This window comes from Maylandia zebra, linkage group LG7 (genome assembly GCF_041146795.1).
Source record: "Maylandia zebra isolate NMK-2024a linkage group LG7, Mzebra_GT3a, whole genome shotgun sequence".
Lineage (NCBI taxonomy): Eukaryota > Metazoa > Chordata > Actinopteri > Cichliformes > Cichlidae > Maylandia > Maylandia zebra.
Genome location: NC_135173.1, coordinates 15,649,588 through 15,719,477, shown reverse-complemented (window position 1 = coordinate 15,719,477; position 69,890 = coordinate 15,649,588). Strand labels below are relative to the sequence as shown.

The 69,890-nt window shown below is 40.7% G+C and overlaps 6 protein-coding genes across 15 annotated transcripts in view; 2 read left to right on the top strand and 4 right to left on the bottom strand.

The window, feature by feature from the left end:
* Window positions 1–885, top strand: part of sigirr (single immunoglobulin and toll-interleukin 1 receptor (TIR) domain) — a 10,842-nt gene extending 9,957 nt beyond the window's left edge. For all 3 annotated transcript variants that reach the window (XM_024802959.2, XM_076885840.1, XM_076885841.1), the window contains exons 9-10: window positions 1–8; window positions 440–885. The exon at window positions 1–8 is cut by the window's left edge and continues 170 nt beyond it. In XM_024802959.2, the coding sequence (XP_024658727.1) occupies window positions 1–8; window positions 440–609 (178 nt within the window). In that variant the 3' untranslated portion in view covers window positions 610–885. The remainder of the gene's footprint in view (window positions 9–439) is intronic.
* Window positions 886–1,392: 507 nt separating this feature from the next.
* pkp3a (plakophilin 3a) lies at window positions 1,393–19,106 on the bottom strand. 3 transcript variants are annotated; one of them, XM_024803205.2, is made up of 14 exons: window positions 18,970–19,076; window positions 14,469–14,646; window positions 9,673–9,764; window positions 8,511–9,256; window positions 7,481–7,595; window positions 6,837–7,041; window positions 5,867–6,068; window positions 5,474–5,591; window positions 4,893–5,054; window positions 4,619–4,798; window positions 3,805–3,961; window positions 3,433–3,628; window positions 3,234–3,321; window positions 1,393–2,419 (listed from the first exon to the last, which is right to left on the bottom strand). In XM_024803205.2, exons 1-14 carry the CDS (start codon window positions 18,970–18,972, stop codon window positions 2,378–2,380), a joined length of 2,484 nt encoding a protein of 827 aa, XP_024658973.1. In that variant the 5' UTR covers window positions 18,973–19,076; the 3' UTR covers window positions 1,393–2,377. The 3 variants fall into 3 exon arrangements, with proteins under 3 accessions (XP_024658973.1, XP_076741954.1, XP_024658972.1); XM_076885839.1 differs by lacking the exon at window positions 14,469–14,646 and having other exon boundaries at window positions 18,970–19,106; XM_024803204.2 differs by lacking the exon at window positions 18,970–19,076 and having other exon boundaries at window positions 14,469–15,064.
* Window positions 19,107–24,342: 5,236 nt separating this feature from the next.
* Window positions 24,343–34,738, bottom strand: LOC101487553 (CD81 antigen). The gene is made up of 8 exons (XM_024803216.2): window positions 34,558–34,738; window positions 32,802–32,916; window positions 27,814–27,911; window positions 27,638–27,712; window positions 27,384–27,497; window positions 27,156–27,257; window positions 25,143–25,226; window positions 24,343–25,026 (listed from the first exon to the last, which is right to left on the bottom strand). The coding sequence occupies exons 1-8, from the start codon at window positions 34,621–34,623 to the stop codon at window positions 24,961–24,963; spliced, it is 720 nt and encodes a 239-aa protein (XP_024658984.2). The 5' UTR covers window positions 34,624–34,738; the 3' UTR covers window positions 24,343–24,960.
* Window positions 34,739–35,250: 512 nt separating this feature from the next.
* kcnc1b (potassium voltage-gated channel, Shaw-related subfamily, member 1b) lies at window positions 35,251–47,562 on the top strand. Of its 4 annotated transcripts, none has more exons than XM_024803084.2 (5): window positions 35,251–35,678; window positions 35,775–37,084; window positions 40,259–41,174; window positions 41,818–41,994; window positions 43,113–45,395. In XM_024803084.2, the coding sequence occupies exons 2-5, from the start codon at window positions 36,521–36,523 to the stop codon at window positions 43,250–43,252; spliced, it is 1,797 nt and encodes a 598-aa protein (XP_024658852.1). In that variant the 5' UTR covers window positions 35,251–35,678; window positions 35,775–36,520; the 3' UTR covers window positions 43,253–45,395. The 4 variants fall into 4 exon arrangements, with proteins under 4 accessions (XP_024658852.1, XP_024658853.1, XP_024658854.1 ...); XM_024803085.2 differs by having other exon boundaries at window positions 35,772–37,084; XM_024803086.2 differs by lacking the exon at window positions 43,113–45,395 and adding an exon at window positions 45,912–47,562 and having other exon boundaries at window positions 35,251–37,084.
* Window positions 47,563–47,564: 2 nt separating this feature from the next.
* sergef (secretion regulating guanine nucleotide exchange factor) lies at window positions 47,565–58,242 on the bottom strand. Of its 2 annotated transcripts, XM_024803087.2 has the most exons (11): window positions 58,133–58,242; window positions 57,718–57,856; window positions 57,244–57,396; window positions 54,866–54,960; window positions 54,634–54,694; window positions 54,091–54,204; window positions 53,936–53,998; window positions 53,546–53,704; window positions 53,291–53,457; window positions 51,080–51,116; window positions 47,565–48,686 (listed from the first exon to the last, which is right to left on the bottom strand). In XM_024803087.2, the coding sequence occupies exons 1-11, from the start codon at window positions 58,172–58,174 to the stop codon at window positions 48,499–48,501; spliced, it is 1,218 nt and encodes a 405-aa protein (XP_024658855.1). In that variant the 5' UTR covers window positions 58,175–58,242; the 3' UTR covers window positions 47,565–48,498. The 2 variants fall into 2 exon arrangements, with proteins under 2 accessions (XP_024658855.1, XP_024658856.1); XM_024803088.2 differs by lacking the exons at window positions 47,565–48,686; window positions 51,080–51,116 and adding an exon at window positions 51,123–51,812.
* A 2,373-nt stretch (window positions 58,243–60,615) lies between these two features.
* On the bottom strand, window positions 60,616–65,943 carry tph1a (tryptophan hydroxylase 1 (tryptophan 5-monooxygenase) a). Of its 2 annotated transcripts, none has more exons than XM_004575090.6 (11): window positions 65,742–65,943; window positions 63,835–63,969; window positions 63,551–63,734; window positions 63,364–63,464; window positions 63,204–63,271; window positions 62,926–63,122; window positions 62,687–62,822; window positions 62,476–62,602; window positions 62,270–62,365; window positions 61,915–62,048; window positions 60,616–61,765 (listed from the first exon to the last, which is right to left on the bottom strand). In XM_004575090.6, exons 1-11 carry the CDS (start codon window positions 65,829–65,831, stop codon window positions 61,591–61,593), a joined length of 1,443 nt encoding a protein of 480 aa, XP_004575147.1. In that variant the 5' UTR covers window positions 65,832–65,943; the 3' UTR covers window positions 60,616–61,590. The 2 variants fall into 2 exon arrangements, with proteins under 2 accessions (XP_004575147.1, XP_012771461.1); XM_012916007.5 differs by lacking the exon at window positions 65,742–65,943 and adding an exon at window positions 64,712–64,832.
* Between the last annotated feature and the right edge of the window lie 3,947 nt (window positions 65,944–69,890).

Sequence of the window (69,890 nt, the reverse complement as noted above, 5' to 3'; positions counted from 1 at the left end):
TGATCTGGGTAAGAGGTGCAGTCTAGGTTTTGTGTGAGAAACACACACAAAAATGTTAAAATTTTAATATCTGGAAAAAATACTGAGGCAAGCATTCACATGTTTAACAAGCACCTGTTAATGACTTTGATCCAATAATGCAAATCATCAACTATTCAGCAGTTCTTGTACTTGTTGTCACAAGAGTGCAACATAAAATGTTCCAGCCTTCATACAAGTCTCAACCTGAAAGACTTAAAAAAAAAAAAAAAACACGTCAGAGTCGAAACTCTCTTCATTTCACTTAGTTAGTTCCCAATTTGAATAAACAAATACTGACTAAGCTATAGTTAATACTTAACTTCATAACTAAGGCATTATATCACAATGGTCTTTCACATATTTACTTTTCATTTCACTATTGACATTTTGCATCGCTCTCCTTCTCTCTGTGTCGCAGGTCTTCGCCTCCCTGTCTACAAAGCTTTGTCCTGCAAAGCTCCAGTTCTCCCCGCTGCAACCAGCTCAGCAGCTGAGCCAAAACCCTCTGACATCGACATCTCGGACCTGGGATCACGCAACTACGCAGCACGCTCAGACTTCTACTGCCTGGTCGCTGAGGACATCTGATTCACACTCCTTTCTAAAACTCGACGCTCTGTAGAGATCGCTGTCGGCACGTCTTTTCTTTGTTTTCTCCATCGTGTAGCCAACTGTTTCCATTCTGTACAATGTGTTATTAAAATCAGTGTGTTGCTTTCTGTTTCTACATGCCATAGATGATTTTTAGCATTTTTACATTTCATACTGATGTGTAACATACTTTGTGAGAAATTGTCTGAAGTATTTCAGGGAAGTAAGTGTAATTAAGAGTGTGTGTACAATAAATATTTTATTAATTGCCAATTTACCCTGTTGATCTTTATTTTAGTCTCCAACAAAAGACAGTGTAATGACGGTGTCTTAAGGATTTTCTTTTTTAATTTATAAGCACTCGATCTTCCTTTTATAGTTGGCAGTAAACAAATAGTTGGCAAAGACATAAAAACATACACATGACAGATCAGATATCAGTCCAGAGAATCCAGGGAATATGCTTTTTTTCCTAGTCAGGTGAAGGAACGGGACTCCCACACAATAGGATTGTTTAGCTGGAAGCTTTGCACGTACTGGAAATCAATCACAAGGTTTTCTTCCTTTGTAAACGTTGATGTTCTCTCTCCTCATGGAGGTCCTGCACTGAGGTAAGAGCCTAAATAAGGGTGCAGCAGGGAAGGTCTGGTATTGTTCCTGTCTGAGCAGGAACAAATATGCAAACAGGGTGTGGCTGGCATTTTACAGTGTTGGTGTGAGTCTGTTTCGGCAGCAAATGGTGCTGTGCGCACACGCTAAAGAAACGTAAACAAAATGTCATTTCATTTCCAAATGTTTCTCTTTATTAGATGTTAAATATGCAGATGACACCTCTGCAAAAAGAATCAAACAAAGTGTCTTCTACTGCACACACAGAAACACAAGGTTACCATTTATGCCACTGAGCAGCAACTGCTGCAGTTCAGGGATTTAATTTTTATACAATAGACTTTGCAAAATAGATTTACTGCACAATGGATCCAGGTTTGAAAGACGTTTACATCTACAATTTGCCACAGCTAATAGCTAAAATGACAAATACTTGGTTTCATCTGTCCTGCAACAAGTAATCAAGCCACCCCAGCATTAAGCACACACCATTAATTACAACAGAAAAACAGTGATTACAATAACAACATTGCATAAGAATAGAAATATGTATAAACAAAATTCCACATTGAATGACACCCCCCCCTTAAGCTAATTTATTTACATCCAAATTTCTATAAATCTATGGTTTACATTCAAATATAACAGACATCATCTATCTGAAAACTACGAGTACAAAGGACTGCTGTCTATAAAACACACACATGTCATTTCGATGCAAAAGAAAAAGCAATATTTACAAAAACAAGGCTATCTTGAATCTGAACCGTAAACGAGAGAGACAAAACAGGGAGTTTTGTTAAAACCTAAGGCACAAGTGTCCATCAGATTGTCCATCAACTGCTTTAAAACCTCTGTGACAGAAAATAAATCCCTGATTATACATAAAACGCATACAGTGATCTAACAAAGAGAGTAAATGCTTAAGGTGCAAATATGTGTATTAGAATCCATAAATTCTTGCACTGCATTGATGCCACTGACATTTCCTTTGGATGGATCCTCTGTTACTTGTGTATTGATATCCATAACATAAATGATTGCAGGTAAAGACAGAGCAGATGTTACTGTGGTATAGATTTCTGCCACTGAGTGCTGGTAGACTTCAGGATTGTTCGCTGTTGTAGAATTGAATTTGTCCCAAGTTACCTCAGCTTTAGATCAATAGCGTTGATTGATACTGTTTTGTGAATCCTTTCTGTAGCACAAAAGGTACAAACAAGATGTTATGATATTAAATATACTTCAAAACACAGAAAAACAACCTGCCGTGATCTTAAGATCATGTTTAATCTGTGCTCTTGTACTTACAATATTATGCAAAATGTAAAGTAACGCAATGGAGTGCGTATCTGATTAATAAAATGAAAACTCTAATCAAAGCCAACATTAAATCATGTTTCCTGTTGTGTGAACAAGTTCATGAAGAAACAAGCTGTACGCCACACCTATGGGTGGGACAAGCTGCGATCTGCAGAAGGCAGTAAAATTACCTTATCCTTCTCAAGCCCTGAACCTGCCTGACTGGATATGTTCGCGCGTGTGTGTGTGTGTGTGTGTGTGTGTGTGTGTGTGTGTGTGTGTGTGTGTGTGTGTGTGTGTTTAAAGAGTAGCAGTGTGAGGTGTTAAACGTGTCATCTAACAGAGAGTTTTGCAGAGAATGAACAGAGTTTGTCATAGAATTCCCGTCACTCTCACTCTTTCACACTCAGACATAATGTGCATGTACACACAAATGCACACAAGCTGATAAGAATGAGGGTGGGGCGGCGAGAAAAGAAACTGTTTTCAATGAATATTCACTTTTGTGTGGACAGGTCAGGAAACTCTTTAAAAGGATTTTTTTTAAGTGTCAAAAGCTTGGAAAAAAATAGTAAACTGAAAATGGAAAGATTGGTGTTTGTCTAAATATATGAGGAATAGAAGGAAATTAGATGCTCTATCTTTGATATATTATTGATTTTTTATTGCATGTCATGATTAGAAGTGCAGAGCTCAAAGCCATCTCTTACCGATTGGTACTGTCTGTGCAGCTTCTTGTAATGATACATGTTGGACAGAACTGTGGCTGCTGCTGTGGATGCCTTATTTTTTTCAAGGCTAGAAAAATATTTCATCCAAGGTTATTAAATGATACAAATGACTTCACACACAAAATTTTGGATAGCAACATTAAAATTGAACATCAGGAGTCTGGAAAAATGTTCCAACCTGCTGGTTCGTGTGTCGTGGATGCTTATCAGTTTTAGCAGGCCATCAAATTGGGCGATGTCTCTGGCTGCACTCATGCTGCCAGTCACCAGGTTATTGAAAACACCGCAGATGTTGACCACCGATTCGCTGGAGGGAAACTTCTGATTTCCATCCATAGGCAGTTTATCCACCAGTGTGTTCACAGTCTTTTTGGCTAAATAAACCGATACAAATTACACATCTTATAAAAAGAAATGTGAAAATCAATTTTGACAATCCACTAATTCTTAAAATTTTGCAAAGACAACAGTTTAGGGTTTTATATTCTGTGTCTTAGAGACATCAACATTTCTACAGAAGGGGAAGAGAAAAAAAAAGAAGAAGACTGACCCATGTCGTCTTTATCGTCGGTATGGCGGGAAAGGTTTCGTAGGAAACCTGTGAGCGAACGCAGCTCTGCATCTTTGGCAGAACGAGGTACCATGTCTATGATGGTTGGCAGCATGCGTTCTTTGTCCAAAGCCATATCGCTCAGCACCGCAGGCCACTACAAGTTAAAGAGACAGAGCAATTAATGTATGAGATGGACTAATTATAGCCAATTATCAAACAACCTTTGTAAACTTTGCATTGTTAGAGATCTTTTATACCGAGTCCTTCATCTCTGTGTTGCTTGTGCTTTGATTTGTGATGATGTTATCACTGTGTTACTCAGCACTTCCTTGTAATATGTGTAATGTCCGTAACTGTGATGTCTTTTTTTCCAGTTGTAGTTGTATTTCCCCGAGAGCGGGCACAAGACAAAAAATGTAACTACGGCTGACATTAGTCCCTTATCCGGACAGTTTGGCCTTGTATGTACCAGCGACTCCTTTGGAAACATTTTTAATGGAATTAGCGGAAAAAGCAGTTTTGGCTTTCTCTGTGTTACAGTGCATCCAAGAAAACTTTATTTCATTTTGGTGAGTGAAATTCGACTGTTTTACTTTTCTTTTAGGTAATTGGACCTTATTAAGATAAGATGTACTCCATTTGTCTTTGATCTCTGAACGTCTTTATTACATTAAACACAACAAACTCTTTATTAATGCAACTTGTATTCCCACCACTCTGGGATGCTGGGTGATGCCACTGTAGCTGTTTACATCTTTTATATACAGCGTATGGTTACTACATTTGAATCCCTGATGAATTTGCTGCTCACCCTTTTGTCTCCAGCTGTGATGTTCTGCAGTGCTCCAGCAGCTGCTTCGCGGGTGTTACTGTTGATTTCGCATTTTTTCAGCAATTCATGGTACACCTTCAAAATATCAGGATGCCAGAGCCACTCCATACCATTTGGCATTTTGGCAACTTGACTTAAAATTTGAAACTGCTTCTTTTTCTGTCAGTCAAAGAAATACAGGAGAAGGCAGAATTAAGATGTGCAGGATGGTCTATGTGCACTTGCTAATGGAGCGGTTCTCACACGTGCTTACAGTTTTGGTTTTTCGGCTCTGAGGTGTAAAGCAGCCGATGGATTCGCCCAGCCCATTGTCCTGATCTCTGTTTGGTTCAATGCGGGCTAAAACAGAAGATGGAAGTTCGCTGTAGAGCTGGTAGGAGAGGTTCCTCAAGATACACACTGAATTCTCCACCCCCTAGAACAGACATACACACATCCAGACAAATAAGTACACAAAGGAAATTAGGCCTGTGTATCATTTTGGACAAAAAAACAAAACAAAAAAAACAACATATATAATATACTGCAACTCAAGTTGTCTTAGGGGAAACTAGACTGTACAACAACAAAAACAAGCCTCTAAGAGGTCACTTATCAAACCAACTTGAGCACTATATATATAGTTTAAAAAAGAGATAAAAAGAAGGGTTTCACCTGGAGGACCAGGGTTTGAATCCCACATGAACGCCAACGTCAACACTGACTTACTTTTAGTGCTATTGAAGCATGTGACAGTGCCTCGCCTCCTCTGGTAGGAGGGGCTTATTAAAAAAAATGTGTATTTTATTTTTTGCCTTCTCTGGATTTCTCCTTATTTTTTAGCTATTCTCCCACCTTTTCATCGGCTCTGTTTGTTTTGAGGCAGGCCTTGATGTAGTTCACCAAAGACTCCACAATTCCAGTTGTTTCTCTCATCGACCGGCGGGTCTTTTCGTTCACGGAGCTCAAATTCCTAAGAACACAGAAAATAAGCAAGTGATTTCAGAGAACTTCTTCAGGTCAGATTGAGTGTTGTGCACATATAGATTACAGGACTCCTGGCACCAATGCATTAACAGAATAGAGTCAAAGGTAACTGGAGGCTGGAGTAATCAGCAAAAAAAGCGCTGGGTGTGAAAAAACAAGCTTGCCAAATGCAAATGCAGTCATGGGAAAGGAAAAGCATACGCATACATTTTAATCAATCATGTAGCAGCTGCAGACGCAAGACACATAAATGAGGTGCACCTGAGGCATCCTGTGGCGTTGCAGAAGATTTCTGTCTCGGAAGGGGACTCAGGAGGGATTTCTGTGTCTGAATCGGTATGCGCAGTCCGACCCATCTCGTTTTTCGAGAGGGGGACGAGGATCTTTTGAGCAAGTGTATGAAGTGTCGCTTTGGCTAGTTTCTCCTTAAGGTTTTCTTTGGATGAAAGGTTCCAAAAGATACCTGCACGAATACGGACAAATAAAAACTGGCATTTAGGCATACTATTGCTTCTTTTTTTTGTCATCAGCTTTTCTCAAATATGATTTCAGGATGTTTTTATTGATTGAGTTCAAGAAGTATGGCAACAGTTAACCAAAAAATTGGGGGAAACTATGTTTTTTCAGGCCAGCAGTGAGTTAAATGAACATTAACCAATTTAAAATGATTTCACAGTAATTATTTAACCTACCATAGCTTAGCAGAAATATCCCCCCCCAAAAAACACATGCCATTAAAATAAAATATCCATTTGAGGATTACATTGTGCTCCATGAATCAAAAACCTGTCATCTGCTGTCACATTTTGGAAGCCCACTGATGTTAATAAGTACAGGTAAAAGTTATTCCCTATGCCAAGGCGTTTTACTTAGCACTCTGTGTTGTGGCTTAAAGGACAAAAGTGACAAGGTCTTGTCTCATCAAAGGGGGCGGCTGACATACTGCTGCTTCACGGGCCCACACAGCTCCCATCCTCACCTACACAGTCTATAGACATGACAGCAGTTCCCCATCCAACTCTCTGTGTATTCAGACACGCCCCATGCCTTGCAAATCTCCACGGTGTGCTCTCGTTTGTTTGAACAATATCAATTTCAAAGACTGCTCTTTTTGACAATCTGATCACTTTAAATCCACACACTGACTTGAACCAATCTGTAGCCACTTCCTCTTGTGGGAAAGCTCCAAAACAATATTCTAGGTGCTTCTCTGGTGCATGCGTTGCAATACCTGTGATGTTTTTGCGGAGCTCGTCATCGTTCTCCTCAAGCGCCTTGACGAGCTCTTGGATGCCATCCTTATCGATCAGGGCCGACTTGTTTTCCTGGTTCTCGTAGATGATGTTGCGTGTGGCACCAGTGGCGTAGCGCCGTACTTCTGGGTCTTGGCTGTTGAACAGCTGCACCAAATCACCAATGCCACCCAGTTGACGCACCTAAAGAGGGAAGGAAAAAACAGTTGGGCATTTGGGTATTTATACAATCTCTAGGACTGTAGGACTGGGACAGGGACCTAAATGAAATTATAAAAACTGAGAGTTGCTTCAATGTGAAACAATGTGAAAGGGTCATTTAATTCTTGAAAAAGTCAGAAAATTCCCTTTAAAAATTATTTTTGGAGAAGTTAAATCTGCCGACAAGAGATTGCCGCACTATCTCAAGTTAAGAAATGGAGAAGAAGAAGAAAAAGTAGAAGAAGAACTAGGACACACCAGAACCGAAGCCCCAGCTTATATAAAGTCACCAGAAGAGGAGAAACATCTATCAGTGGATGCTGGCACTTGAAGGAAAACAACTTTCATGAATGAGTTTCTTAATAGCACAGAGGAAAGAACTGAAGGAATTGTAACCATGAGTTTAATCAGTGCAAAGTACCAGGTTTTTAGAGTCTTTGTCATTGTAACACTGATGCTGGATGTATGCGGCACCCAGGGCCTGCAGGCTGGGATCTTCCTCTGTCAGGTACTGCACTGCTGTTTGCATGTCCAACCTGACAAAGAAGCAAATAAACAAATTCAACACAGGAACTTAAAAAAACACTTTATTACATGACTTCCCTGCTGTTATGTTTGGTAGCACACAAAGAGACAGCTATTCGCAGGCGGTTTGTTACTTGTGTGCAAAATTGTGTTGTTGAACTTCTTCCAAATCGCACAGTGTGCTGCAAATCAGCTCGCCCTAACCACACGCTGTGGGATGTGTGAAATGTGAAGCTTGACACTGAGCTGCCACACCCGAAACCAGTCCTGCCACTATGGAGCCACCTCCCAATCCACAGCTCTTAGGAAACTCACTTTTCACATTGCACACTCCCCTTGTGAACTTAGTGACACATGAAATTTACGGTACATTGGTTCATCACCTTCACTAAGAACGTCAGTGACAAATACAACAAACTGAGTCATGAGGATGACTAGAGAGAGGAGTGGAGAACCACCTCTGTTAAAGGACTGCTTCCAAATTGATCAATACGCCTCTGAGCTCATCAATTCCTTTCATCAGCACTTAAATGTTTTTTTTTCTAAAAGGTTGTGTGACATCACACTCATGCCAGTTTTCTTCATGCTAGCGTTGCTTTCTTTGCTTTCCGTTTTCTCTTTGACAGAAAAAAATGATGGGCTGAAGCTGAAGACCTGTATACAGTACACACACTAAACTATACTGAATTCTTAGAAAGACCAATCACTGTTCTGTTTTTCTAGGATTCTAGAATTCCTCTTACCCAACATCATTGGTTGTTGAGGTTGATGACTGATAAAACCTGACCTATCAAATGTAAATATGGGCATTTTTCCAGACACTGACCTGCACCACATCATACAGTTATCACAAACTTCAGTACAGTACAGGAAAATCAGTGCTACCAATGAAAACACTGATCCTATGAATGTGAAAAGCTTCTCACCCGCTCAGGTTGCCCATGCTGGCTCCCAACTCCATCTGCCCGTCGTAGATGTCCATGCCCCTGCCCACACTCTGCATGCTCTTCACCGACATGGCACGGGACATGGTGCCTTGACGCTGCATCCTTAGGTTCCCCTGGGAGCCAGACATCGTGGACATCATGAACCCTCCGTCCACAGTGTCTCCACCTCCCCCGTAGACGCTCCCACCTGACGTCTGCTGCATGGTTCCAGACATGGAGCCCACGCTCATCCGGTTACGGTTTGTAATCCTGCTGATGGTGCGGTGGGCCGGGCCTTTGAAGGACTGCTGTTGGACAATCTCTGTCCCACCTGCTGGCACCCCTCCGCCACGGGAAAGAGTGCCGCTTAGAGATCGGCGCATGGTTGACTGAAAGCCCGAGCTGCCTCCTCCTTGCATCATCTGGCTGGTGTAGCCATTGACTGCGCTCTGAGCATACGAGCGACCATAGGTGGCGTCACGTTCGGAGACTAAACTGCCAGCATCGCTGTTGTCGACACCCCAGCTCCTCATTTGCATTGGCATTGGCTGCATTGAATGCGTAGAGATTTCTGGGTCCATTCGTTTCATGGTCCCCATGCGCATTTCTTCTTGATAAAAACCCCCACCACCCCCACCAACAGCATAACCTGGACCTCCACTCCTCATACTCATCCTCTGAAGGCCAGCCATGTCTGGGGCAGCAGAACGGCTGCTGAAGCCTGACCTTTGAGACAGTTGCGGACCCTGAGGGTGGAGAGAGGAGTTACTGTTACAAACAGATGTGTAAAGAGAGTTACTCAATATATTTCACTGAACTGTAAGTTTGGATGAATCAAAAATATTTCTAAATCTATTCAGGGGACTGTTACGGAAACAAAGGCGAGGACACTGACGTGCATTAATCAGCCAGCGTCTTTCGAATTTAATCACTAAGATTGAGGAATCTAGTGAGTGGACAAGAAAACTCAGAGCTGATCTAATCACAGCCTACTGTGAAATACCACACACGCTGTGTCCTACGTGACATGTCAGCAAAGCCATCAGCTTTTTTAAGATGGGAGCTTCCAGCTAATATAACGTCTGGTGTTAGATTAAAGACTCAGTTTAATCATTTGTGTGTGTGAATATTGGGCTGAAAAAGTGAGAAACACTCCACTCACGATTGTTCTGGAACCAGAGTACATGAAGGATGATTTAGAGCTGAAACTTGGGTTATGGGTGTTATATTTCACTGACGATGAACCACCGTAATCTGAAAAGAAGCAAAAAAAAAATTTAAAAAAAAATGTAATCCACCATTTGTCAGTGAATAACACATAATTACAACACATTAAAATATATTTATACACATTACAACTGCTGTATATAATTATGGTGTTTTGGAGCAGTCTTTATACAACACGTCTCATTCACACAACCACTTGTTTCTAAAAGCTTTTTCTATCCTCTACCTCCTGAGCTACAGTCACAAAAATGTTTTATAGAACCTTTATAATAATAAATAATAATCATTCTGTTTTATACAGAAACGTAAGCGATTTCTTGGTGACTAACGTCTCTGTTAAACCGCTGTTCCACCAAGTCAGGTAAGGAATCAGTAATTTGAGAGATTTATGACTTAACAGCTCGTCTTTAGCCTAACCCTACTGCTACTGGTGTCAAAGAAAATCCCTTCTAAACAGGTCTGGACAAAAATGGAACAATGACAGCAGGAAGTGATTGGACTACAAAAATAGTTGAAAAAAGTTCCCTTTTTTTCTTAAGAAACACTCTCCCATTTTTCAAAAAGGGAAGTTCATTTATACAGTACTTTCATTCTGAAAGTTGAATCAACTGCTGACTGTATTCTTGCAACTTCTAAGAGGCCAAGTGTGATTAAAAAAGAAGTTCAAAGAAGATATTGCATGTCATAAAAAAGGCACTTTTAGGGTGGGATCAATCGCAGACGAAAATCCCACAATAAGGTGTGCCTCTTTAATTTACAACAATGTTTTACATGAAAGACATTTCTGTCTAAATAGCCGGTGTCGTGTTGCGCCGAAGCCCAAAGGTTTGATTTCACACGGTGTGTTGCAGCAGGACCTGACCAGTCAGCAGGGCCGATGTCTCCGGTTACCTGTCCTACATACAAAGACATTTGCAGGTTTCTGTCAGCAAACACAGAGTATGCGAATGTTTTTTTGCTCTCCGTCCAGACTCAAATGGCAAGTGGTGACTCCACTAGCAGCCATGGAGCAAGCTATTTACAGTGTAAGCAGGCTTACAGTTTGTCGACCCACATATCTAAGCTGAGAGGGGAATATGTCAGTGACAAAACTATGTTAATTATAAAGTAGCATCTATGGGTGTAATTATGTTTATGTGATTTAGAATCCCTTCCCAAGAAATTAATTCTGCAGCCTGTAATTTACTGAAACACAAAATAGAGCCATGACTTATTGGAGAATCATTAGTTTTGCAAGGATTTGGTCATAAATGTTGACCTTCTGGTGGCTGTAGGGAAAATGTAATTTAAGGGATATTTATGTGTTTATTACACTTGATTGGGATCAAAATGGTGACCAGAATGTGTCATTTATAAAATAAAATTTCAAAACTGAGGTAGTGGCAGAGGGACATTTATTAATATTATGTAACAGTCTATGGACTTGTTTACAGGCTGGACTACTAACATGTCATAAAACAGTAACTAGCTGCCAGTTTTCAAACTGTGATGTCTTCAACTCACCTTTTGAATGATCTAAAATGAGGTTCAAGCTAATGATTTGTATTAAACCCGCTCATTCTGATTCAGAGTAGTTTTAACGCCTCTCCCATAACACTATTTATTTCCGCCTGGCTGCACTTCATACAATGAGGTGGTAAACTTGCAGAGATCGTTCATGTAAGCAGAAGTACATATACAAATAAAAGTACAGACAGAAATGTTGTGCTATAAAGGCAAAGGAGAGCTCTTTAGAAGGCATTTCTACCAACTCTTTTTGCCTGCTAAATGAATCTCATTTTAATGTTAATATCATAAGAAAATAATATTAACACACGGTACTACAAATTTTATTACAACTTAAATTCTAATGAAAGGACTCAGCTTGAACATCTGTTATGCAGAGAAAAAGAGAATTAAAAGAAAATTATCACAATACATAAGATATAAATTATAAGTTTGTTTTTTGCCTCTTTGATCTCTTTGAGTGTCAGAAGCACAGGTGATGGACACACCAATAGGACTGCCTTTTATGTGCTATTGTTAGCTCCATTTAGGTTCATTTTGGTTTGGTTTGATGTTTGAAGGCGTGTGGTGACATGAAACTATAACTCCCCTAAAACGTCTTAAACTGGGGGAAAAAAAACAATCTCATTTAGCAAAATGTTAGGAGTATAAGGTAGAGATGTTTGTGTTTAAATTAAGGCAGTAAAAGAAAAATGCTGTCAGAGAAACACAGACTCAAGTCATGTACCTGAAAAGTCTACTTAAGTACAGTAAAGATGTATTTTCATTACTTCCCACATCAAAGACAAATGATGTGAAATGCAGGTGGGTGCGGCTGCACTGCTCACAGTCAGAGATGTCTCATCAGAGATGTTTCAGTGTATCTGAAACATGTCTATATAAGGTATATCCGTTCTTTATGACATCATACTGATCCAAGAGCAAAAAAACTGTACAAAACCTGAGCTTCTGGCTTGTAGACATTATTTTTTCAAAAAAAATCAGGTTTGTGTGTTTTTGTTGCCATGCATTGTATCTTAGTGTACTTAACATGCATGTTTCTGCTGAACCTGAGCGGTTTTACACCTACCATATATGTAAAGAAAGGTGGGCTGGACCGCCCTTTATGCTACTTTATTGCATACCACAGGTATAAAAACCAGACTGACACATTCTCGGGCCTGACCCCTGTTCTACCTTGACTACGCCCAACACACCTGAGAGCAACAGCCGTTACAACACACCCCCTGAAAAGTCCTTCAGCGAGGAAACTTTTTTTCCCTTCCTCTGCTGCCACTCAAAAAAAATGTACTTTGATCACCAAGCGAGGACTCCTTGTAAATATTTCCTTTTTCACCCTCGCTTTCTGCTGAGACTTGTCCACATACAGCTTGAACACTGTTCACTCACTGTCATAAATGCATAGCTGCAGCAGTTTTTAGAATTGGGACGAAGTAGAAAAAACATTCCTTGCAGAATCCATGAACCAGAAACCATGTGCAAACACTTACGCATTCATAATGAACTTTTCTAAAACCGCAAACCACTGAAACAGCAGCATTCCCTGTTGTGTGGTAAGGAATGTGCCTCTTGTAGATGCTTTCAGAAGATGATTAATATGAAGTCACAGTTAATGACAATAAGTTTTCTTCCAAGCTAAACCCAGGGCAAAGAATGGCACACAGAAACGCAGGCAATGACATATTTATCCGACACGTATGTTTCTGCAGCTGAACACAGCATGAACGTCATGTTCTCTCCGCTGAAGCAGGCGAGTAAAGGCTCAGGTAAACAAAGACCCAAGCCGTCAAGCTCCTCTGCCGTCTCCTCGCAGTTTGGTCGCACACAGAAAATTATGGAGTGCAAAGGTATGCACGGGATGATATACTTTATGGTCACTTTGGGCGAGATATGCTTTGGCCTCAAATGCCACTGGCATGTAGCTTCATGCATCAGTCACGTGTGCGGTCATGAGGTTTAAGAGCAGACACAGGCCATGACAAGACTGTGAGCATGAGTAGCTCAGCTCTTTCACTGAAGTCTTATCATAAACTTTGATGTAACTACTGATCATACTAATTCCCAGCGCTTCAGTATTGCCTTTCATTCCCCTTGTGGGAGTGTTGTCACTGCTTACATAACAGTCCCACCTTGACTTTGACTGCGTGTCAACATGCCTCCGACGGACCAGTTATGATAATGTATCAACTGTGAACGAGCCCCTCTGGTATCTCTTGAACCCACCTACCTTTAAGCCAAGCACTACCTGAAACCTAATCCCACGGGTGGGGAGAGGGGGGAGAGGTTTTCACCTTAGTCTGCTATCAGTGAAGTTCATGAAAGGAGCACTTGTTCGGGCTTGTTACACATTAACCGTTTCTCCTCTGCAGAGACATGACATTGAGTAAAATGGCTGCTGCTGGAGCTCATCTCAGAACAAAACGCAAATTCCTCGAAGAGCTGACGAGAAAAATGAGTCCACAGGAATTCAGACAAGCATGCAGAACACCCCCCACCCCCCAGGCCATATCAGTTGAGTGTCACTCTTGCATTTGAAACTATTGGCTCGGAGTCAGACTTGGAGGTCTGAAAAGAGTTTAGGGAAAAAACGAATCGAAAGAAAAACAAATTAATTTTATCATTAGGTTTCTATTTATTAGACAAATAAACAAGTGGTGAAGCAACAGGGAAGTAGTTTCTCTTTCAAGCTGTATTGATGGGATTAATCATCTGGGTAATTTTCACAGTAAAAAGTGTAAAAGAAAATGAATGCAGCCTCTTAAATGTCAGCATTTTAAATTTCCTATGGGTGTTGGAGTCTGTAGATGAATCCTTTTATAGCTCAGCGTGAGCTCTATGAATATGTCTTGTTTCAAAACTCAAACCAAGCCTTTCTTGGCTGGAGTTTGATATGTCTGGACATAAAAAGATCATGCTTTTATTACCTGGCATGTTTACTACCTGAGTCAGTGTGACAGATCATAATGTCGTCAAATAAGACCAAAGGAAACATGGTCACAGGACTGAGTGGTCTGATTAACAACTCATCTGTATCACTCAGCACTGCTGAGCACCTGTGCCCGCAGCGCCAGGCTGGAAACTTGGATTGTCACACTTAATTCCGCCACTTGTCCGCACTGAACACAGACCACCTCACACAGCAGCTCTCAATTGGAAATGCAGAGCAGTGAGAGAGTGTAGGTGTAACTCCATGTGAAAGCGACTTAAAAACTCGTTGATGTTTACCTGACATGGCGTAGTGTGAGGTGGATCCATTCTGACGCGGAAGTGTGGACTTTTCCGCCAGTCTCATCTGGATCTGCTGCTGGACGCGTCGCGCTTTCGCAGAGTCGTCAGACACAGAGCCCCCATTCCCGACTTTGATCTCGGACGGGAGGGCGTAAGTTGAGACTGAAGTGTTGGGCTGTAAAGCAGTCAAAAACACGTGCTCTGAGCCGACTGTACTCATGGTGAAAAGTTAAAAGAGAGCAAAAATAGGTCACACACTGCCGCGGACAGGGTGCCTGCGCTCTGCGTCGTGGCAGCTCAAACTGTCTGTGGTCAGACGCACCGAAAGAGCCGAGCTCTGCAGCCGGAGGTGGAGCCTCAGAGACGAGTCACACTTACTACCAGATTCACAGGTGAGCTGCTCCCCCTTTAGATAAGAGTCCGATAAGATGGAGAAGAATCCAAATTCTCGCTGACTCAGTCAGTCATTTGAAGGTTTTTCAAAACAGTCATGCGAAGTTGATTGCATTTTTTCCCTACTTCACTGGAAAATACCAGAAACCGGGACAAATATGGAAACAACTCTTTAAAACGGTTGTGGGAACGTCAGCTTCCGTTTTTGTTTCGTTAAGTTGTTGATTTTCTTCTTGGTTTTGTTTTTAAATTGACTCATTTTTTTTGTAGTAACGATTTTTTAAATAGAATAAATAAATTAAGAAGATTTATTCAAATACTATAAAGCTGAATATTGTATTCGAGTATTTCTATTTTAAGTGGTGAGATGACTTTCAAATTGACACTTTTTAGCGTCAAGAGTTCACACACAAAATATAGCGAGCGATGCATGTAACAGTAATCGAGCAGAATTATTAAGCCAACTTTCATTTTTCAAATTTTGGTAGAAAAATGTGAAATAGCTGCAGTGATGTATTGAAATATGCAAATACAGTATATAAAGGCAAAAACAGTCTGTGGAGTTCTGGCGAGCTTGAAAGTCCAGATTTGGTGTGACCACCTTTATTCTTTTTAACACAGTCTGAACTCTGTTAGGCAAGCTTTCTTATAATTTCTAAAGTAGTCTTTAGAAATAGTTCTCAAGGCTTCTTGAAGGACATTTAAAGCTCTTCTTTGGATGTTTGCTGCCTTTTCATCTGCTCTCTGTGAAAATGATGCCACACAGCTTCAGTAGTGTTGAGGTCCAGGCTCTGGACTCCATGACTGACAGTGTTCTACTGTGTGTTTTTCTATCCAGGTTTATTTTTACTGTACTGGCAGTATGTTTGCAAATAAGACACTCAGCAGATGGTAAAGCATGGTGGATCCAAGTCTATCTGTGTTCATAATTCTATCAATTTTGACAAGACCACCCAAGACCTTTGGCTAAATTACAGCCCCAAACCATAACAGAGCCTCCACTGTTTACAGATGACCGTAGACACTCACTGCTGTGCCTGTCTCCTGACTGGTTTCATACAAATAGGTGATTATTTGACCCCCCCCCCCCCCCCCCCCCCAAAAAAAGCTCCCGTTACCACTTGTTTTCTGTCCAGTTCTTTTATACAATAATTTGACATACCTCTGACTTTTGTCCTCGTTTCCCTTCCTTTAAAATGACTTCTTTACAGCCATCCTTCCACTGACACCATTTTTGATGAGACTGGTGAACAGTAGATGGCTCAGCTGAGGGGTCAGTTCTCTTGCATCTCTACCTTTGTCAGATCTTTGCTGGATATTTTCCTGTTTCTTAAGAACATATTGTATCTGCATTATGTTTTAGGACTTCCATTTTTTCTTTTGTCCTCCACTGGTCAAGTTTCTTCCAAGCCATGAAGTTTTTGGCTAATGGGTCATCTTGCTAGTGTAAAAATAGAATTTTATGCCTGATAACTGTGTTATCTTTGGCATTTTCCTTCATCCAGCTAAAGAAACTGGGACAAATTAGGGGGTTTGTAAGGATGCTTGTAACAAAGTGTCTGACAATACAATTTAAATTAGGTTCTTTGCTAAGTTGTCTGTTATGTGCTCATCCCTTGAGTTAGGTGCATTTTTTAAAATGTTTCATAGGTCAGTGTTAAGCGGCTCAGCAAATTATAAATCATGGTCAGGTACTGGGACTGACTGAAAATTGTTGAAAATGTTAAAAAAAAAAAAGTAATCAAATCAAATTTAATCTAATAAAAAAATATTATGTGAAAGCTTTACATAGAGGGAGATGTGATATATTAAGAGCATTGTTTTATGTCAGTGAGGGCAAATAAATTGCAACAACCTAAATGTGGGACAAAAATTGTTTGTGTTGGAAATGTTACTAATAGCTTGAGGCATTTGGCATGTAGATCCACTGTTCTCAACACCTCACTAAATAAATACTGTGAGCATAAAAGTTCTTTTTTCCCCTGCCGTGATAGTCTCCTGTCATGTATTCTTTTTTTTATCCCAATAACTTTTAAAAAATTTGTTATTTCAACTACCTTATACCTATATTTTGTTTGGCTTTCAGTGTGAGGCATGCATCATTTTGCTACAGGTTTGTGAGGCTCACACTGTAGTTGTGATAACCATCCACAAAAATCCAATCTGTGACTTTGTGGTGACTCACAATGTTCCACCTTGAGCATATAGCAAAGGCAGAAAAACACGGTGATCTGTTAACGAGACTCGTGATGAGAGTCACTGGATTTTAGAAAAATATCTGCTGACTTTTGAAAACTAGTGCCAGTATAAATATAAGCCTCAGTGTAAGACTAGGTTTAGGTCAGGGGTACTTAACACACAATAAAATACATGGATCAGATAAATATGAATAAATAACAGTGACATTTTTCAACTTTTTTTTTTTAAACAAATTTTCCTTCAAAATGAATTATTTATAAATGAACTAACATGTTAGTTACATTAGCCGTATACAAGAACTGACACTCACTGATGTTCATTTGACAAACAAATAATTTATTATTTTGCATTTGAAAGCTGACACTTGTAATGACCCAGCTTTGTCCAGGCCTGTTGAGTGTGTGTGTGTGTTCCCTTTGTGTTCCTTTAGCTGCCTGGTAGGTGGAGCTAACCAGTGCAATCTGAATCCCGGCCAGCCCCTTCTGCCATATTTATGCACCAACTTTCTCAGTCTGTGCTCTCTCTACTGATTGGCTTGTAAGTTTAGATTTTTAAAACCATGCATCACTTTCCCGTCATCAGCTAAGCACACGAAACTGCAGACACGCTATAAACACCAACCGATTTTTTTGTTACATTTGAAAGCGTTCACACATTAAACCTCTTCAGTCAGTTCTATTTACTGAATTAGAAAATGATTGGTGGGTCAGCCAGCACCAGATGTCATGTGGGTTGTAAATTGAGTATTGCTGATCTGGAATGCTTCAGTATAATGACCCTTGAGGAATACTGCTATTTAACATTTAAACCATTAAAATAAAGTTATTCTTAAACATGATGTCAGAAGATAATGTGACAGTGTGTATGTCAGATGGTGGGACAGAAAAATGTCTGTGCAGCAAACACGTCTTTCACCTTTTTCTTTTTCTTGTGTTTTTGTCAATTATTATGCAGATTTGTCAACATATCCTTATATATTCTAAATAATCCTATTTGTATGCTTGTAATAATCATAGTATTACTTCGTTGTACTTTTTTAAATACACTGGGTAGATTTACGTAGAGCTTTGTTCTCTGTGATTTCACAAATTGGCACGATATTAAGTTGAGTCTCGCAAATGACGTCATGTATGAATGCAGGACTGTTATAAGGTGTGGCACAGTCACACTCTGTTATTAAGCTGAGCCACACCCCAGTTTTATCTAGTTTGCTTTATTCCAGCTCTTAGCAACTATGAGTCACTGTATCCAAAACAAAAGTGATATAGAGCGTGATAGTAAGACGCGTTATCTCCATGTTGGCACCATCTACCTACCTAAATGTGATAAGATTAGGGGAAAAGAAAAACACAGGATAAACACAGTAATGGTTTCTATCTGACTGTACAAAGACATTACAACTCTTATTGCTTTGTCTGCTTCCTCCTATTGTGTGAATGCATTTGGACATATAAGAAAAAGAGGAATATTACACTTCATCTATCTAAAGCTTATTTTTCACTGATTTTCCCGTGATTATGCAATTTCATCTTGCTAATAACGTTAAAGATTTCATTTATCCAAAAGCAAATCAATCTCAGTGCATTTACACTGAAACACATGCAGCAGGTGATCTATGGAAACATGACCTCCTTCCTCAGATTAGTAACTGAAAAATCACCTTTTACATATTTCCTCACACACTCTGCAAACCCGTTCTCTCTGACTTCCCCTCTATTGTCAAAGCACATTTATAAGCAGAAACGGTTGGCCGCTTCACATGTAGGAGATAAATGAAGCTCCGAGTGATGCTGCAAATCTTTCAGTTCCACAGCTAATGAAATTCAAAAGAATATTACTTCATGGTCCAAACAGCAGGAAACATAATGCACTGAGTATAAAAGTCTGTTCATAAGTTCTGACTTACCATTACCACTGAAGTGGAGTTGAGTGTGGAGGTTCTCTCTCTGCAAACGTTTACCTGTTCTGACCTGATCTGGGGGCAATTAGAAAGTATAAGTTATATCTACTGTCACCGCCCAGAAAATTCTAATTCCACCAAATGCAGAGGTACAGAAAACAAAGAGGTGAGTCAAATGGGAGTAAGACATTGTGGGGCGTGAAAAAAATCGACAGTTGTCAGTGATTCCGAGGAAGAGCGGCAAATGAAAACGAAAGACTTTTTTTTAAAACTGAACTTTTGCCTCTGCTTCCGAGGCTCCCTGAGAACACAGAGCAGGTTTTGTAATGTGAATTGCTTTTAAATATCTCTGTTTATGTTGCTTTACGGCTCGATGTTAGTGGAATTTTTTTAGAATTTATTTTAGGATGTCGCAACAATTCATTGATGAGTCAGTCAGTAATTAAAGCATTGGAGCAACTGTTACACTGAATTCTCAGCACAAACCAGAGGTGCTGAGTGACAGAAGTCTACATAGAGGGTACTGACTCAGGGCAGTGCATGTCTGCGTGTGTGCGTGTGTGCATGTGTGCGTCAGAGAAGCTGATGGTAAGAGCAAGACACCCTTGCTCTGCGTGCTGCCTCATGTATTAGAAACCATCTGTTTGTTTGTGGTAATCTCTGAAACCTATGACTAGAAGAATGAAGACACCCAGACATTAGGAAAGCATAGAAAAAAAAATAGAAACCAGACATTCAGACATGAAGATGCACATATCGGTTGTCATGGCTGCATCATTTCTGCTGTGGTCGTCTCTTTTGTTGGTATTTTTCAGGTCGGAGCAAACTACAGGTCAAATTTTATTTCATTTGTGAATTTTATTTGTAAAGATTGTAAACTCAAGAAAAGTCAGTTTATTGATTGACCATGAAAATAATCTATTATAATCTATTATTTCTTCATTATAAAGTTTTGACCTCAAGTGTTTGGACAGCTCTGCTACTGCAGTTCAATTCTGCCAGGGTCTGTGCATATTTAATGTGAAATGAATAAACTGACACTAGACTGATGTCTCAATTTTAATTTGAGTCGGTTTACATCACTATTCACAGGTGAGATAGGTGATACCTGTAGGTGAGACATAGTCTTTTAAACACCCAAAGCTTCAGTGGAAAAAATATCACAGCTGTCCCAGGGCACACACTGGACAGGTCACTCATCTATAGCACGACTAACATTGATAGACAGATAACCATTAACATCTTTGCTCAATTTAGAATCACGTGTTAACCCAACCCCAAGTCTTTGGACTGTGGGAGAAAACTGGAGGATGTAAATTTTAACACAGAACCTTCTTGCTGTGAGTTGACAGTGCAACAATCACCCCACCATGCCACCTGAAAACTGACATGTACATATTAGATAAAGGAAAACTGACTGATGACACGATTGACTGTGATCGATAATTCTCTTTCGGATCCAGGATGTCCGCATGGGAAGACTTCAGGATCACAACCTGAGAGGATTTACCACACGAACCTAAAAAAACTAGTCCCTAAGGACCCCAAAGCGCTTTACACATCCAGTCATCCACACATTCACACACTGCTGATGGCAAGCTACATTATAGCCACAGCCAGCCTGGGGCGCACTGACAGAGGCGAGGCTGCCAAACACTGGTGCCACCGGGCCCTCTGACCACCACCAGTAGGCAACGGGTGAAGTGTCTTGCTCAAGGACATAACAAACGAGACTGGCTCAAACCGGCAACCTTCCGATTACAAGGCGAACTTCCAACTCTTGAGCCACGATCGCCCCATTGCAGCAATATTCTCAACTGGCTCGGTTAAGCACCTGATTTCAGTTTCATCTGCAGCTGACCTGCTGAGGATCAAACTAAAGAGAGAGAGAAAATAATCTATTATAATCTATTATCCAGAAACAAACAAAAGTAACAAGTCTGATTTTTACAGGAAACAAAGAAATAATTATAGTGTGGTCACTTCCCGGATCGATTACTGCAACCCTCTTCTTTTTGGTCTTAGTCAAAAATCTATCCATAAGCTTCAACGTGTCCAGAACTCTGCCACTCGTATTATCACCAGAAAAATTAAAGACATAAAAAGGCATGCTAACACACTCCATGCTAACACACTCCATAATATGTCTTATGTCCCAAAACATGCAGTGTACTTCTGATGTATGAAGGGGAAAGGTTTGATTGTTTTTCTGCAAAATTACCAGGAAATTAGGCTGTACTTAAATTTACTTACAGTATAATTATTTATTTTTTCCTATGGAAAATTGACTTGTTTACTCCCTTATTCTAGTGTATCTATTTCAAATAAAACACACTAAAATTGCCTTTCAATTAAAGTTGGATTACACCCTTGGTTGCAGGCCGTATTATAAAGTGTTAGCTTTATCTGTGAGATCTGTCACAAATGCCCAGGTTTTTGAGTTTCTGTGATGAATTATGATACATTTTAGTTTGAAGGATCATTTGTGTTGTGTTTGCTCCTTTTGTATAACGGGTTGTCTTGTTTATATTTTACCTTTATCTTCCAATTGTCTTTGTGTACCTTGGTTAAGTAGTATTTAGTTTATCCACTTTTGTGGGGGTTTTTTGTCTTTCTGTGCTTCCTGTGTGAAGTTGTTCTTGTGGGAAGTTACTCCCCTTTCATTTGTGTCCATCTAATTTTCATGATTAGCTTCAACTGTCCTCCCACCTATTTCCTATCTCCTCATTAGCTGGCATGCGTGTGCATACATTGTCTGAGTCTTCCCTTGTTCTTCGTTGCATCAACCTGCATGGTTGGGTGTTTCCTTGTTCTGTTTCCCCCCCAGATATTCCTAGTTTTCAGAGTACTTGCTCCTGTTTAACTGCACTTTGTATTTTTGTTCAAGAGTTCAACATTAAAAGTCCTTTTTTAAGTTTATGTTCCGTCTCCTGAGTCCAGCGTTCTAGTTCATATCATGCCTCTCAGCCGTACCTTGACAATAATTGGTCACCTCACTAAAAAGTAAAAACTTTCAACGTCCTTTAAGACACACACACACACACACACACACACACACACACACACACACACACACACACACACACACACACACACACACACACACACACACACACTCAAACTGTCCATTTAAAGAGAGCCCAGGGTCTGCTGAAGCATTTAAACCTGAGTGACCCAAGAAGGAGGTGTGAAGGTTGTAGGCGTGGATGATTTTTCTCCAGGTGAAAGTTAATCTAATTTGCTTGCCAAACCTCAGTGCTGATTCAAACATCCAGCCAAAATGTGAATAATGGCCGCTGATTACACCCATGTGTGGTAACTGAACATCCCAGAGCAAACCCATGGGCATTGCTGTGCTTCTGTCACAGCTTCCACTCCTCTGCCTTTCCATGAAATTTTGGGTGCAAGCGTCAGGAAGCAGTTTTCAATCAGCCACAAGATCATTAATGAGATCAAAGTTTGATTTTTGATTTTTTTTAACAGGAAATGCAGCTTCCACATATTGTATCCTCCACTCTGACTGTAACGCGCTGTTATCTAAATATTATTGCATTGGTTTTTCTTTCAACTTGGAACCAAAGTACACGCCCTCAAGCAACAGACCAAAGTCAGGCCAAATGTGTGGGCTTGCACATAACAACACACGATGATATGATAACAAAAATCAAAGAACAACATGCCAGAGATTGTCAACCAGCAAAATGTAGGTTTAAAAACACGTGAGATGAGCACAAATGCTTCGTTCTCTGATGAGAAAGCAGCCAGAGCAAACATGTGTACCGGGTGTGTCTGCCAAAGGGCCAGAAAGACAAGTCAGTTCACTTTTTAACTGAAGTGACTCTGCTGCTGCTGCTGAGGATGGTGGTGGGGGGGTGCTGAGTGAGCAAGAAGCTAACAGTGCCACCCGGTGGTGACTCGCATCAAAAACGGCAGGCCTGTGAGCAGGTTTGAAACAAGGCGGCAATCAAGAAGAAACTTAAAGAGCGAGATGGTTCAACAGAGCGGAGTCCTTAATGTTGAACAGAGAGCTCACGCACGGCATGTTCTATACTGAAAAGCTCACAGTGTAGAAACTGGATGTTTTTATGAAGATGTGGATTCACATGGACAACCTGGACATGGCTCAAAGATGGAAACTTTTTAAAAAATGTCCGAGTTGCATATTTTTCCTCCTGGATAATTATCAATAATAAAAATAATAATAAATTTTTATTTATATAGCATCTTTCGAGACGAACTCAGAAAGTGCTGCACATAAGATAACAAATAATAAAAAGGTAAAACAGACAATATAAAAAAGGGAAAAATTAACCAAAAACAGTTTTAAAAAGGTGAGTTTTGAGTTGTCTTTTAAAAACAACTACAGAGTCCACGGTTCTTAATTTATGAGGGAGAGAGTTCCAGAGTCTCAGGGCCACAGCGGCAAAAGCTCTGTCAACCTTAGTTCTCATCTTAGTCTGTTTTATAGCAAGTGAGCCCTGATCAGATGACCTCAGGGACTTGCTAGGGACATAGGGCTGTAGCAGATCGGAGATGTAGGGTGGTGCCAGTCCATGCAAGCCTCTGAATGTCAAGACCAGGATCTTAAAATGTACTCTAAATTCAACAGGAAGCCAACAGTGATGCAGCAGTGATGAATGTAGTGGCTGCTGGGTAGGAAATAAGAACTGAGATATTACCAAATGAGAGTAATAAGATTAACTTTAGTTAAAAGAAGATGGTTTTTGACCTGCTGTGATTTAAATTTGGAAGTGTGGCTCTGCTCTGGGACCTTGCTCCTTATTCCACAAGCATTAGCAAATCCTTAGTCAGGGAGAGCTCGACAAGGATTCAGACACAATATAGTAAGGAGGAGCTGGGTTGCCAAGTGGCTTCCAGAGGCTAAAGTGACTTAAATACTACATCTTTTATGAGACTTGCTCATACAAACTATTTTGGAAGTGCGTGCTATCACTGAGATTAGCACAACCAGTCACACGGAGTGGCAGCTATCTGCCATGACCGGTTGGGCGTGACGGGAGGGAAATAGAACAAAAGACAGAAACGACAGATGTGTTTCTCTTTTGTTAAATGTTGTTATTTTTGTTTTTAATTTAACTAATGGGAAGCAATGTGAGAAAATCCCTAAGACATAAGAAAGCACTTCAACCTATAGATCACAAGCAACGATGCAAGAAAGCAAGCCCCTGAGGGCCAAAAGCCAGTGCACTCCCACTGCCAGCCCGAGCCTGGGTAAGTGAGGAGGATCGCGTCAGGTAAGCCATAAATCTTTGCCAAGTCAAATATGTGAATAAGAAAGTTAATCCTCTGTGACAACACCTAAAGGGAGTAGTCAAAAACAAAAAAAGAAAAGAAAAAAAAGACAAAGATGAAGACGAATCAATGGTACAAGAGAGTTAGCATAATTTATTACAGTTATTAAAACCGGTTATGAGCGAAGATATTGATGTTTTATCCTATTTTTTTTTAAAGAAAGGTGTTTAGCAAGTTCAAGTAGGAAGAAACACACAGCGGACTGAAAACATGCTCGTCGATTCTTTTTTTGCTATTTGAGCAAAACAGAATATTTCCTTCAACTATTGAAAGCCTGCCACTTAAATTACTATCACACTGAAGCAAGATGCAACAATCAATCAGGGAATACACTAACTCCTGTCATGAACATATGAGAAGTATATGTACAATTTATACATCTGTAAAAACAGAATTAATGACTGACAGATAAATATTTCACAACAAATTGCATGTATAAAAGATTTATAATGAAGACATTTTCCATGATAAATAAGGAAAATCTCACTGCTAGAAACTACGATACTGTCTAAATAGTTAGTGAAGACAGATCTTAAAAACAGCTTTCAATTCTCTAGAAAATAAAACAAATGCAGAAATATCCATCTTGTGACTTAAGCATGAAGAAGTGGAGCCGATGCACAGAAACACACAACAAAATGATTCCAATACAGGATGGTGCGGCTCTTGCTGCCTGTTGCACTGCTAGTATACTCCGGGGCTATTGCGGATCCCGCAGCAGAGCACCATGGTGAAGATCATCTCAAAGATCTAAATGTGAAAGATGAAAGCAGTTTAATTCAAAGGGAGTATTCCAGTACCTGCAATGTTATCACAGCTGATGAAAGCAGAGATTTAGACAAATGCATTTTCAATCTAATACCCACCATGATGACAGCAACGACCAAGGCGGCCAGACCGATGACGTAGAGCTTCTCAGAGAAGAGCTCGATCAGTTTATAATGACAGCTCTGACAGGGAGAAAGAGGGAAAATAAGGAATGCTGACCACGCCACAGTAATGAATGAGAATGCTCTTCACTCTGCACACATACTGTTACGGCTCACTAATAACTGAGAGCAGAGCCTGCAGTCAAAACAAGGTGGAGAATATCCGCTTGTTCTGATCAGTTTTCTGAATGGTGAATTAAATGATTTCTGATAGCAATGTTCATATTAACAGTTATAAGAGGATACAAGTCATTGTTAATGGTATCACCAAGTTTGGTCATTTACTAAATATGATGAGGTGTATCCTTGCATGTGTCATGTCAGAATCTCCAAACTCTTTTTAAAATCACGATGACAAGTAATTGTCAAAGAATAAAAATCTGACATTTTAGCCTTATTTTACTGTGTTTTTCTATTCGTGCATCTGTGTATGCTTTCACTGCACCGGCACTGTGTATGGGATCATTGCCATGCTGAAAAATGAAGCCCTTGCCAATCAGACGTTTTTCATACGATATTAAAGTCTGATTCTACTTTTCTGTGTTCGGAATTTCAGCAATTCAAGATTTCCAACACAACTAACTGAAATGATGCCTCCACTGTGTTTTATCGATTGGTTGTAGACACTCACTGACGCTGATTTTAACCCAAAGTTTCAAATGTTTTCATTCATCACTTCATTTGACCTGTTGCCACTGATTTCCAGTCCAGTTTGTGTGTATTTTCGCATACCTCAGCCTTTGCTCGCTCTTTCACTTCCTTAGGCAAAACAGGAAGAATTGGCTAAGAATGGCCTCTTGACAGCTATCCTTCCACTCAGACCATCTCTGATGACGATTCAGGGAACAGTGCATGGGTCAACTGAAGAGCCAGATGCATCTAGTCTTTGCTGAATGTTTTTTCCTGTTTCTTAAGGTCGTGGCTCAGATACTGTTTATCTGCTATATATAAACAGCTTTTTCTAGGCCTGTCACTTCTTTTGTTCTCCAATTGTTCACTCTCCTCAAATCTTTAAGGACACACACAGCACACAGTGCTGAAATATGCTAAGTTTTTAACAAACATTTTTTTTTAAGTCACCATGTTGGTGCAAAAGTGCAACTTTATGCCTGTCAAACTGTGTTTTTTGTAAATTTAATGAAAGAAATGGGAACAACTTTGTGTTTTTATGATAGACTGACAGCAACAGTGGCTAAAGAGGCAATTCAATATTGATTCTTTGCTAAGTTGTCTGTTATGTGTAGCAATAACACTGATTTGTTCCTTGAGCCTGAGAGGTGTCTTAAGAATATTGCAAACTTGTTATACCTGAAATTTCTTAACATTAACATTTTCTGTCTAACGTGACCGCACTGCAGTCACTGAAAAACCAACAAAATACCTACAAATCTACAAAACTACAGGAAAAAAAACGTGAATCCTACATAGTAATGAGAGCTAATCAGCTCTGCAACACTTGCTTGGTTTCAGTCCAGCTGTCCCTTAGGGAGATATCACTGCAAATTAAGACAAATCCTAAAGGGAGTGGTCTCTCCAGAGTGACAGTCCATGATGAGTAAGGAATTACTGAATGATGTGAGCACACATGTGATTCATTTGCTGTGGCCTTCACGGGACTAAATGTATTTTAAATGTACTTGAACATATTACATTTGGGACATGTAGCAACCCAGTTCCTTAGTAATACTTTACAGTGATTTTTTTTTAATATTACAAAAATATAATAAACAAGCTTACATTAGTATTAATGTTGTTAGTAGTATTATTACTACTAATACTTGTTTGTGTGTTAATTTATTTCGATCATGGAAACAATATACAAAGTTCATTAAGCAAAGAAAAGAAAAAAAATGCTTTACAAAATAAAGCTAATACATTTCAATATTGTTTCACCTGTTTTTAGTTACATATTGAAAAGGAGTGGGAAGACAACAAAAGATTTGTGCATACCTGAGATCTCAACTGAAAATCCTCTGGAGACTTTGTAGGACATAAGGTGGTGGCAAGTTGTAAAAAGAGAGCCGTGTCGTCTCCTTTACCGCAGCAGTCGAGCTGAACAAGAAAGAAAACACAGGAACATGAAGTCAACAATATTTCTGTACCCTGTCATTTCAAAAACAAAGCAGCAGGGCCAAAAAAAAAAAGAATGTGATGATTTTTTCCCCCATCATTTCGTACCGTTTTGTGGAAGACATCCAACACCTTGATGGCGCTGTCTTTAGTGGCAGACCCAGACACATCCATAGCCTTGATGTACGCAGAGTCGTAGAAATTGATCAGTTCTTTGGAGATCTGTGAATAATCAGGAGTGGGGATGGGGTGTTTAACAGACACAGCAACAAACAGAGACGATTCACTAGAGGTGCAGAGAAGGAACATCAACGCAGACATCAAACATGCTGTGAACCGTGACTGTGTGTGTGTGTGCTTACAGTGTCCCTGTTCATGAAACCCCAGATTGCTGCAGCCACTTCACAGGCAAATAGGATCACCAAAAAGAAGAAGAACTACAAATCAAAGATATTTATTTTAACTTCAGTGACTCCAAAGATTAAAATACTTTATTTGGAAAAAAAAGTGTCACTTGTGGATAAAACGGTATACTCACTGTGCCCAGAAGGCACTGAGATTCCTGAATGGCACCATAACATCCAAGGAAGCCCACAAGCATCATAACAGCTCCCACAGCTATCAGTATGTACACACCTGTAAACGCACAGTGAGCAGGAAACTGTCCATCAACGGCTTAAAGACATTTGATTTATCATAGCGACAGCGCATCATCAGCACCACTAGAGGGCAGCAGTGTTAGACCTGCAAGTTCCCACTGCTCGCTAGTCCACTGCTCATTGTTTGGGTTTTGACTTCCTGATGACTCTGTAGAATGAAACTGTTGACATCCTGAAGGTAAGATTCCAGATCCTGACTAAGAGAGGCAGAGATGACTGCGTGCTTCCCTTAGGGGAGGAAATTCCCTTGAGACACCCTCAACCCCCCTCTGTACTGACCTCTGACCTGGACCATTATACTTCCCCAGGAAACAGAAGGACAGACACTCACTGACACCCACCCACAAATGTACACACATTTTTTTTATTTGCAATTTAAACTGGCATTATGTTTAAAAAATATATATTTTAAATGTAAATGGCACATAGCCATAATGGAGGCACTCCACACTAGCAGAAAGTCAATGGATGGTAATAAAGCTCCAGTTACAGCAGAGGCCCAGTTTGTGTTTTCTGCAGCTTAAAGGAAAAAACACTGTGTGGGTGCTAAAAATCTGTTTTGCATTATCGGTGTAGGATTATATAAAAAGTAAATTTACTTGAAATGCAATAAAGTCTCCTTCAGAATTACTGTGCCCTCTAATCTCTTCTCGTGTATACATGAGTTGCTTTACTTATTGGTGATAACATGAAACCAGTAATTTGACGTCGGTTGCCTCACATGAAGCCAAGTGTAATTGCTTTATTTACTGTTAGAGTCTCTAAAGGAAATTGACTGTGTTTTATAGATTCAGCATTTGCGTTGTAGGAAAAAATTTCATATGCAGCATCAGTCATGTGGAATTGTCTCCTAGCAGGCGTTGCATTCAACTACACCCAGCATGAAAGCTGTGCTGTAAGCACTGTGCGTACTCGCTTTCTACCACTTTTGTGGAGATCTCCTATTAAATGGCAGCATATTTGTGTTACACCAGGAAATTTGCCCACGCAAAAGAAACACACATACAAAAAAAGAATAACTGCAATCAGTTTTCTCCAGAGGCATCACGAGAAGGGTGCGGGTGGACACCGCTCAAACACACACAAAAAATCTTAATGAAAACAAATTATCAGCATGAATAAAAATCTAGAAGATATAACATTCCTGACAAACTGCAATTTGTTTGATAATAATCTCATGATATCCATCCAACGAGCTATAACTTTAAGAATCCTTTTAGAGATTTTCTGCTATTTTACAGTTTTCTTATTTCTTCTGTAGCTCAGGTTTAGATTTCAGAACATGATATTGGATAACACAACATGATAGGCACAATAAGCAAGAAATTCTCATGATACTAAACCATTCATTCATTTTCTTTCACTTATTTTATTCAGGGAGCCTATCCCAGCTCTCACAGGGTGAGCGGTGGGGTTAGGCCCTGGGCAGGTTGCCAGTATGTTGCAGTGTTAACACAGAGACAGGCATGTGTTTGGACTGTGGGAAGACACATGCAGAAAAGTTCCAGCCTAGATTCACTCCCATGACTTTCTTGCTGTAAGGTGGCAGAACTAACCACCGCACCACCTAATATTAGACCAGTACTTCCCAAAGTACCCAAAGTAATCTCACCTTTTAAATCCCCAAGAGTACAGAAGATCTCATATTACGAGATGATGTCCAAAGACTAGACTCCTGAACCATGTTAGAGGGGAGTGAAACGATATCTTCAACTATGTAATTCACAAAGCATAAAAGACTCCATATAAAGGGAAAAAATTCAAACTAGGAATATGAAAATCAGTCACAGCCCTTTCTATCCTACATTTACAAACTTCAGAGGGCAGCTGCTAAAGTTAGAGCTGCTGGACTAAACTAGCAGCGTGCAGTGTACCGCTACTTTTACATAAGATGTGAAGGGGGTCTTCTAGCGGTGCTTTTAGTGGGAAATGGTTCGGGAACAGTCTGTTTCTGGCTTTTCTATTCTTGTGTGCATAAAAAAACAAAGCACACCGATCCTCTAATGTGGCCTGACAGAGCAGTCTAAAAAGGGGACAGACAGTAAGTGACTCTGACTCTGTTGCATCTGCAGGTCTCCAATACCTCACACTGTACCTCATTTATCACGCAGAACTATCTCCCATCCTTAGATCTGCGCTCTCTGTGTGTCGACTCACTACCCCTCCTTTTTCGTTCTCTTTTGTCGCGCTGTGAAACGGCTACCAGGGCCAGTAACCCGGCAACGCGGCAAAGCAGGCATTATTTCCACTGCCTTCCATTACTATGACAACACCTTTTGAAGCTTGAAGGCTATTGAGACTTTAAGGGAGACAGGCGATTTTAAACCCCCGGGGTAGTTCATTTATTTCTTGTCTCAGAGTGTAATCTCCCCAAGTGGTGGTGGTGGGGTGGGCGCCAGCTAAAAGCCCCACTTGCTCGTCTCATCCAGTATTTAAAAAGGGAAAAGTCAGGAGCAAGACAACGGAGACGAAGCCTGTTATACAGCATGTCAGTGGAGAAATTATGTGAGGAGGGTTAGTTGTTTAAAAAAAAGATCTATTTGGCTTTTCTCTTGTTATTTCAAAGACTTTAAAACAAAAAGGGCAGACAAAAGAGACACACAAGGACTTTTTCCATTTTTCTGACCGAAGCGGCTTGTTTGAATCAGAGGTTGAACCGAAAGCCTGCATCAGGACCTAAGTGTAAGATAAATAAGGATTATTATGAACATTGAAATCACGCAAGCTACTCGAAAAATTCCAAGAAAAGGGGGAGTTGCAAATGAACATAACAGATCCAATTTAAAATAAAAAAGTGGACCACCCAAAGAGCTTTACACACATGCTGATATATCAGGGGCAGTTTGGGGGTTTGACTCACTGGGCTACAGAGGTGAGAATAGTGCAGTTAAAAATACAAGGAAATGTATCTACTTCCTGCCACTGAAAATAGTGGTCTAATTGGTTGGCTCCTCTCTCATTGTGATTGTACTGTCAAATATGGTGATTTATCATGAAGCCGAACATGGGGGCATGTATAAAGACAACTGGCACTTTTAGAGTTCACAACATTGTGTAAACCTTCTGGGTTTAGTCAGCTCTTGGCTTGCCTTATAAGCTTTTATCCCTTGTTTTCCAGTCCTGGCTGTAATCTCATATTTACATACAGACATGAGAGGGGGAATTAATTCTTATCTGCCTCTAAGAGCCTCATTAAGCATGTTTTGTAGAAATGTACAGTACGAGGAGTTGTAACACTACCCAGACCAGACTACTGTCAGCTGCCACAAGTAATGGGTTCAAGCTCTGGTGAAGAGGCAGGATGGTGTGTATTTTCAGTCTTACATAAATACCACTTTGGTGTGCCAGCATGCTAAAAACATCCATTCCAAACTCTAATTTGAGGGATAATGTGCAGATGTACAAGGTTTTTTTGAATTATGTAAGGGCGTATGTCTAAGGGACAGGGGAGGAAAAAAGAAGAAGCAGTCTCTTGATCTTGCCTGGGTGGGCCCCACTTGCCGCCCTGCCTTTAAAATCACGAGTGTGTCTCGCCTCTATAAAAAGCACGGCCCGCCTTTGCTCCGTATACTTACTGAGGAGTAAGTATGGGAGCGCAGCAGGGGCCCAAATGTAAATTAATGGGCTCACTAGAGTTCACCACCACAACAAACCAAGATCACGGACTGCTGACATTTTTAAATTGTATCATGTATTGTAGGTTTCATGGCCAACCTTAGGACTTCTGAGGGCAGTGAAGGAGACGTGCTTGCAACCCATAACCTTAGTTCATGTCGTGGGCATGACACAACACAAAGGTTAAAAAATGCAAAACATGTGCAGTTACAGAGATGGAGCTGCGGTTCAGTAGTGCAGAACTCCTGAATTTTCCTGAGGATAAAATACTTTAAAGTGTGAACAACAGAAGGCTCATGATCGCTTCAGCTGCGCTCTTAGACCACTTTCTCAAAGCCAGCATGTGTTTAAACATCTGTCTGAAGCATCTGGCCTCTCTCTTGAAAGAACATCAAGGCTGGGACTTTTTCCATAAACTGAATCAGAGATGTTCTCCTGCATGTGCCTTACAGCATGTGGACTGAGGTGTAGCTCCTGGCCCTGCCGCTTTTAATTCATGCTGCGGATGTACGCAAGTCCTGTTTCCTGGTCTTCTTAGAGGTCGTGTCACGCCTACTATTTCCAAAATATCTGGATGTCACTCACAGCTCACCATGAAGCACGTGAGTTAAATTTGATCACTTTGTTAAATGTAAACTTTCCATCATGATAAGGATGAAAAACGAGGGCAGAGCAGTTTCCTTATATGAAGTAAAGTATCCTTAAAATAGAAACCTGACTCTGAATGAGAGGGTGGTATGAGCTATAATGTAAGAATCCGTAGATGCCAAAATGAGGCCACTTCACTCTGTGAATATTTAGCTTTGAAACATAAAATATTAACAGCTTTCCCAACATTAAATTTGGGCACAATCTCCCTGTGGTGTTAAAGCCACCTCAAAACTGGTCTAAGAATAATCTACTTGTGGTAAAAGTTTTGAAGACCAACTCAAAACTATGATTTCCATGAGCTCTGTGTGTGTTAGGGAGGGGTGTATTTCAGGACAGTTGGTGGCTCGCAAATGTTTTCTGGTCCCACCCAAAAAGAATTAATCCCCAACACCTGCCCAATTTTTTAAATACTCCTTAACAATAAAGTTCACTTTTTTTTTAATTTCTTCCCCTTTAAAAACATAATTACACATACTTTTCTTTTTTTTTTCCACATTTTCTCCTGGTTGTCCACACCTCTCCTCTAGCAGCCCTCCTTGCCTCACTACACACAGTCCTGAGGACCAGTTCACTATTATTCAAATTATTGGTGTATACTCACTGATATAGAAGGTGCCCGGTGCCTGCTGATCATCAAACTGAAGAATGAGGAGGTTGCTGGTCTGACTGTCGTGGCGTAGCCACAGAGCCACTCCTAAGATCACACCTCCGGCCAGCTGTCCCAGAAAGAAACAAAAAAAGGTTTTTAATTGTTTTGTTTCATATTTTTTGGTCACTTTGATGAATCCTTTATGAGGATCAGACCCACCTAAGTGTCTGAAATGAAAGTGAAAAGGAAGCATGAATATTAAAATCATCCTGTAGTTTTTAAATTTTAAAGACTTTTTAGAAAAGACCCATCAGCATGTTTTACATGTGACAGCACCGTGACATCTAAGACAACATGAAAGCTGACTTTCGGGAGATCAAATCCACACCAAAGCCTTTCTGCTAATATCTGTGTGTGTGCGTGTGTGTGTGACCTGTCCCCCTGTCATTTAAGAAAAGAAAGGACATCCTGACACCTCAGTGACCCACGACACAGACATGTCCACGCAGCATTGTTTAAAATCGACTCAACTTCAACTCCCTGATCTCTCTTCTAAATTATGTATCTGATGAAGCAAAAATATATTGACAAGTGTCATCATAGAACAGCTAAAGTGCACGTAGCTCCTGTTATTGTTCACATGCCCGTGTTTATATCTGCACTTTTCTTTTCGTTTCTTTTTTGTGTTTTTTGGCCATGGCTGAAATCCATTGTTCTCAGCAAACAGGAAACGGAATCCTCAGCGTGAAAATAGCAAAATGAGGAAGAAGGGGCTTAGCGCTTTTACAATGACAGGCACAGCAGTGAGGCCAGCAGAGGAAACACTCAATCAAGTGCAGCATGTCCAGGATATGGGCATTCTGTTCGTCCTAAAAACAAAAACACACTCTAAACAGGCAAACCAAATGGAAATCTAAAAACACCCCATGCAAATGGTCAATTCTGCACTTAAAATGGATATCTATAGTTTGCAGTGATGTACTGATGTACCCAGATTAGGCTGTTTAACTACTGTGGCTTGTCCCATATTACTGAAGCAAGGAAAAAAGGGACTGCCTTGAGAAGAGCTCAGTTTACAGGCTGAATGTACTAAAATGATGTGAAATTTCACACAGTGCAGTCTGAGCACGATGTTTAGGAATTAAGGAATTTGGGAATTACTCTAGGAAAAGGAAACAGTCGGAGGGAAACACCTATTCCCGTCACCTAAATGTCTTTCAGTCTTTTTTTAAACTGAAATCTTTTTTTTTTTTTGTCTGGAGTTCACAGTTAAGGTGAACACTGGTTAAATCAACGGTGGACCTGAAGTACAGATGATGAGTGACAGGCAGAGAGTACAATCCCGGTAAAAAAGACTGGGAGGGGGGGGAAGAGACACCAGCCAGCCTGGAGGGCTTTTACCTCCCGGCTCTTTCACTCACTTTTCCCCGTTTGCTCAGTCAGGCTGAAAAGAAGTTGATGAAGGTTGGGAGAGCATTTTTAGCTCCTGCCAAGAGTTTGTGCGCTGTGCCTGTGTGGATGGATGGATGCTGCCCTTCTCACTAAGAGGGAGCAGCTTAATTTGTAGAGCAGTTCAGGAGGGAAACTCCTCTGTGCTTATCTTTTTGAAATTATTTTAAGCTATGGTCTTCACAGATGTGTAAAATTGCAGCTGTTAAATCAGTTAAACAGAAAACGAGAGAAACAAAAGAAGAAGAAGCAGAGGAAGTCTACGTTACTCAAATAAATTTAGAACTAACGTCGGAGAACAAAAATATGGTCGACTCACCCAGAAAATAAAATTAAAGAAGAATAACATATATTTAATGCATTTCGTACAGCCCGTAACAGCCATGTTTCCAGGTCTTGTCAGCTCGTCCTTACGCCCAAATCAAACAAGTTGTGAGAGTGAGAGGAGTCTACTTCCCAGGATCACACAGTCACTGCCGGGGGGGGGGGGCTCAGTTTGTTCGGCCAGCTGGGCTGGAAGGACTCATACAGCAAACTCCTCCTTTATAATCAAGAGTGAAAACCGAGACGGGAGGACTGCCCACCAAGTGAACTGGACAGGAGGTGGCCGAGTGAATAACAAGTTGCCCATCTACCCGAGTGAGCAAGTAAAAAACCAATGATTTCATAAAATGTGAACACACTAGGGAGTATTCCAGATTTAAGAAAGAACGAACGAACGAAAGAAAGGACAATTTTTTAAAGCAACTTAAATCAACTAAATCACATATTCAAAACAGCTTTAAAAACACTATAAAGCTATAAAACTGGCATTTTTAGAAATATCTCATTGTTTGTTTTTGTTTTGTTACTTACTTTTTTAGTTAGATTATGGAGCAATTCTGCCAACTTTAATTATTATGTTTTTTAATGTTTGAAATGATTCGGACCATAAAATTTCCTTGCTTTGAGCAGTCGCGCCCTCTGCTGGCGAATTAAACACGATCCTCATCGACTAATTATTTAGGCGCGCTGTGCAGCACGCAGACTTGCGCAAATCTTGAATCTTCTCCGGTCTTTGTGTTCATATCTGAGCTCTCAGCTCTTGTCTGAACTTGTCTGCAAACCACGAAGCTTTACCGTCTTCTAATAGTGTTTTTATGCTACGAGCAGATGTGCGCGTTCATGGCTTCAGGGTCACACCTTCTCCAGCCAGCTGTGCGTGAAGATGATGAAGACCTTCCCTGGCAGCATCCGGACTGTTAGAGGCGCTAACCCTGCATTTACCCTCTGGGCGACGACGTTCAGCGAGCAGGAGGAGGAGGAGGACAAGTAAAACTGAGCAAGGATGATTATTTGAGCATCCTTACAGTAATTGGGGGATTTGACAGCGTGTTTTTAATAAACGCAGGGCTCTCCACTGGGCATGCTCCATCTGTGCTGAGAGAAGAGCTGTGCTCGGTGAGAATAACTGGCCGTTTGGGCGTTTTTTCTTCTTTTTTCTTCTTCTTGGGGGAGGTTTGTCGCCCTCTCATCTTTGATTTTCTTTATCAGCAGTGCAGGGAACGGGGTGGTCCTCCCATCAAAAAGAGCGATGGATGTGTTCTTCTCAGCGATGCATGAACGGCAGTGAAGTCTGTGAGCGAGGAAGCATCTCAGCGCTGAGACAAAGACCTGCTGCTTAGTGGCGGCGTGTCGTTAAATTCAGGAAGGGAGCGGGAGTGTGAAGGAGGTGAGTCTGTAGGCAGCAACAGAAGGACTGAGCAGCTCCATCAGGAGCTTTCCACCCAGCACCACTACCATCATCATCACCGCAGTCACCTTGCTGTGAAAGTCATAAACCTTCCTCAGGGCTGATCTATCAACTGTCGCATACTAGTGAGTTTAAAGAGCTGGATTTATTCTGTCGGCGTTTTCCCTCTCTTTATATATCTCTTTCGACATCTTGGATTTATCGATGATGTGACGTCCATTCTTAATGTGATGCCATTGGCTACATTGGGTTTTGGATTCGGTTTCTCTACCTTCCAGCGAGCTTGGCAGCCCTGAGCGTTTTTGATCCTCCAGCTGAATGAATGAATGAATGGATGCTTGCAGAAAATTCAGGGTTTAGAGGGGGATGCGTGTCAGACTGCCCCGATTTCTTTCACAGCTGCTGAGAAAAGGACTGGTTGCTTTGTGAGCTGCTTTCCTTATGTAATTGTTTCCGTCACCCTGATCACTCCTGTGCATGGTCTGCACTGTGCGCCTAGACTTACCTTTGCGATGAAGGGAACTTATTGGAGAAATGCCTAGGGGACGCGATGGGCCTGAGCGACGACAAGGATCGCATTGTGATAAACGTGGGAGGGATCAGACATCAGACATACCGCAGCACCCTGCGCACTCTACCTGGCACTCGCTTGTCCTGGCTGGCCGAGCCTGATGCGCCCAACCACTTTGACTATGATGCCAAGATCGAGGAATTTTTCTTCGACCGCCACCCTGGCGTTTTTGCACATATCCTTAATTACTACAGGACAGGTAAACTGCACTGCCCTGCCGATGTCTGCGGGCCGCTCTATGAGGAGGAACTGGCCTTCTGGGGGATTGATGAAACAGACGTGGAGCCATGCTGCTGGATGACCTATCGCCAGCACCGGGAGGCAGAAGAGGCCCTTGATAGTTTCAGCGGGGGGGGCCTGTTAGACCTGGGGAATGATGATCAGGAGCCAGACCAGGAGCATGCTGAGGATGATGTGGATGAAATGACGAGAAGGCTGGCTCAGGGAGACTCTCCTGATACCAGGAATGGGAACCTGTGGAGTCGGTGGCAGAAACGGGTTTGGGCTCTGTTTGAGGACCCTTACTCCTCTAAATATGCAAGGGTGAGTCACTTTTAAAAATGTCCTTGTGTCATTGTTTTTCTTAAATTAAATTAAAGTATATATTATGTATGTTATGCAAAAATGCTAAAAATGTTCTGGTGTTGTTGTCATGATGCATTAAAAGTAATACACTTGTTAATTGGTCCTCTTCTGCTCCTTGATGGTGAAACAAAGGCGTTTGGTGGTGGGCTTTTGTAGAAAGGGCTTTTGATGACCTTGAAATTGCTCTTCTAAGGGTCCCCACAGCAGGTCGATGAGAGTGCATGTGGGAGAAAGAGGAGGAGAGGGGGGAAATGAACCAACTTCATGTAGAAGAACCATTTGCATGAAAATCATCACTTCTGTCCTCCTCTTATCTTGCTGGAGAAGATGAAGAAACTCATTTTGAATCTCACAGGTCTTTAGATAGATATTTCCACAACACGGGGATCCCAGGGCAGGCTGGCTTTTTTGGTTAAATAGGTCAGCTGCACATTAGGAAACCAGATCTTTGGCATCACCACATTTTCTTTCTGTGGCAGACCTCCAGACAAAATTAGGTTGCTGTTAGGGGTGACATTTTTAGTCTTTGTCATGGGCACTTTTCCATCAGGGTGTAATAGTTGCCATTGGTGACAAGGACAACTTTACACTTTTTTTTTTAATATATTTGTAATTTTTTTTGGACCATGAGCCCCTAAAACAACTGCTGTGCTGCATGCTGCTTTAACAGCTGCTGTTGTAGCTGTAGTAATTAGTTATCAGGCACCAATCCAGACAGAGTAAACTGCATTGACTTGTTCTCACTCTTCCAGAAAGCATTATGGAATCAGTGCCACCCCCCACCCGTCACATACACACTTCCAAATTTGATTTTCTTCACACAGGAAAGATTCCCCCAGCAGAAGCTCAGCTGTGTCCTACATTTAACAACAAGCATGACAAAAGCAGAGCAGGGATCGACTCCACAAAGACAGGCAGAAAGATTAATTAGAAGTGAGCCTCAGAGTTAATTACTGACTCTATTCACAGTAGATACATCAGTGGAAAAACCCTTGCCACTGCACAGCACAGTAGACCCATGGTTTTCTGGCAACAGTGAGAATTAGCCAATAAGGAGCAAACAATCGTCACTTGTTGCCCTTCCTCCAGGCCACACTGTTCCTAACTGTCACACAGACACATAATTTAGGAGGCAGTCTGATGAGACACAGCGTTTGTTTAACAGTTCGAAGGGTGGGATGTTCAGAGGGTTGAGCGAGCCTGCTTGTTAGGAGGAATCAGGGGCAAAGCAGCTCAAATTATGAGGCTTTATCGCACTGGAGTTTGTATGGTAGTGGCAGCAGTGGTGACTTGCCTCAATTAAGGATTGTTTTCATAATTGTTTTTAATTTTCTGTGTCAAAGTAGAGAAAAAAAATATGGTTAGTGCAACTCCCAAAAATTCAAATCACAATGACATTTAGATTACAGTCGCCTAAAACACAGCAAGCCAGCAGGTGTCGATTATGACTCCAACGTGTGCAGTTGGTTGAAGTCATTGTTTTGCAGCGTGGTGGTACTGTGCTCTATTACTGTCTAAGGAGTACTTGTTTCTTTTTTCGTGCAGCACATAGTGGAGAGGGGGTGGACAAAAACAACAACATTATGCAATTTGATAAAAACACCACCACTTATTAACGCCTTGAAACTTGGCAAAAAACTCCTCTTACATCATATCTGCAAAAGCTGAACGTTATTATCTCGACCACTGCGTGTTTATTAAAGTCGCCTCACTATTCGATTGCCTGCGAATGCTAAGTGCTCCACGTTCCTTTTGAATGCGTAAATGCTAAACATTTTACGCCAAATTTGTGTTACATAACAGCGTGTAGATCCACATTGTGAACTGGGATGTTGTCTCTCTGAACAAAGAGGACAGCTCTGCTGACAGGAGTTGGTGCTTCTGCAGTCAACACAGCTTCCCTCTGGACCATCATGCTAAGATGGAAGGAAGGCAGGCATTCATAAGGAGCAGTGATTTCCTCAGCACGGGGCAATGAATTGCCACTGATGAGACATGATGATGAAGGCCTGTTTTCCATCTTCTTCTTCTTATTATATTGTGCTGCATCGCCTGTCTTAGTGGCCCACTTTGAATGAGACCGACTGACAAGTACAGATCATTCCCCTCTCTCAGAGGACTTCATGCCCAGACCGGCCCTTTTCCAACTTAGTCATTCATTATTCCTCCCTGCTACTTAACAAGACTGTGCATTAGTTTGAAAGGTACAGCAGGGCCTCATTTAAGGAAGGTTTTATGCATGAGTCGATTGCTATTGATCCAACATTTGCAATTCATAGGATCATTAAGCAGATATTTGCTCTTCCTGTGCACTTCTCTGTCCATCTTTTTTCCTCCGATTGAACTTAGATTACTGTTTACTGTTGTTGTTTTTCCCCCCTACAGTAAAGAGCATGAACAATAACACATGCTGTAAACCAGTAGTGCATGAGGACAGGGCTGGGATCAATACCCAGGGGACAGCACTGTATCTGTTACACCCATGTAGTATGGAAGAATAACAGAACCTAAATGTAAAGAAATTTGATCAGCTAATCAATACTAGGGGGTGAAGTACTTTTTTTTTCCCATTAAGGGAAATTATGGCTTCACATAAAAGTCTGTCCTCAGCTCAGTGAGCCTCTCAGCTCACCGTCATTCCCAAGAGCTTGATGATGTGGACAGTATGACCTTGTGTAAGGGAAGACCTGCTGTGGTGATGGAGCTAAAGGGAAGAACCCCAGCTAAATTTAGTCCAGTGGGTTGACACTAGTGTCCTGTCTGCTGCTACTGCTGCTACAGGCGCTTAATAATTATATATGTACCATACCCTTGAAAATGCCACAACCTTGATATACAGCAGATGGATGAGAAGGAAGAACAGCAAGCTTGCATTAATTGTCCCTGTTGCAGCGGCGCTTCAGATTCAAGACACACATCAGAGAGGAGTGCAGCTGGGGTGTTATTGCCACTGTCAAACTAGATGCCACTGTCTGCGATAGAAGATTAAATTGCATTGTGTCTTACTAAGAATGGCTGCTAGGCCGTCAAGCTTGATTACACTGCATGTATTAGTGTGCTCATTCTCCTTTCTGTCCTTCTCCTCTTCCTTCTTTCCTTTCTTTTTCTGCCCCCTAAATATTTCCTGCTCAGTGGGTGGCTCTGGCTTCGCTGTTCTTTATTCTGGTGTCCATCACCACCTTCTGTTTGGAGACCCACGAAGCCTTCAATCCCATCATCAACCGCACAGAATGGGACGTGGTGGACAATGAGACAGTGATGAACACCTACCAGGAGACTGAGACCGCCATCTATCTCACCTACATCGAAGGTGTCTGTGTGGTGTGGTTCACGTTTGAATTTCTAATGCGAATAACTTTCTGCCCAAACAAATTTGACTTCATTCGAAATGCGCTGAACATCATCGACTTTGTGGCCATCCTTCCCTTCTACCTGGAGGTGGGCCTAAGCGGCCTCTCCTCCAAAGCAGCTAAGGATGTGCTGGGTTTCCTGAGAGTGGTCCGCTTTGTGCGGATCCTGCGTATCTTCAAGCTGACCCGTCACTTTGTTGGGCTGAGGGTGCTGGGCCACACGCTGAGAGCCAGCACCAATGAGTTCCTGCTCCTCATCATCTTCCTCGCTCTCGGTGTCCTCATCTTCGCCACTATGATCTACTACGCTGAACGGATTGGAGCTAATCCCAACGACCCAAGAGCCAGCGAGCACACGCACTTCAAGAACATCCCGATTGGATTCTGGTGGGCTGTAGTGACCATGACGACCCTCGGCTATGGAGACATGTACCCTCAGACGACCTCCGGTATGCTGGTTGGAGCTCTGTGCGCCTTGGCAGGTGTGCTGACCATCGCCATGCCCGTCCCCGTGATTGTCAACAACTTTGGAATGTATTACTCGCTGGCGATGGCAAAACAGAAACTACCAAAGAAAAAAAACAGGCATATCCCTCGGGCACCCCAACCAGGCTCTCCTAACTTCTGCAAAACAAGCATCAGCTCCCAGCATCAGAGCCCCATTGCCAATGACGATGTTTTCGAGATAAAGTTTCAAGGTAAGAAACAAGCGTGACATACTTTCTGATAAATGAGTTGTCTCATTTCTATTCATCCTATTTCTATTGTGCTGTTTCACTGTTCGTCTGTTCCCACACTTCAATCAGCTTATGATTCAGGCACGAGATTAAACAAAACGAGTTCTCCGCTCATAACAAATCAATAAAATATGTAATGAAAAGCATATTTGACTGGATAGGCGAATAGAGAGATTCAGCAGACTGTGAGTAATCTTGCTATTGATTTTGCACTCCTTAATGCAGTGATTCACTCCTCCTCTCTCTTAAAACTAACCGGATGCATGTATTTGTAAGATTAAGAAAAGTGTAAGTAGTTTGATGTCCCCCACCCCACCCTTGGTGTCGTTACAGCGAAGATATGTTGACCTTTGATTCAGTTTGCGCTCATAAATCTCCAAGCTTCAATAACAAAGCTTCAAACAGAGCTTCCGCAAAGGAGTGGAAGGTAAACAGCAGTTATGCAGACAGCATTATTGAACGAGTTTATCCCAGTGTGAATTAAGGTAGCAGAACATAAAAACAAACTACATATTCAAATATGTAGTGCTTGAATTAAATAAACAGCCTGTACAGAAAAATCTGATTGTTTGTTTGTTCGTTTTAATTTTTGGTTTCTTTTAAGATTCTAAACTGAACGGTGAGGCAGCTAACGCAGCTCTGGCCAATGAAGATTGCCCTCATATAGACCAGGCCATATCTCCGGAGGAAATCTTCAGCCCCAGCGAGAGAGAGCGACCCTGCTTCCTGGTCACCACTACTACTGAACGCCCCAACCACACAGGGGGCAGAGTGAGGAGGGGTACGTACAGTAACAGCCAATCACAGGCCCCCCTGAGACACTGACACCCTGTAGACCATATAGGCAGGACAAGCCCCCTTTTTTGCCTCTTTGCTGAGAGTTACACCTCAGTTTTTACACAGGCTCTCTCTCTCACACACACACATACACACACACACACTCACAGAGACACAGGCACAGTTACACACACACATGCACACAACAACAAACCTCTTTATTACAGCTATCATACACGTTCACAGCAGCTGCTTCTCCTCAGTCATCCTGCTGGGATTTGTATATATTCCGATTCACTAAAACATGTTAAGATCAAGCACAATCACCACAAATGTCCAGAGTAATTGTCCACATCTACATACTATATTTTTTGATACGTGCATAATGTAATACCCCTATTTATTTACAAGTAAGAAAACTATTTTCGAGATTTATATGATCTAGAATGTGTTGTCTTATCTGCCTAAGAAAGTATTTACGTGTTACGCGTGTACCATGTATGTATATGTGTTTTAATGATAAATACCATGCGGAATCCTGACTTTTGAGAACATTGCTCTTGATCATAACGGTGCATGAAGTGTCTTGCTGATGGGTGCTATCAGTATGGTGAAGGAGCACAACACAGATGGATGACAGCTAATATCAGATGTTATTATTAAGAAGACAAGACAAAATTGAAATTTACAGATTTCTATACTTTAATAATGGGGATCGCCCCTTTGTTTTTGTTTTGCTTTTAAATTTTCTATTAATGATAAATCAAAACATTCCTCTAAGAACGTCCTGTAAGTCTCCAGCTGTGTGCAGAAAACGGCATACAGTGTGATATTCTACCTGTAGCTGACGAAACATTCCCTGCCTGAGGTGCCTAGCTTTCTTGACTTTTTAAGTGTTATACTCCAAACCATTCCAGTACCACCCGGTGCATGCTGTTGTACTCCTAATGCACTCAATGCATGGAGAATAATAATGTGTCTCACGTCTGTGTTGACCTGTTTCTTTGGAGTCAAAAACAAGAAAGCAACAGGTGTAGTATAACCAGTGAGGAACACCAAAACACTTTGTCGTGGATTCAGTGCTGCAGTGTACTCAGAACGTTCTCTGTTTTTCAACTGAAGGTTATGAAAAGCCTTGGAGCCTTAACAGCATGTCTGGCATGAGCGGGGATGCCTCTGGAGTGTCCTCAGTGTCCGCCCTGCCCTGCAGCCCACCCTGTCTAATGCAGCACTCACATTCTCCCATCCCATCCATTATGTAGCATGGTTGAGTAGCAGATACAATGCCATTGGAAGGCCAGTCCACACTTCTTATATTTCCTGTCAGATTTTGCTTTCACACTTGCCTTCACACCTGCTTTTGTTTCTTTTTCTTTTAAAATTATTATTATTTTATGTTTATTTTTCTGGAAAATTGTATCTTAACTGTGCTTATACTTAAGCTTCCCAAGTGTTCTCCTTGGGTGTGTCATCATATCATAGACTAGAAAACATTGGCACATGCCACTCTGCATGGGTCACCTCAGTTGCAGACAAAGCACCGTTCTACTTCTTATCACAGGCTAACCACACTCTTTTCCTTGTGTTTACATCATTGCCTGTTGCTCTGTTGCTTTTGATCTCTCATTCTCTTCTGCCAATAACTTATCTCATTTGCTTTTTTGGTTTTGGTTTTTTGTTTTTCAACAACTTTTTTTGTGAAATAAATTTTCATAAGATGTAACCCCTGCCAATAATATGCTGGACATTAATTATACAAGGCTTTTAAAACATATCCAAAAGCTGTTAAGGGAACTTCTCTTAAGTGCTTTGTACGTTGCAAAGTAGAGACGTCATTCTGAAAGTGCAGTCCAGATAATGTTACCCGAGTGGCCATTAGAAAAGAAAAAATGAACATACAGTTCATGATGTCCGATGCAATATGGAGATGATGACAATTCCTATGATGCCAGTGATGAATACATCTAATGTCAACAGAACTAAAACTGTTCATTTGCATGAACTGCATGAGAAATTATGTTCAACAAGAAGCTAACTGTATTGCAATTACCTGTAAGGAGAAAAAAAAAAGGTTTTCTTTCAAAAGCTTCATAAGCTTTGTCATTTTTATGCATTTTGAAACAGCTTTACAAGAGACTCAGTCATAGCAGAGGTTTTTATGTAGCCACCATTCTTTGCCTTTCCCCAAATTCATATATTTATTTTCTTGTATTTATTTGACTGGGGCCTCCAACAGAAAAAAAAAATAGCGTGATTTAACTTGAACAATCTGTCATAAAGCCAACTAATGCTGTTATGAGCATAAATAGTTTTTATACAAATATATTTACTGGTAGTCACAAGTTTTTAAAGGGTATCAGTAGACTGCCACCACGTCTATACCGCTGTGCTGCTAAATTAAGGCAGGACTCATGAATTACGAAACAACGGTGCCTTCATACTTGGAGAGGCAAAGTAAAAACGAGTAATAAATTGACATGATATTAACATAAGTGCTCCCAGTGTAGCATCATTACACTTTATTCCATGCTCATAACAGTGTAACAAAAGCTTTATTTATAACCTTGTAGGTGAACCTTGTACCTTTTGCAAAACCCTCGTTCCCTTAATCACAGTTTTAAAAAAAATAGCCCTCTTGGATATTGTTGTTACACCACTGAACACATACTAGGACTGAACCTTTAGTAGGGATACATAGCACCAAGCAAAAAAAAAAGAAAAAAAAGAAGCACTAAAAAAGAAAACCTTAAAAAATCACTTATTAGTCCCCACGTCTTTTGTATAATAAAGCACAAAATATAAGTAAAGGGGACAAGGCAACTCCACAGAGCAAAAATATATTGAGTTAGGATCAGTTGGAGATGTCACGATGACTCGTGCAGTATGTATGTCTATTGATTTAAAACATCAATACTGTTACGGTTACATGTATTGATACTGTCCCAATAATTATGCACAAATTTTTCAGGGCACTTTAACAAATTTCTTCTTCTTTTCTTTTCCTCTTTATTTTTTGTTTTGTTGACCAATCAGAAATGTTCATTTCTAGAAGAAGATAGGCAAATTATAGCAACTAGTTTTTGTTTTTATTCTGAATGAGCAGAGTTTTACATTTTTTGAGTCATGTCTCTTGTGGTATTTAAGTGATGTTATATATTTAAAAAACAAAAAAACAACAACAACTTGTTAAGATTTGATGTGAAGAGATGCAGGTGAATTATATGCTCATGCAATTCAAGTGGAGGGGTGGGAAGGAAAAAAAAAGTACAGTGAGACATAGCATGGGCTGTGGGTTTACTTGGGGAAAGGTAAATGCATGTATTTTACATTTATGCAAAAGAAAAGTATTCAAATAAAAATATGTAAATATAAGTCCTTGCATGAAATAAATTTTATACACAATGAGTGTTTAGACTCCGTTTTTATTCAACAGCACATGCATCTACATACATCTTTCCTTTCCTACTAGCGTCCGGCTAGTGTTACCAACTGCTGTTTGACCCTGTCCAGGTCAAAGAGAGCTTTAAAAAAAAAGAGAAGAAAAAAAAGAGGTGACTGTGAGAGCATGACGCAAAGTATAAAAAAACGCATGACAATGACTGAACTACTGTACATAAACCTGTCAAACGCAGCATGATTGGGCATGTTTATTAACCGACTCAGAGTCTAACCTCTGCACACAGACAGTACATTGGTGTCTGACGCCTTCCGCTAAGCATGGGGAACAAAAACCCAAAACATGGTAAACCCATGTTTACCATGAAGAACTAACGGAGCACATTTTCTTTACTCTCCAAGCCAGTGTCATTTCACCTCTCCCTGCACCTGCAGAGGTAGCCATCATCGCCATCATTTCCACCATTATACATAATTTGTGTAATAATTTATTTTTGTTATTGTTGTTTTTTTATATGTTTATAGAAACCCAACGACAGCACCGGAGCAGACAACCAACAGAGTCAGTTTGTGTTATGAACCATGGTGTACCAACCACTATGTGTATGACCCATAACGGCCCATCACCCACCTGATAGTGCTGTAGCATTGTTGTGTGTATTAGTATTTTTAAATGGGTGTGACAGTGACAACCTGTACATCACAAAACTCAGCATAGATGTAGCACAGAGGACGTTTTGTTGTCAAGCCTTATGTAGCTCAGTATCTGTGACTGGTTAATGTGCTGTAATTTGTGTGCCTATTTTTGGTGTGTGCCAGTGCTGTAAATATGCTTTTTGTGTGCTGAAGTTGTGTGTACCAATGTTTTTTGAGTGATCATCAAATATTTGTGTGCTTCTTCTGTCCAAAAGTGAACAAAAAGAAATGTTGCTCCGATTTTAAACCGCAAACCCCCTTCAGCAAAAACCTGTCACGCGTCACGTCAGCCAGACTAAACCGTTGAAAACAAGTCATTAACTTTGCACTGTCATCGTCACACCTTTGTAGACTTTTGCACTGTTTTGCACCAGTGAACCTTTAACATTCCTTCGATATGTTTTCATGCATCAAAGATAATGTCCACAACAATATAGTAATAATAATGTCATGCTTTAAAAAAAACTTTAAAAAAACTAAAAAACACACCACTCTTACCTTGTATTAAAGAGGCATTAAAATGGCAAGTTGTGCTGTTACAATAATAATAGTTTGCGATGCAAATCTTGGTTTTGCAGGGTAGGTAGGAACGAAATGACAGATTTTTATTTACTGAATGATGGTATGCAGTTGTACTTTGATTATCAAAGACGGCTCCTATATAACATGCATTCTCGTATCAAAGCACAGGCATTTAAATAATTGTTTAATTGACAATCACGTATAATTGGATTATACCTCTTCATCATTTTTTTTGGACACATCCAAATTGCTACATTGGTATGTAATACTAACTAATACCAAACCATTATCCTCATCATACTGGACAAGTGCCTCTGTTATGTAAATTCTTCTTACCATTCAGGATTACAGCTTAACCAACACGACGATGAAACAATATGCATTTTCTTTTAAATTAACCATCAGTCACCAGCACATTGAAAACAAGCATCAGCTCAGTACTTGAAAGCACGTGTACGCAGCATCGACCCCAGTGCTGATCAGCTTCTAAAGGCAAGCAACGAGCATAACCTAGTTAAAGATACAGAGTCCTGATCCACTGTTTGTGTAGACAAAGTTAGTGAGAAGGGACCAACTTTTTACCAAACAACTGCAAACACACTGCCAACCACTTGCTGAGATCTGAGTGCAGTCTGGTACAGCAGATCTGAATATGTCAATAGAGCTGGGGGGACTGTGTGCTGGTCAAGTTATAATACATGTAAGACAGAAAGCAAGAAAGAAAGCTATTATCATGAAACAGAATCAATTACACAACTTAGAGGCAACTAATTTGTGGCATTTGGTGCGATTTCAGAGTGTGTGTTTTGAACACCGTGCATTTTGTGGTTAGTTATCTCAATAAGGTGTTCAGTGGTCGTTCTGATTGGTTTGTTGTTTAGGGATTTTTGTGTCTTTTTTGACCAATACAGTTCAGACTTGTACAATAGTGATAAATAAAAAAGAACCACAGAAATTATCACTTTTCAGCGAGTGTCCATTTATTTTCCCATCCCGAACATAATCCTGGTAAAAGCACTTTAACATTTTTTAATGTTTCCACATTTAACTTATATGAACATTTAAAGTAAAAATTTTCATATAAAAGAAAGTCACGGAAAAGTCGGCATCAGCTTTTCTGAGTACCTTCACTGCCTTTCTCAAAGGCACTGCCTTAACAACTGCAGTTGGTATCCAGGTGCTGCACTGCGGAGGTCTACTCCTTATAAATATGTAGGTTGGGTCATGTCCAGTGGATGAGTTTCTTCCAAGATTAATGAAGTATGAAAGTGGTGCAAATCAGACAAACAGAAAATCAAAGAATATGACACAGATGGGCAAAGGCATAAATAATTGATAGACCAGTAGAAAAATGGAAAATAAAATGCTGTTGTGTGTATGTGCGAGTGGTACATCACATGACAGAGAATTTTTCACCATGGATTGCTGAGATTGACTGCCTCCTGACATTCAAGATCACAGCAATAAAACCCCTGACATGAGAAGATGGAGCTGTAACACTAGTCTAGCCCATCCCTCATATGACCTGTAACAGCTTCATTGAGGAAGGCAAACACGTCAGGTGGAGTTGCAGCTACAGGCGTGGCCATACCCTGCAAAGCCATTGACCCCATCGTGTCCATCATAGACAAATTATGGCCACATGAAACATAAATCACAGAACCATGCAAGGATATTTATGACAAACTGCAGATTAAAGTGTGACCGCTTCAAGTAGCTCAGGTAGCCTTTTAACATGTGAAAGTTAGTGTTGAGTCAAGGGCACTTAAAATGATCGCACGTGGGTTTCACAGGGCACCGATAAACCACTAAAACACAAATGTGTTAACTCCCCAAAGCATTCGCTTTTTATAGCCTCTGATTGTCATGCAGAATAAATGTCCCTGCTCCAGCGTTACTCGAGTGGTGCAGAATTTTTTTCTGTGCCGGTCGTTGCAGCGCAAACTGCCATGGAGTGTCCGGCTCCGCAGCCAATGAGAACAGGTCTTAGACCAGGAACGAGCTGTGGATGAAAGACGTTGGCCTGCGAGCCGTCTCCGCACATTCCATGTTCATTCCAGCCCCACGAGAAGAGACTTCCCCCTGAAAGGGAGAAGGATCATGGGTCAGTGTAACTGACAGGAGAAAGAATGAGGGAGCTGTAGTACAGTGTGTACAATGTAGGCTAAAATCAGCATCCTGGATTACAAAAAAACAGGGTGCAAAAGAAAACACACACAGCTCCTGTTCCCCACCCTGACACTTGGTCAATAACAAAGCCTCGCTGCTCTTCACAGCTGGAGAGCCTATCGGTGGGTGTGGTCAGGTCTGCATCACCGAGGAGACACGTGCCATGGCAACACAGTTACCTAACAGGCTCCATTGCCATGACAACAGAAGCGAGCTTGCTTTCTCAAGGGTAACACATCTTCAAGCTCTCCCCATACTGCAGTCGTGTGCCTTTCGTGTCATCTTTTCATTTGTTTCATCGCGAGGTTGTCTTTGTCTTTGTCTGCGTTTTCAGCTCGTCCCCGAAAAGCCGCAGCGCTTGCCAGAAAGACGCATATGTTTTCACCAGTTCACAGACCTCGATGCCATGCCAAGCAGCTCATGCCAATGTGACAGTTTGCCAGAAACCGCTTATGCGTTACAAACATGCATGTAGTGCCCGTCTTAAAGACAGTGCATGTATTTACGACTGGACTGACACCTTTTCTTTGATTTAGTGTTCAGAAAGTATTATTGGACTAAATGTGTTGAAACATTTGGTTCATTGGGAAGAAAAAAATCTTTATTTTGGTGCTGTGCTTAATTCATGGGCTCACTGACTGGAGTATAGCACATCAGTGTTTCCATGGCAACAAAGTGTCTGCATAATATTCTGCACGACAAAAGGATAATAAAAAAAAATAAGGAATCTCAAACTAAAAGGCCATTTGTGCATGCAAACAAATGCTGTTATTTGTTTTTGAAATTTGTCAGTTTAAAATTTCACACCCAAATAACAACGCCACAGTGACACAGTCTGCGGAGGTTGCCTTTTTTTTAGTGTGACTTGCATCATTCTACAGATACAGCTCTAATTTAAGGTGTTCGTGCTTCTACAATCCCATTAAGTGGAAAAATGTTCACATGAACCAAAAATCTTTCCTCAGATTGGATGAGCTGTGGCCACAGAGTCTTTGACCCATCTCCCTACCTCTGACCACCGCTGATGATTTTCACACACCAGGAGAACTTGCTCAGGTTCTAATGAGCAAAGGATGAGCAGGCAACAGATATCATAAGCAGCATGCAATGCTCTCCGTTCCTTTCCGCCTGACCTACTTCAGCACCCGAAATAGCAGCACTCAGGTCTGCGCTTCCAATCCTGTTTTGCTATTTCATTGCTCCTGCCACCACACGTCAGACAGGAGGAGGAAGAGAGGTGAGCGTGGCAGAAGATTGAGATGCTGGAGGTTCAGATGAGACCTCTATTTGCTAGTTCTGCCTTCACGGCCCATAACTCAACTTTTTCAAAGTGCTTCTTGCGAACTATGGATGATGGACAATTTCCACATATTCAAATTAGAATCGCACATTCATTATCGCTATCAATTAGTGAGATTAACACCAGTGAATGGCATGGATGCTTGCAGAAACACCACCGATGTTCACAGTTTCCTCTCTTATGGAAGCATGCGCCTGTATTTCAGTGATAATCTGTGATATTTATATTCGTGCTCATGTAAAAAAAACTGGGTCAGTGTTCAAAAATTAATGTGATAGATTTTACTTCCAAAAACCCTTTTACATGCCTAGCTGGTTACTATAGAAAAGCAGGAGACTTTTGGCAGGCCTGGCAAGAATAAAAGCACATTTAATCTAATGAGCGATCGCAAACAAGCAGTCAGACATGTCTATCTTTGTTCAGTTCTCTTTGAGGGATGCATGTGAGTGTGCGGAGTCTGTTCAGCGGTTAAGCAGACAAAGGGAGATCGTTCTACAAACATATGACTGGAAAAACTTGCCTGTAAATGGGCATCTGGTTAATTCATCCCCTTTACAGGCCTGTTCGGGTAATTGCTTCTGTCAATGATATCCATCTATCCACACTGTAATTACATCCTCATGCAATAGCCACTGAGCAATGAGCTGACCTCAGAAATGCTCTGCAGCTTTACAAGGATTAATTGTTAACACTGTAATGCATTAGACAGCTCCCTTACTAACTTTTTAGTAGGGGTGAGGGCAGCTTGAAATAGTTTAGCCTCACCGATGTGTCTTCTACATTACTTCACGCAAACACAGCCAGAGTCACCTCAGGCCATTGAGGATGTCTCTCATTTCAGCCATGAGAATTTAAAGAACCCAGTAAGTTCAAACTTTGCTTTTAATTTTTCATAAAAGGCTTTTGTTTCCTATGGAAATGTTGAGTGCACTTGTGCATTATGTGAATAATAAGTTAGGAGAAAAGTGAAGAAACTGCAAGGACATTTTTGAGAGAACACACTCACCTACAGTAGCAAGGTTATGTTCTGATCCACAGCAAATCTGTGGAGAAAATAACTTTTAAATACATGTTGAAAAGCAAATGTGCAATTTTAAGACTCTAATATTCAATGACATATGATACTGACAATTGAATTAATCGCATTCTCCCTTACAAATTAAATAAAATGACAAGATAAAGCCACTTAGATTTAATTTTAAAATTTGATAATTTAATAATGATTTTTTTTCACATCTTTACATACGTTTGGTACTCCAGCATACGATTCCCTTTAGCGCATAATATAAATTGAAACTATAGCAGAGACCCAACTGATTCATAACTCTTAAAAGCCACTGCTGGGCTTGCTGGAGGAGTTAATGCAGCCATTTGAGGATGCTTATACAGTCTTGCCCTTTGCTGACCGAAACCTTTTAGATTTTAATGGCCTTTTCTCCTGCTTCCCCCTTCACAAGTATGACAAGAATTGAGTGGACATGCTTAAATGCTAATTGAATCCTGCATATGAGACACAGTCCACTGCATGGCTGTTAAATGCAATTAAAGTACTGTCTTGAGCCACCCCTCATTTCTTTATATTTTGTTTCCAAAGAGCCAGACTTTCTTGCAATCTGTCTTGCAAGCAGTCTTGAGCAATAGTTCTCCAGGTTTTTTGAAGGTCTTTCAAAGTTCAAATAACTGTCAATTTGCATGGAGGAGGTCAGGATAGAGGTACAACAGTGAGTGTTTGCAGCCATCTGTAAAAAAAAAGAAAAGAAAAGTGGAGGTTGTGTCATGGCTTGGGTGTGCACATTAGCCAGTGGCTCTTGTCAAAATTGATGGAAAGTACTGTCAAATTTTGATTTGTCATGCAGAACTATCTGGAACGCATCTAATTAGCAACAGCTTTAGTTTTCACAATGACAACGATCCTGAAAACAATAAAAGCATAGATGGATAGAAAAACATGCAAGAGATGGGCATGTGATTAACTGAGCTCATGTACAGGGACACCATCGGTCATGGATTGGCCTCCCCTCTGCCCAGACCTCAACATTATTGAAGCAGTGTGGGAACAGAACAGAATGACAGTTAGTCTGAAGGTCCTTCAAAGGTCCTGGAGAACTGTTCCTGAAGACTACTTGCAGAAATTACAACAAAGCTTCCCTAAGAGAGTTCAGGCAGTGTTAAAGAATAAAGGCAGCCATAACAAATATCAACTTTAAGCTTCGTTAGAAAGGTGCAAACGCAGTTTTTTCCTTATTCACTGTATTTACATGTATGTTTGCACTTTAACCAATAAATAAGTGTACAGAATTCCCATTTTTGTAGCAAAATATAGAATTTTGCATGTAGCACTTTATTTGACAAAGAAAACAAGTGATTAACTGAAACTGACCCACTGATCATGAACCACTAACGGGTTGAAATTTGTCCATCAGTAATGCTCACATGGCTCCCTCCTGGCACTAACAGCCATGTCACATTCAAAGTCACTTACATGACCTTTCTTTCACATTCAGATGTTCAGTTTGAACCTTAGCGCATCGTCCTGACCACGTCTTCATACATCAGTTGGTGTCATGTGATTGGCTGTTGGTAGATGTACCTAAAAAGTGGCCAGTCAGTGTATATGTACAGTGCTTTAACAAAGTAGTGTGGCCTGAGTGATTCATATCCCACTCAGCCAATTCATCTTACTTCACGCTCAACACACAAGGTGACAAAGCTTTGACACCTTGTGTGTTGTTGCAATGATCTGTGCGCAGTGGAAAGATGAAAGGAGCGCTTGTCCTTGTTTGTCCCTGACATTTGCTTCATTGGCAATGACCATATTGTCACTATTTAGACTACAGGTTAGTTGCTACAATCCCATTCACATGTAATTGTCCTTACGGGAGTAGAGAAAACTGCCTTCACTGATAAACACAAGTCGTTTTTTTCCCCCTGCTGAACTATAATGACAGTGCGAGTATGCTTTGTACATAAGAGATAATTATCCAAATCATTAAGAACCTTCTGTTCAGGGGAAACATGCTTCGCCTTATACTAAACAATCAACAGCTACTTTAACTGTAACTGTCTGCTGCCTCCTGCTGGACGTCTACTGGCATTTTCAACAAAGCACTATCCTCAAGACCAGCAATCCAAACACAAGTCAAGAAAACATTTAATTGTTACTGATTGCAGCACAGCTATAGGTTCTGCCATCTGGCGAAGTGCTAAACACTCCTACCTGTGTTGCTCCACAAAGGTTTTCAACCTCTGCAGGGAGTCCAACCTCCTGGGTGCCACCTTGTGCCGCAGGGCCAGCTGGCTGCTGCTCTGTGTCCTCACTGGCTGATATTTGACGGCCCAGCTGTCCATAATTTCCCCTTCCCCATGTGAACACTCTCCCGCTCTCTGAAACAGATAATGGGATTGCTTTTTCAGTTTGGGCAACTGTCCTCTAAATCCTGTAAAAACTACTGAACATCACAGACCCGAGTACCTGTCTGAGCAACATTATGAGTCCAGCCGCTCCACACATTTATCACTTTTTCTCCATCCAGCAGAGATCGCTTCAGAAGAGTGGGAGAAGACAGGAAGGGCTCTGTGGTGGTCAGCTGACCATGCTTGTTGCTTCCCCACAGAAACAAATCGCCATCTCCTGCACACATGACAGCGACAGCATTACTCTTCATTCAGCACAAGCAGCAGCAAAAAAGCAGAACAGCAATTGAGATGCTCTGGTGAACTAATTACAGGACATCAGAGAGGGCAGACTTGATGTATGATAAAGAAGTGTGCTTATGTGTGTAAATTGTCCCTATGAATGAGCAGTGCAAAATACATAGCTTATTATTGCAGAACATATTGAAGCAACTCACTACCATCCTACCTGTAAGGCACACACAGTGTGCTGACCCTGCAGTTACCCGGTGTGATATTCTTTGATCCAGACCTGCAACAAGGTCATAAATATCTGTCACATCTACAAATCACCAATAATAGAATAAATTATTAATTATTTATGTTCAGTACAACTTACGTTACCTGGTACCAGACAGGGCACCTTAGAGTTAAAGTGAGATGGGACAGCATGTGGACTGAATGCTCTCTTAGCATAACTGAAAAGACCAGTTCCCCACTGATAAACACAGCCTGAGCCTGAAAGTCAAACAGAATTACAGGATTTATAGCTTCACATGAAAAACAGGAGCAGTCAGAGTGCATACCTCCACCAAGACTGAAAATTCCCTGCATGCACTAAGTCCTATGAGATGAAAGATATCTGGTTGCAGACTGGTTTATGGTATTTTCTTGAGAACATCAAGCCAAAGTTTAAATTTGATAAAAGGCTATTTCAGCTCCACAAACAGCCGAAACGTGGTTTGGCTGTTTGTGTGTGTATATATATATATATATATATATATATATATATATATATATATATATATATATATATATATATATATATTATAAATACAGCTAAGAAACATAAAGACAAAGAAACAAAAAGACAGGCAAAAAACCAATCATGTAACCACTTTGGCAGATGTTAAAAAAAAACGAGGGCCGTTCACAATGCTACCTTACCAGTAACAGCAAGTGAGTGTCGGAGTCCTGCTGCTACACTAACTAGTGGCTCCTTCAGATTCTGTCAACAAACAGCACAATGACATCTGCCTTAATGAAAGTGATTAAGATGACAGGTAAGTAAAGATCATTTATACTAATGTAGATCACTCAAGATGTATTGAATGGATATTTTAAAAAAATAAATTAAAAACTTTACTTTATAAAAACTGCACCCCCAACGTGTTCTCACCTCAACAACCAGTAGAACTGCTGAGTGTGTCACAGTCTCTCCAACACCCAGTTGCCCAAATGCATTGGAACCACATGCTAATAGTTGCCCACCGTCTGAGAGTGTGCCATAACAAGAAAAGAAATATGCCTTTAACTAAGACACACTGAAAAATTACGCTTTTGGATGAGTGGAAAGTAGTTAAGGTGTCCTCCGTTATTCCCATTCTGTTAAATATGTAGGTTTTTTTTTTTTGACAATATAGCAATGAATGTGAGTTAGTTTTTTTTCCACCCTTTTTCTAGAAACACATGTATCATAATGGTCTAAGGATAATATACAGTGGCTTGCAAAAGTATTCGGCCCCCTTGAACTTTCCCACATTTTGTCACATTACAGCCACAAACATGAATCAATTTTATTGGAATTCCACCTGAAAGACCAATACAAAGTGGTGTACACGTGAGAAGTGGAACAGAAATCATACATGATTCCAAACATTTCTTTTTACAAATAAATAACTGAAAAGTGGGGTGTGCGTTATTATTCAGCCCCCTTTGGTCTGAGTGCAGTCAGTTACCCATAGACATTGCCTGATGAGTGCTAATGACTAAACAGAGTGCACCTGTGTGTAATCTAATGTCAGTACAAATACAGCTGGTCTGTGACGGCCTCAGAGGTTGTTTAAGAGAATATTGGGAGCAACAACACCATGAAGTCCAAAGAACACACCAGACAGGTCAGGGATAAAGTTATTGAGAAATTTAAAGCAGGCTTAGGCTACAAAAAGATTTCCCAAGCCTTGAACATCCCACGGAGCACTGTTCAAGCGATCATTCAGAAATGGAAGGAGTATGGCACAACTGTAAACCTACCAAGACAAGGTCGTCCACCTAAACTCACAGGCCGAACAAGAAGAGCGCTGATCAGAAATGCAGCCAAGAGGCCCATGGTGACTCTGGACGAGCTGCAGAGATCTACAGCTCAGGTGGGGGAATCTGTCCATAGGACAACTATTAGTCGTGCACTGCACAAAGTTGGCCTTTATGGAAGAGTGGCAAGAAGAAAGCCATTGTTAACAGAAAACCATAAGAAGTCCCGTTTGCAGTTTGCCACAAGCCATGTGGGGGACACAGCGAACAGGTGCTCTGGTCAGATGAGACCAAAATGCAAAACGCTATGTGTGGCGGAAAACTAACACTGCACATCACTCTGAACGCCATCCCCACTGTCAAATATGGTGGTGGCAGCATCATGCTCTGGGGGTGCTTATCTTCAGCAGGGACAGGGAAGCTGGTCATAGTTGATGGGAAGATGGATGAAGCCAAATACAGGGTAATCTTGGAAGAAAACCTCTTGGAGTCTGCAAAAGACTTGAGACTGAGGCGAAGGTTCACCTTCCAGCAGGACAACTACCCTAAACAAAGCCAGGGCAACAATGGCATGGTTTAAAACAAAACATATCCATGTGTTAGAATGGCCCAGTCAAAGTCCAGATCTAAAACCAATCGAGAATCTGTGGCAAGATCTGAAAACTGCTGTCCATCTAATCTGACTGAGCTGGAGCTGTTTTTCAAAGAAGAATGGGCAAAGATTTCAGTCTGTAGATGTGCAAAGCTGGTAGAGACATACCCTAAAAGACTGGCAGCTGTTATTGCAGCAAAAGGTGGTTCTACAAAGTATGGACTGAATAATTACACACACCCCACTTTGCAGTTATTTATTTGTAAAAAAACTGCAAAGTGGGGTGTGTCCTTTGGACTTCATGGTGTTGTTGCTCCCAATATTCTGTTAGACAACCTCTGAGGCCGTCACAGAGCAGCTGTATTTGTACTGACATTAGATTACACACAGGTGCACTCTATTTAGTCATTAGCACTCATCAGGCAATGTCTATGGGCAACTAACAGCACTCAGACCAAACGGGGCTGAATAATAACGCACACCCCACTTTTCAGTTATTTATTTGTAAAAAATGTTTGGAATCATGTATGATTTTTGTTCCACTTAAGTGTACACCACTTTGTATTGGTCTCACGTGGAATTCCAATAAAATTGATTCATGTTTGTGGCTGTAATGTGACAATATGTGGAGAAGTTCAAGGGGGCCGAATACTTTTGCAAGCCACTCTATCTGCACTTTCAGAAAAATTAGATCTAATATAATGAAATTTCTAATATAACACAGCTATATTATTTTGTTTTATATACAATTCATCTATTGTATTATTCAAATATAATAAAATGTTATATTAGAATAAAAACTAACATTGCCATAAAAGATCTATTATCCCTGCCCCAAAGAAACACCTGTGGTTTGGCTAGCAATATCACCCTTAAACCAAGTACAACTAGAAATGAGGATAAATTCCTGGTAGGAAACGGTGCTGACTGCTCACCAGTGAGAAGAAGGGTAAAATCCCAACCACAGGCGATGTCTGTGACTCTCTGATTCAGGATGGGGCAGTGCTGAAGAGTTGCGATGTCTCCACTGTGGCCAAGTCCCAGCTGGCCTCTGTTATTCTGTCCACACACAAACACCTGGCCACTCTCTGTCCAGCATGGAAACAATCAAAGATTTTACTTAGATGTGTTATTTTTGGGACAGTTACACCTGTACACTCACTCTAGACATTTACTTAAACAAACGAGACTGAACTGAGTGGAAGTTTGCTTCTACCGTTTGCTGTTAGATCATTCATAATTTTTGCATTAACAGATTATCAACATAAAAACAAACAATTAATTTCACTGGCCAGAAGGAGGCGCCACATGACTTATGAAGGTCTTGCTCACAATACCACAACAGACTACAAACATCATTCGCTGGTGGGCTGAAGTTTGTGTTTAATATAGGACGAAAGGATACGTACCGGTAATAACTACGGAGTGTCCCCCACCGCCGCTGACAGCCCGGACTGGCCTGTTTTGTAGGGCAGCAATGTTAGAGAGCCGGGGCAAAGCCTGGTCCTCTACATGTCCCTGGCTCAGTTGCCCGTAACTGTTGGCTCCCTGACAATAACAGCACAGCTTAATAAAAGTATATGACAGACCGAAAACTACTATCAGTGCTCAGGTGACCGTGAACCAGATGTTAACATCTGTTTTTTGTCGCCTCACCTGTAAAGACAGTAAGTTTGGACGCTAGTTAAGCTAACGTTAGCAAAAGTGCTACGTCTTCTGCGTTTCCAATTGAAGAGTCACTTTGTTCCTTGCATTTAAATAAAGGAATTACACAACCAGATATACGCGACTTTTACAGTGTACTGTTCAATATAACAAACTTACCCAAGAATGTAAACAAAACTCCAACCGTGCGTGTGTTTCCATGGAGTATCTGGGCTAAACACTCAAGTATGCTTTGCGACACTGTCGCGAAGGCGCTTAAAACGGATATATGAGTGGCAAAAGTTACAAACTAAGTTATGACTTTGTAGAAATGTAATATCTAACAATATCTAACATACAGATACATAATATCTGGTAAAATAATGGGTGGATTTTTTTATTCACCTCAACATAAACTCATCATCATATTCTGTGTTATGATTAACTTGTTTGTGTTCGACAAGGTTTGTGGTTTTGCCAAACCACGTTTCGGCTGTTTGTGGAGCTGAAATAGCTCCACACGTGACTTGCCTTACTATCACCCATTATCACTGATTGAGAGAGTAAACACACATAAGATAAGATAAGATAAGATAAGATAAGATAAGATAAGATAAGATAACCTTTATTAGTCCCACACGTGGGAAATTTGTTTTGTCACAGCAGGAAGTGGACAGTGCAAAAGTTGTGAGGCAAAAATTAGAATACAATAAGAATAAATACAGTACACAACTGTACAGAATAGAATAAAATAAAATACTATATACAGTAGAATAAAATAAAATAAATATACAATAAGATAAAAATAGAATACAAATACAACTGAGTAAAAATACAACGATGACAGAAAGGATTATTGCACTTAGTATTATTGCATATGTATGGATGTGTGTGCTTGATCAGTTAAAGTCTTTATTATGGAGTCTGACAGCAGTGGGGAGGAAAGACCTGCGAAATCTCTCCGTCCCACACCGTGGGTGCCGCAGTCTCCCACTGAAGGAGCTGCTCAGTGCTGTCACAGTCTGCTGCATGGGGTGGGAGATGTTGTCCATCAGGGATGACAGCTTAGCCGCCGTTCTCCTGTCACTCACCACCTCCACTGGGTCCAGAGGGCATCCTAGAACAGAGCTGGCCCTTCGGATCACCCTGTTCAGTCTCTTCCTGTCCCCAGCAGAGATGCTGCCGCCCCAGCAGACCACGCCATAAAAGATAGCAGAAGCCACAACAGAGTCATAGAATTTCTTCAGGAGTGGGCCCTCCACTCCAAACGACCTGAGTCTCCGCAGCAGGTACAGCCTGCTCTGCCCTTTCCTGTAGAGGGCGTCTGAGTTATGAGTCCAGTCCAGTCTATTGTTCAGATGAACACCAAGGTACCTGTAGCTGTCCACAGCCTCAATGTCCATACCTTGGATGTTCAGTGGTTGCAGTGGAGAATGCTTGTGCCTGCGGAAGTCTACCACCAGTTCCTTGGTTTTACTGGCGTTGATCTGTAAAGCCTGATGCACATAAGCCCTGATGCATTTATACAGCCGTATTTCACATATCACCACGACAGGTGGAACTAGTGGAAGTAGTTCCTAGGATCCCAATAATACAGTTACGCTCCAATGTGTTCTTGTTAATCATAAACTACAAATTTACCTCAAATCACTAAAATGTTGATATTTTAATATGAGAATCAATTCTAGATCATAAATGTCTGGTATCGGAGGAATCGATATTTCAGTATCGATTGTAACGCCACTGCAGAAGAGACTACAGCTTCACAAAAAAACAACTTCAATGCTAAATGATCAAATTCTTCAGGTGACAAATTTAGAATAATCTGGGCAGCACTATTATGCTGCTGCCTAAGTTTTAATTTTATTCACCTTTAAATATAAGCTACCATTATGTGTGTCATTTCTTGAAACTATAGTTTTGATGTGTTAAATCAGACCAATTTCTTAAGCTGGGCAGTAAAGTAAGTTTTCTGCTCTGTCTGTCTGCTCTGTCCTTTGCTGCCTCTCCTCCTGTCATCTTCACTGTTCACACATATTTATTCTGTCTTCCTTCTAGTGACTTTAATTCCTCTTCTCCCCAGAGCATACCTCTATCTCTCCAGGCTGTCTTCCACCTGCTCTACTCTCACTACAAATCATACTGCTGTCTGCAAACATCATTGTCCACAGAGACTCCTGCCTGACCTCTGTCAGTCTGCCCACCAACCACTGAAAACAACAAGGGCTAGTCTCTGATGTTATCCCACCCCCACCACTGTCTTGCTGTCCTCATAGATGTCCTGCGCCACCCTCACATATTTCTCTGGTGCGGTTCCACTATTTGCACCCTGGCATGTGCTTTATCTCCACGTTTATCATCTGGACCTAGCACCTTTCCAGTCTTCATCCTCTTTCTCCTTAATAATCCTTTGTACTTCCAGATTCACTAACTCTCTTTCTCATTTTCTTCATTCATCAGATCCTCAAAGTATAAATAAATAATATAAATATAATATAATAATAACAACATAATAAAAATGAAATTGTATGACGCCATTTACGTGTCCACGAAATGCGTTTAAGAGTCATTATTGATTTTTCTGCTACCTATCTTGGAAAGTTCTGTTCCCAGTTGGACTTTTTCATTAGGTAATAAGCGTCCTGGCTCTCAAATCAAAGGCATATTTTTTTCTGCAACACTTTATTGAGATTTTGCAAACTCCAGCCTCAAAATAATTGTTATAATCACTTTCAGAGTCTTCGCTGCCATCATCTTGCATGTCTATCATCAACAGCAGCAGCATCCTCAGGGTTCAATAACAAAGTTACATCCACAAAAACTAATAAAAGTAATAAATCAACAATTAAACAACTGTTTTGGCATGCTATAAACACACAAATGACTTTTTTTTCTTTTTTTTTCTTGTTTGATTCATAACCTAGTTCTAATTTCTATATTTCTTTACAGTAGAAAAATAATGTCTTGATTTCTGGAGTTCTACAACTGAATTCAATTCAAGAGGAAGTATTAAAAATCATCACTGTAAAGTAATCGCTGACATGGGTCAAATCGATCATAATCAATCACAAGAGCATTCTTATAAGAACAGCTAGTTAAAGGTGTCACTTTCATAATTTCCCTCAACAGCACACAAAAAAGGAATATTACACACACACACACCAAAAGACAAATACAAAGAAGGTACATTTTAAACATTTCACTGAAGAGAGGAGTATTAAACATGAAGAAGAAGAATGAAATGATTTACAAAAAAATGAAAAGAAAACTCACACAATCATATACAAAAGCAGAAATAACAATTGGAGGTGTCTGTAACAGCTGGAAGTGTTTCAAAAGTGAACTGAAGTACCATCAAAGCACATAAACTGTTTGGAATATAGAAGCCAAATAGTACCTCAGATTAAGCAGCTCTTTGGGTTTGTCAAATATCTTAAAGTTAGCGTCTAAACATACCTAGTGCACCTGTAAATTGTGTAAGCTATATAAACCATGCAGTGGAGACGACAGAACATTTTTGCAAAAAAAAAAACGACGCACATTCATGTTACTGGCAAAGGACAACACACAAGCAACGTCTCTACAGCAGTGCCGGGGATGACAGACTGTCAGTGTAACTCCATGTGAACTGTGCACAGTCAGACACCCAGGTGTTTGTTCAGCCGGCTGAGTGCGTCACCGACGATGTCAAGCTCGTGTCGCAGCTCCTCCACCACACTGTTGATGCTGGGAGTGTCTTTTAGCACGTCCACACTCTGGGTGTAGGGGTTGTATCGAACCGTGAAGGGACGCTTGATGGTCTTGGCAAACTCCCTGAAACACAATATTAAATAATATGCTATCAGCAGTTTAGCTTAAAAAGCTTACAGCTATTCTTGCTGGGTCTACCTATATATTATAATGTATAAGTTAAATGCTGAGTGTTGTAGTCTTTACAACACAGTCTTTACAATTAAGCTCACCTCATTTTGACTTTGGCCTCCTCAAAGCTGTCTGACACAAAGTAGACATCCTGAAACGTTGTGATGATGCATTCCTGCTTTGATGTCATTTTGGGGTCGAAAGGCATTATCCTTGCATTACCAGAGAGCGCATGCTGTCAGAGAGAGACACAGTGGAGATGTTGAAAACACAAGTTGATCATTTAATAAATGTGCATCTATATTTTCTCAACAAAAAAAGATTATTTATTGTGTGTCCTAAGGTGGAATATGATCAAGTTTGTAACGTAAAAAGACTATTCTGTCTGTGTTTTTAAAGCTCTTTGGGTAAAGGTGCCCACTGTACCATCCTACCATCCTGTTTGGATGTCTTTACCTTGAGCTCACTGATAGATGACAGAAGTCCAGCTCCATAAGCTCGCAGCTGCCCCTCTTGTTTGCATAGACCAAACTCCACAGTGAAGAAATAGCACTGCAACCCAGAAGAAGAACACAAGCAATTAGGACGACCTTGTTGGATTTTAAAAAAGAAATATCTTCATAAATATTGTTTGAAAAGAAGATTGCAGCAGTGACTCTTACAGTGGCCAGTTTTTGAACTGAATCATCGGAGGCTCCAAGTGAAGCGAGACCAATCTCCTGAGAAAACTGAGCAAAGCTGGGCTCTGCCAGCAGCGGGACGTGGCCCAGCAGCTCATGGCATGTGTCCCTTAATAATAAAAGAAAACCAAATATTAAAACCAAAATTAACATTTAGATTACATATTTAGATATAGTGTTGGCTAGTACTCACGGTTCAGGGGTGTACAAGGGGTCGGAGCTGTGCCGCACATACTGGGTGCAGTGGAAAACGCGGAATGCCAAACCAGCAAGAAAGTCACGGGGGGACAGGTAACCTGCCACAGGCCTGATGGTAAATCCAGTACGTTCTAGAAAGATAGTGAAAATATATTGCATTGAGTGATTGCACCGCTAAAAGTGAACAAAATGATTTAAATCAAAGGAATATTTTAATCAAAATTGATAATTTACCCCTGAGGAAGCGTGACACATCTTCCAGCTGAGGGATGTTGTCCTCCCGACATTCACAATATTTGGACAGCAGTGGCAAGTTCTTCAAGTATTCCCGGCAGGCGTGGGTAGGGTACAGCTTGTTGAGCTCCCTGTACACAACACCCCAAGTCTTCACTTCCTCCTGTGTGAACTCAATACGAGGAATGGGATCTCCACTGGAAAAAGACAGAAAAAACTCCATAAGAATCATGATTTTTTTAAAAATACAATAGACATTTAAATAGATCAAAACTTACTGTTTGTAGGCCATGGCAAGATCTGCAAAATACTTTCGCCTTTTCCGATAGACATTGTCCTTGAAACCCTGATAAAGAGAAATGTAAAAATATAAGAATGCTTCATTTTAAGAGAGTTTGGTTTTGTTTGCTGAAGTGAGGCAGCGGGTTGATAATGTACCGGATGGTCAGCATCCAGTTCAGATCCATACATCAGGACTCGGTTAGCACACTTATCCAAGTCTGAAATCTTCTTTGGGAACCAGGGTACTTCATACATATCTGAGAACAGAAGAAAAAAGGTGCTCAAATTTAATGTTGTACCTTTAATTCAGCATCTGGAGTGTATTCACTCACTACTTTCTCACCTTCCTCGCGTAGACAGGAGTTATCTGGAGGCTCCATATCCACCACATTCACATGCTTCCGCAGCAGCTGGATGATTTCATTCAGTTGCTCGTGGTTGCTGTCACAGTCCACAAAAATTTCAAACTCAGAGTTGCGTCTTTTGGATTTCCTGGACTCAATGTGTACAAGGTTCACGTGGTTTTCCTGCGAGAATAAAACAAAAGAATTCTTTATTCATTTCAAAGCTAACAATGTGTCGCAATCAAGTCATTCTGTAAAAAGGAGCAGGGTTTGGGGGATGTACCTGGAAGAGTTTGAGTGCCTTTACAAGTCCCCCAACTTCATTCTTCAAGGAAAAGATGATTGTCGCTCTCCCTTTCTCTGATGAATTCTTCTTTTCGTTGTTTTCTTCAATTTTGGTGAAGGTTGACTTGTTTATCTGAAAATGATCAACAAAGACAGAGAGATTCAGTTGTGTATAATAGGGAGAAAAAAAACAGTGGAGCAAATGAACTTTTGCTAGCCAATCTAAACTGGCTTTAAAATAATAATTAAGTCTACATATTGCACTTATCCACAGACTTGATGCAGAGCTTCTAATTACTTAAGACTATAAAACCATCCTAAATAACAACAATAATAATCCTATAAATATAAAGAGTTGCAGACAGTCAGTCAGTCTTTAAAACATACACTGGCAGGTATATTTGTTACTCTAAAGGGAATCATTGGCTTTTTCTTGACATCGCTGGTGTAAAAAATGAGTAATGGAAGTGCAGTGCATGCGCACAGGCAGGGCTCAGATTAAGGCTGACCAACTTCTTTGTCCAGTTCAGCACCTCGGATAGCGCTCTCACGTTGACGCGTGCCTGTGCGCGCTGCACACGCCAGGGGAAAATTATTTTAATCCTGCCTCAGATTTTAGCAGCGAGGCTGTTAAGATGCCAACAGCACAGAATAACTAATCTGTTTTGATTGACTCCAAAGTCTTCTCCTTTACTCTACCTGTATACTGCTTATTGAGGTATTTTTAAAAAAAATTAACCCGCGCTCCCCCCCAAAAACTTTCGAATTTGTCATCAAACAATAGGTACATAATGCCAAAGTCCAACGTTTAGACTGGATTAAAAGGATCACGCCCCTCACGTGAGACAATTAAATTCAGTTAAATTATTTCCTACCACATTTCGCCCTTCGTACATGGTGTAGACCGCGCGGAACACCAGTTTTCGGTGAGCCCTTGCCGGTAGTATCCCTGAAAGCATTAGTGCATGGAGTCTGGATCAGGACGCTGCCCGAGGTCAACGTTTTGCGTCTCGGTTTAACGAAGATGAACTTGTCTCTGTCTCAAAGAATCGCCTTACAGCAATCTCATTTGGAGAGCGGGGAAGCCTATTATTAGCTCCCCTCCACTCTGAAATCTCGCCACACGTTAGGGAAGCGCTTAATCACTACAGCGCGCACGTTTTTTAGGCCGTTAAGTGGGAGAACATCGCTTCCCCTCATCAAATACTTTACTTTTTATAGTTGTGAAATAAATACGATTTTTTTTTTAAATCCAGGGGTATAAACGAGAAACATAAAAAATGTTAGATTTTTTTTAAAACAGGTGTGATCACATTTGCATGCATGGGGGTATAATTTGTCCAGCTTTTACTTTAATAGGATTTAGTAACGTGTTCCGCTGTAAAATCTGCCTTAAACGTCGTTGATTTCTTTTACTCCAGTTTAAACATGTGTGTTTTTCGTTTTATCTCCATGTCTAAAGCAGCTGCGATATTGTCCTGGAGTACCTGTCAGCGTTTTCTATTTTCCCCTTGCATGTGCTTGGAGACATCACATACTGCAGGTTGATCGGTTTATCTTTTATCTCCTCTGTCTGCGAATGGTGCTCAGCATGAGCACTGAAGTGTCTTTTATCATACCAAATTCAGATGTCTCTCTTTCTTTAACCCTCTTAACTCTTTGACGTAAATTACGGTATAACAAAACGGCTTAAATTAATCTGCGCTGACGACAAAGTGAAAGCTTATTCGATAAGATGACCCGCACAGATCTCCCCACCACTGTCCAAAAAAGTCACTTAAAAACAAAACAAAGCAAAAGTTCTTCATCTTGTTTGTTTCTATTGATTTGATCGAAGATAAAGGGGTTTCTTTAAGATAGAATAATAAAACCTTCCTCCTTCTTCTCTTTCTGTGAAGTTCTTACCTCATTGTTCAGCAGTTTTTCTTCAAAGCCGAGGTTCATAGAGTCAAAAGATCTTCCTCTACGTGGTCCTTCGATTTTGTTTGAGTACATGTTAAAGTGCTGCTGTTCTTGTTTTTTTTTGTTTTTCGTTTTTCCCCTTTCAGGCCTTTTTATTTAGTTGGCTTTCCTCTTTGCAAAGTGGGGTGTCTACCCAGTGGAGTGGCGCGCCGTGCTATTTAACCGCACTGAGAAATAGGGAGGGGGCAATAAGCTCACCCAAAGCAGCAAATGGAAAAGGAGCAGCAGCACCGCCCACATCATTAGGGGGAAAGGGGTGTCTTTTTAATTCACCTAAAGGCCCGATCAGTCACGAAATCAGATTTTACCAGGAGAATACCAATCACGTTTCACGCCTATTAGGAAGCTTTGCTCTCTCTCTCTCTCTTTTAATGTTTGAATTGTTTAGCTATTACTAAATATGTTAAATGTGAACTCATGTTAGATTGGTACACAGAGGTCATTCTTATTGCTTGCTGACACCCTGAGACAAAGAAAAGATTGAGGTTTAAGATTTAAGTAGCCCACCAGCCTTCCATCCAGTGATCCAAACATGCTCCCCCCCACTTCGAAATCCCGCACCATAAGCTCCTCTAAGTTCTTGCACATAACAGCCATAATCTGCATGCTTTCCATTCTTTAACACAATGCACCTTTTTAAATGAGATCAAGACAGAAAGCAGAGAGAGCTTCAGAGGCCTCTACAGACAGAATCAAGGTGAAGCGGCGCTGGACGTGAGAGACCTCATTACTTTAAACAGATAACACCACTGTTTACTCTTAAGCTTTAGTCACCTTACACATAGGACGGGTGACATGTCTCTGGCTCTTAGCAAGCTCTTTTAGCTGCTCGCTGATCTAATGTGATGATACATGTGGCTAATGCACATGCTGTTTGTCTCAGGTGGTCCTGGGCTGTGTCACTCGTGACACGGACAGATGCTTTACACAACCCAAGCGGGCAATGAAGGGAACTTCCTCCTCAGATGTTGTGTAAGATAGAGCTAGAAGTGTTCACCTGACAGCCTCTTAAGACTCGCACTGATGTGATGTGGCCATAAAGTTTGTAGCAAAGAACGCGTAAACATGTTTACCTTACTGTTAGCTTAAGCTCCTTATTGCTTCCATGTAGAAGGTGAACATTTCTGCTTCACTGTGCAAACACAATATGCACACCCTGGGTAACAAAACACAGGCTGAACATAAACAAATCAGAATTTTATTAAGTTACATTATGGTAAGAAGCACTGAAACAGGAACTCTGTTGTTTATTTAGGGAGATGACATAAAAATGTCAGTTAACCGTTTAAGTTCAGATACCCAGCTTTTTAAACCTAAGGATTTGTAATAAGTTAGAAGTTAAATTTCCCAATTTCCTCAATCCTAATTTTAAGAACATAATAATAGTATTTATTAGCAATAGGAAGAAAAAACAAAACCTAAAAAAATACACTATATATATATTTGTATATGTCTGTGTTTGTCATTTTGGTGCACTGCTAGAAAAAAACTAAACTGATTCAACATGTCATAAAATATGAAGGAATCAGCGCAGATCATTTTTTAAGAATAAATCAATCTCCATATGATGCAATTTAGACCTCTGATAAAAGTCTTTGTAATCCAGAGGCTCTTTATTTACACCACAATATGTTGAAGGTTATTAAGAAGACTGCTGCTGTGTAAAGCAATAAAGAGTGCTCTGGCAGGTATTGTGGCCACTAGAGAAATGTTAATAGATGGAACATTTTTTTCCTCTGCAAAGTATTGTGTCTTGCCTCTTGAGCACGAGGAGAGGAAAGCAGCCTAATGAACAGTGTGTCAGTATCGTTCAGGGCTCTCTAACGAACGGTACCTTTCAAGAATCAAGTAAGACGGTGTTGCACACAGAGCACCGAGCACATCCAAATTCCCTCATAATATAATTTCCACAGATCTGACTTTTATGCTGCACAGGCCCTGTCTATGTCTTTGATGTCCTTGCATCTTGACAGCTCCAGGACCAGCTCCCCTTTGTTTAATGAGTGTCAGAGGCTATTAGAGTTCATGTTGGATCCAGTTTAAAAAGCATCGGTTTATCTGTCCCCTCCTGTCTTATGTTGGGAATATAATTTTCTTTTAAATCACGTTTAAACAAAAATCTAAACTCTTATTAACAATGACTAGTGGCTCGTGCCGTTTCTGCTTCACCACTCAGAGGGGAATTGACTCAAGATGCACTGAGATGCTTTAAGCCAACAAGGGTCAGAGAGTGCAGCATGAATAAGATGGCTCATTCTAGTTCGTTCTCCTGATGACTCACCTCTCTTATGTGAACAGTAGTCTCTTGATAATTAAGATGAAATGCTACAGTGCAACAATATAGCTAATAATAAACATCAATCTGAAACCCTGTTGTCCAGCTGAAGTATAATAATTATATTATTGGAAATTATATCATGAAAATTATGCAAAACCTCTTTTGTGAACACACTCATCACACAAACCTTCTAAAGTTTCAAGTTAAATGTGCAATTTTTGGTATAGTTACAGAAATACATCTACTTATACTCTTTTTTTTCTTGAACTCAAATACTCTTAGACTCAAAACAGATTTCTTCCAGCTTTTGATGAGGCTTTTCATGCTCTTCTAGAGTAAGATAATGAGACTACTCAACACATTAACACATCCGATTACAGAAACATAACCTACTTTAGAAGAAACCAGCCATGGGATTCTCTAATAGGCCTGCTAGGCTCATTGTGCAAGCACAGTTGTTTTTTAAGTTTCAAAGGAAAACGCAGCACATAAGTCACTGTACACACTCTTATTCCTGTGGTTTGTGACAGACGTGACTGAGCGCGTTAAAGCTGCATGGTAGCCAGTCTGTCCCAGTTCTGTTCCCTTTAATCAGAGGGATTTATTCACAGTGTCTGAGCATCAAGCTGCAAGAGATCTCTCTGGCTAATCTCACCCATGGCTATGGCTAACACGCGCATTATGTGTATTAGAACTTACTATATCTCACAGAGTGTTTGGAAAAAGAACAACACTAACTCACTACAATAACAATGAGCATTCATGGTGCACTCTCCAAGGAGAGGTCAGGGGTCACAGTGCAGGAGGTTTTGCTTAATGATACTTCAGCAGGGCAGATGCCACCTTTTGATGCACTGAGTCCTTCCCTAGTTTAGAAATACAAGGTTTACATTTGCACTCACATGATCAGTATACACCAACAACAGCTACACATACGCAGCACAGCAAAAACTACACAATAAAGAAGTAAATGCTGGAAAAAAACATGATCAAACATGCCTGTTTGTTTGGGATGCAATAAGAAAGATAAGAAACACTTCTTGATGCATTCTCAATCATCCAGGAAAGTAAATCTCCAAAAGTTGATTCTGTTCATCTGGACGTAGCGTTTTGTGGGAGAAACGTTTTGTGGGAGAAACGTTTTGTCACTCATAACGCTACGTCCAGATGAACAGAATCAACTTTTGGAGATAAGAAACACTTATTTATCATAAAAGATCATGATTAATCAAGATCTAACGAGGAGCTTAAATACAGACTGAATGTAACTATTTTGGTGTGCTATTATGTGCTAGCATTTATATGCTGATATAAAGATTAACTACAACTGCCTGCTATGCTGTGCTGTGTTATATACCAGCGGTCTCCAACCTTTTTTGCGCCACGGACTGGTTTATGCCCGACAATATTTTCACGGACCGGCCTTTAATGTGTCGTGGATAAATACAACAAAAACTAGTACCGGTACTGGAAAAAAGAAGATTTATTCATAACACACGTGAAAAGACCCAGGAAAACCGAGTTAACGATCAAAACGATAACAAAATAACACCGAAAACCGATAAAAACCCTGAAAATCATACATTTCACACATGAGCCTCAACTCTCGCGGCCCGGTACCAAACGACTCACGGACCGGTACCGGTCCGAGGCCCGGGGGTTAGGGACCGCTGTTATATACGATGTAATTATAAATACATATGTAACCATTCACACTGGACACGTACAGATTTTGTAGAGTTAGAAAAAAAGAAAGGCAATTTACCCTTACAATTAAGGCTTTATTTAATATCACAGTAATTTGATTAGTTAAT

Coding starts and splice junctions, on each gene's coding strand:
- LOC101487553 (XM_024803216.2), bottom strand. CDS start 34,623: ATGGCTGTTACGGGCTGTACGAAATGCATTAAATATATGTTATTCTTC. Junction 27,258..27,383: donor TGGATGTCTTCCACAAAACG/GTACGAAATGAT, acceptor TTTCTTGTTCAG/CTCGACTGCTGCGGTAAAGG. Junction 25,027..25,142: donor TGGTCGTTGCTGTCATCATG/GTGGGTATTAGA, acceptor TTTCACATTTAG/ATCTTTGAGATGATCTTCAC.
- tph1a (XM_004575090.6), bottom strand. CDS start 65,831: ATGTACTCAAACAAAATCGAAGGACCACGTAGAGGAAGATCTTTTGAC. Junction 63,735..63,834: donor AGGCACTCAAACTCTTCCAG/GTACATCCCCCA, acceptor TTATTCTCGCAG/GAAAACCACGTGAACCTTGT. Junction 62,603..62,686: donor CCCTTGTACACCCCTGAACC/GTGAGTACTAGC, acceptor TTTATTATTAAG/GGACACATGCCATGAGCTGC.
- pkp3a (XM_024803204.2), bottom strand. CDS start 14,691: ATGAGTACAGTCGGCTCAGAGCACGTGTTTTTGACTGCTTTACAGCCC. Junction 3,629..3,804: donor CGACGATAAAGACGACATGG/GTCAGTCTTCTT, acceptor CGGTTTATTTAG/CCAAAAAGACTGTGAACACA. Junction 3,322..3,432: donor CACGACACACGAACCAGCAG/GTTGGAACATTT, acceptor ATATTTTTCTAG/CCTTGAAAAAAATAAGGCAT.
- sergef (XM_024803087.2), bottom strand. CDS start 58,174: ATGGAAACACACGCACGGTTGGAGTTTTGTTTACATTCTTGG. Junction 51,117..53,290: donor ACCTTTGTGGAGCAACACAG/GTAGGAGTGTTT, acceptor TTTTCTCCACAG/ATTTGCTGTGGATCAGAACA. Junction 48,687..51,079: donor ACATAACCTTGCTACTGTAG/GTGAGTGTGTTC, acceptor TCTCCCTTTCAG/GGGGAAGTCTCTTCTCGTGG.
- kcnc1b (XM_024803084.2), top strand. CDS start 36,521: ATGGGCCTGAGCGACGACAAGGATCGCATTGTGATAAACGTGGGAGGG. Junction 37,085..40,258: donor ACTCCTCTAAATATGCAAGG/GTGAGTCACTTT, acceptor TTTCCTGCTCAG/TGGGTGGCTCTGGCTTCGCT. Junction 41,175..41,817: donor TTTCGAGATAAAGTTTCAAG/GTAAGAAACAAG, acceptor GTTTCTTTTAAG/ATTCTAAACTGAACGGTGAG.